Genomic DNA, 71487 nt, shown 5'->3' with positions numbered 1-71487 from the left:
CTCAGAAAGTTTCAGAAATTATTTTTTCCTCTGGTGTCCTGTTACCTGGAGGTGGCATTTTCCCAAAGAGCTTCCTTGCCTTCTGTTTACAGAGTGTCTTCTCTGGCAGAGCAACTTTAATGAAGTCCCAGGTTACTTTCTCTCATTAGCTCTAATCATAGGCAACACAAAGTTATTTCTCACTGTGAAGGGGACATACAAATGAGAGGTGTTAATGAGGCCATGGGGTCTCTATTTGAACCTGAGATTTTGATAAATTAGGAGAGCAGAAGAAAAATGCCTCTTGCCATTGTCCAATCAGATCATGGGTTAGATCTAGTGATGCAGAATGTACCTAACTGCAATCTCAAAGAGTCATCACATAAATGAAGTGCAAAGGGTATTGTTAACTTTCTTATCAACACATTTAATTAGTGACCTTATTAAACACTTCCCAGATGGCTACCTTTTTCAAAACAAATGAATCTCCAGTGGGTGATTTCATATGTTTCAACTTCCCTGAAAACTTCTGCAAAGCAATTATTCCAACATTATGAAAGGATCTGTCTTGTTGGTAAAACTCTGTCTATTCATTTTGTAACCAATAAATACATCAGGTTTACAACATCACCTCCTGTCATGCTTCAAACAAAACTGGCAGGTTTCTTGCAGCTAGTTTAGGACTCATAGATGGCCACCTGTCCCCTCTACCTTGGTGCCTGTATCTTGTGTTTTGGTGGTTTTGACACATTGGTGCAGCCTGTGGGTTGTAGCCTGCTATGGCCTCATACATACGGCCTCCAGCTGAGCCTCACGGCCTCCCCCTTGGTCACCAGATTCAGTAGCACGGGGCAAGAGGATGAGCACTGACTGTCTAGGCAGAACCCTTCCAGAAACGTCACAAGGCAACCGTTGCTCCAAAATGGAGTATTTTAAACAGCTAGATAAAAAAGTACATTAGTGCAGTGTTCAAACAGAAAGAACAAGCTCTCAAACTGTGTAAATATTGCAAAGTGTATGGCTTTTCTTAGATCATTAACTTCTCTAGGCTGTACAGGCTGTACTCTCTCTCCTCCTGTACATTACATTAATACTCATTCAACAAAGAAGAGAGGAGCAGAAAACGCTAGGTAATTATTATTCCATGGAAGATAATTATTATTCCATGGAAGGCTTTTATTTACATATTTTTTCTTATCATCTTAGTTATCTACAGACTTCAGTGTAACTGTATCATCTAAAAATCTAATTCAGAAAAATACTATGCCTATCTCTTAGCACTTTTGGACTAGTTTGTTTCCATTAGACGTAGCCTAAATTTGATAACCTTCTATGATGGAGTGACTAGCCTGGTAGATGAGGGAAGAGCACTAGATATTGTCTACCTTGATTTCAGTAAGGTTTTTGACACTGTCTCTCATTAGTTCCTCATAGACAAGCTGCAGAGGTATGGACTGGAGGAGCAGATTGAGTTGACTGAAAGATCAGATTGAAAACTGGGTGAATGGCTGAGCCCAAAGGGTGATGATCAGCGGTGCAAAGGCTACACCTGGGATCAATATTGGGCCCAGTCCTGTTCCACATCTTCATTAATGATCTGGGTGATGGGCTAGGGTGTACCCTCATCAAGTTTGCAGATGACACAAAACTGTGAGGAGCTGTTGATAGAAGAGGGATCATGCTGGCATCCAGAGGGACCGTCACAGTCTGGAGAAATGGGCTGACAGGAACCTCATAAAGTTCAACAAGGAAGAAGTGCAAAGTCCTGCACCTGAGGAGGAACAACCCCAGGCACCAGCACATGTTGGGAGATACCCAGCTGAAAAGGAGCCTGACAGAAAAGGATCTGGGGCTCTTGGTGGACACAAAGTTGAATATGAGCTAGAAGCATGCTCTTGACACAAAGAAGGCCAATGGTATGCTGGACTGCATTAGGCAAAATATTGCCAGCAGGTGGTGGGTGGTGATCCTTCCCTTGTACTGGGCACTGGTGAAGACACACCTGGGTCCAGTTCAGGAATCCTCTGTAAAAGACAGACATGGGCATACTGGAGAAAGTCCAATGAAAGGCCATGAAAATGACTAAGGGACTGGAGCATGAGGCAATAGGCACAAACTGAAACACAAGAGGTTCCATCTGAACATCAGGAAACACTTTTTAACTGTGAGGGTGACTAGGCAGTGACACAGATTTCCCAGAGAGGTAGGGGAGAATATTGCAGATTCATCCTTGGAGATATTCAAAGTCCATCTGAACATAGTCCTGATCAACAGGCTATAGGTGGCACTGCTAGAGCAGGGCAGTTGGACAAGACGACCTTCAGAAATCCCTTCCAATGCTAACCATTCTGCAGTCCTGTGATTCTATTAAGTTGAATTCTTATAATATTTACTAAGTTTTGCATAGTGTTATTTAGTCTTGCATAACTAGATTTTTCCAACAAAAATAAATTTCCTTCTTCGTAGTTTTTTTTTTTTTAATAGATCTTTCACCTTAATGCTGCCATGTTAAATCCAGCATAGCATATAGGTAACTGAAAATATTTCTGTGATGTCCATGCAACAGCCTTTGTAAAACAAATTCATTTCCTAAAACACACAATCCACAGTTAAGTGGGAACTCCACAACCAACTCCTAGATGTCCAGTCTTCTTATTTCCCATAGTTATAGGGAAAGTTAGTCTCCCTAACATTACAATCACAGCATACTGACCAAAAGATATCTACCTGTTAGTTAAAAAGATATCACTGAATACAGGGTGTTGTGTGACTTATACTCTTTGGACTTCCTCTGTTACCAGCAGGAGAAAACAATTCTTTGAGAAAATTTGAACATCCTTTATGCTGCATTGCTGTGATTTCTGCTTTACTGAAGCCACTTCAGGGGAATAAAAGAGGTTCATCTTCACAATGCATTATTGGAACCATATTTCATGTTAGTAATCAAATAGTTCTCTCCAACCAGTACTTACGAACAACATGGAAATAACAAAGGACAACACGAAGTAAACACATGGGCTATAATAAAACCAAACTATTAACAAGCAAAACACAGCTTTCTCACCACACTGCCCATACAGCAGTACCTGGTGTAACTAATTCTCAAAGACAATTTCTAAGGTCCTTTCAGCAGCCTTCCCTTAACCCAGTTATAGATCTTTTCTCATAAAGATTTCAGTTCCTGTAAATCTGTTAGCTGTTAAACATTTCATTTCTGAAAGGTGTCAAGCTGCTCATCACTGTGTGCTGCACCATGCTGAAAAGAGGACCAGTTGTGAGTTGCATGGGACACTGCTGTCTGAAGGTAGTGCTCTTTGACGTGTAGCCTCTTTCAACAGCTATTTGGTTGAAATCTAATACAATTTGGTCTGCACAGATTTCTGCACAGGTTTATATTTTAGTCACTTCTTTCAATTAAGGATCGTCTGTGTGAAGCTTGCATATCTCTCACTTGGTTAGTTAAAAAAAAAAAAAAAGGTTTCTAGGCATGCTTGTCACAAAAATGCTGACAGATCTCAAAGATATTTCTATGGTCCACCATGACAGTTTTACTATTTTTTTGAGTCAATAAATTATTCTGCTGTAGATAATCCCAGAGATTTGTATTTTATTTCCAGTAGAAAGTTCCCTCATTTGCCTTTAAAATGACTGTCATAAAGATAGACTCCATTAAATGTTTTTACATTTCCCTTATTTAATTTTAAAAACAATTATTATCTTCTGCAAAGTTTTCATGGCATACTGTATTTCTCATTCAATAAGAATACATCCTCTGCTATGCTGAATAGCAAACATTTATATTTGGACTTGTAATGCATCTCCTTTTATATGCACAAGGGTCAGCATTAATATCTGAATATCCACCTCTGATCTCAGAGGACTCAATTTATTCACATCAATAGTGAGTTAATTTTGTCTTTTCTTGTAAGAAAATATATACTGCCTTTCATGTGGTTTGTTTATTTATTTATTTATTTAGAAATAATAGATTGTCCAATAACGGGTGATAGATTGCTCTAAAATTACACTTCTTTTTATCCATCTTTATTGTTCACTAAAGTATAGGGAAAGTTTTTTGTACATCATACAAAAGCTGTGGCTACAACCAGCATGAGAGAAAGTGCTGTTGTGTCCCATTAAATTAAAAGATGGTAATCATATGTTTATTAAATATTTCATTTCAAAATTTCATTAAAAGTTGTAATTGTTCAAAACTGTGCAAGTTAGAATGCATCATCTGCTACAATAAAGAAAAAAGTTAGCATCTTCCCTTCACCTCTACCTTTAGCCTCTCTTTTCAAAGACTGTTTTTGATATGACTTATAGCTATCTTAAGTCACCAAAATAGCTAAATTATACATGAGGGTAAAGGAATTAATAGAGAAAACAAAAATAATGGTCTTGGGAATACAGATACTTTGTTTATCTCCTGTCTGTGTAAATCCCTAAATTATACTTTTTTTTTTTTTTCTTAAAAACTACTGGGAATTAAGTGTAATGCCATAAAAGAAAAATATTTTTCCACAATTCATTAATCCAAGCCAAGTTTTAAAGAGGGTATGCCTTTTAAAGATACTGCAATATTGCTGGACGATAACAAAACAGGAAAATGTCTACTTAAAAAAATCTATTGATGATACTACTACAACAGATGCAGGTAGGATTAGCCTATAAAACTGACTGACAAGCATTATTTTTAATATTTTGATGCTCTGTTTCTGTATTTTCTTCATTTGAGGATGATACCTGTTGGAAAATTCAGTGGACTAAGATGCTTCCTGAGTTCTTTCTGAATTGATTCCTTCCGAGTCCAAAATAGGAATATATGTGGAAGAAATGGGTCTGGTTCTCTGCAGACAAATTAAGGGAATTTTTTACTCTAAAATAATCACTAGTGCATTCACTTATAGCTACTGCAGCTTGACCACAGTCTACTATAGGAGACAAGATTTAACCCTTTCAGCTAGTGGAATGATAATTATGCAAAACGTGTTACAACTAATTTCCACCAGATATGTTCATTGCTAGTATGTTATGATCCACAAAAAGTGAATTTAGCACCATAAATAATTTGGAAAAGGGGGATTTGGGCAGCTGATTTGTGACTCATAAGATGCGCATTTAGGTATATAGCTCACTAACTGAAACCTCAAGGAAAGCTGAGATACATGAGCTGGCAAAACACTTCTCTTTTAGAAAACACCAGTGTTCTAGGACTGAAGAGACAATTCCTGTACGGTGTTTGCAGACTGAAGTGAACTTGTGGGGTGTCTTTGTCTGTGTATTTTTTCCTTCTAATACTCTAAAATGATGGATATTAACATCTACATATAATGCAATCACAATATTTTACAAAATACTCTAGATAAAACAGAATGCATTAAATAAAATTGATGTTATCATGTAGTTTATTTAATTTAAAATGTAATTAAGTTTACTTTCAACTGCCTTGTTTTAAACGTTATTTGCAATGAATTTTTAATAGCTTCCAGTTATCATGTACTATTTCAGAAGAATAACGGGCTGCAGTTCATCTCTATTTAAGCCAAGAGAAAGTTTGTCTCTGAATTACTTCATTTTCCTCAGTAATTTAATTCATGCTCTTGACTAACTTTGTCTTGTCTTCCAGTTTAGGACTTGGAATCTTCTGGAAACTCATGAAAATTATATCCACATACATGTCTGCATATCCAACAGAAAAATCTGATCAAGGATTGATTATGCTTTCCGTGAATACCTCGACAGATTTGACTGATTGCTCTGAGTTTGGAAACAGGTCCTGTCCTGACAGCTCCAGGTCACCCGGAGCACGAGGGGTATTGTATCTCTTCATGACTGCAGCCTTCCTTCTCACCATCTCAGGGAATCTGGCCATAATTGTTTCCATCTCCTATTTCAAACAGCTTCAATCCCCGACCAATTTTCTCATCCTATCCATGGCAGCCACAGATTTCCTACTGGGCTTTGCCATTATGCCCTACAGCATGGTGAGGTCTGTGGAGAACTGCTGGTATTTTGGGATGACGTTCTGCAAAGTTCATTACAGTTTTGACCTGATGCTCTGCTTAGTTTCCATTTTCCACCTTTGTTCTATTGCTGTGGATCGCTTTTACGCAATTTGCCACCCTCTGCATTATGCCTATCTGATGACCATGAATGCCATAAAACAAATAATAGCAGTGTGCTGGTCAGCACCGGCGGCATTTGCTTTTGGTATTGTTTTCTCAGAAGCTTATGCTTCTGGAATTGAGGGCTATGAAAATTTGGTCAAATGCTCGAGCTTGTGCCCTGTTGTGTTCAACAAAGTGTGGGGGGCTGTTTTATTTACGGTTGGTCTATTTGCTCCTGCTTGTATTATGATAGGGATCTATGTTAAAATTTTTGTAGTCTCCCAAAAGCACATATGTGAGTTGAGCCAAACACACAAGCACACAAAAAGTGATATGGAAAATGAGCTTTCTAAGAGTAAAGACAGGAAAGCTGCCAAGACTTTGAGTGTAGTTATGCTGGGTTTCTTAATATGCTGGTTTCCTTGTTTTTTTGCAATTTTAATTGATCCATTTTTAAACTTCTCTACTCCTGTACCTTTGTTTGATGCTCTATCCTGGCTTGGTTATTTAAATTCTCTCTGCAATCCATTAATATACGGCTTTTTCTATCCATGGTTTCGGAAAGCATTTAAATATATTGTAACAGGTAAAATATTCAACTCACACTTCCGAACAGCAAAACTTGTATCTGAGGATCAGTCACACTAGTAGATTCTACAGCTGACAGTAGATCTAAAGGTGAAGAAGAAACAGTGGATTACTGGGTATTCATGTTTCAGTAACCAGTCCGAAACATACAATTTGAATTTTGCAGGACAGTACTGTAAAATTATCTCAATGACTATTTCCTTAATAAAATCAGACTCTCTATGTTTTGATATTTAATTACCACCTGTGCTGACTCTTGCTGCCTTGGTAGTGTTTGCGAAGTTAAGTTGTTCTAGAATCGCCGCATGCATGGTTTTGTTATTTCCGGAAGTATGCAGTCCATAAACTCAATACCACACCTAATTATGTTTGAATACAGCAAATCTTTCTTGAGATTCATCATCAATAATCTCCTAAACTGAATACATTCCACATTAGCATGGTGATAGTATTTGCCATCCTTTTGTGACTGGGGTGTTAATATATAGATGTATAGAGTCTGCTGTTATTCCCAAGCAGATATAATTTTGGAATAATTTTGGCTTAAAGTTGCTCTTTTCCCCTGTAATCAGTAGAATCAGGTTTGCAGCCCTTATCCTCAGTGTGTGGATACCCAGTAATGAGAGTGCTACTCACACTTGTATGTACATGCTTGTGCTTTCTTCGTTTTGATGTCAGGCTCCAGATGCTATAAAATATCCTTTCTTATAGCTCACCCCAGATCCCCTCCAGCAAACCTGAGCACTGAAGTGGAGCCTCTAGCTAGGTCTTTGCCATGCTAAGCTCCCTCTGAAGTTAGTAAGGAGTTACTGCCAGAGTTCACATCAAACACATGCTGGGAGCGAGGTAGGCTGAGTTGTCATTATTGAACACAGCTACTGCAGTCCCTTTACTGTGCACATTTCCTCCATCTTACCTTTCACAATATGCATACAGTGCATACCGTACTTTTATTAAAGTTGGACTACCAAAAAGCCACTCCCGTATTTAATCACTTGTTGGTTTATCGTAGTTGTATTGGTATGGCATAGCAGCAATGGCTGTTCATTTTCTTTGCTGAAGACATTCTGTTTTGGATCTGGAAAACCCCAGTTTCACCCCCACCACAAAACATTGGAGACAGCAAGGAGATGGAAGGTCACAGTCTTGTCTGGGGTGGAGTGTAAGGCTCTCACTTTCCCTAATAATAAACGTAGCCCCCAAGGCTTTACAGATAATACAAACGCTCTCTGTGCACTAGCTGAACAGTTAGAGCTGGGAACAGAGTAGGACTTAATGCCAGAAAGAACTGAGGCACCTAGAAGCTGGATAAGACATGTCATTGCTTGACAGGTGTCCAGGTGGCAATGCAAACCTCTGGATGAAACAGCGAGGCACTGTGATTGGTACCCAGGGAGAATAAGGATGCTGAGCCCCGGGTTGCTTATGATCAATGGCTCTGGAAAGCTGGATCTCTTTAACATAGCCCAGTGCTGACATTCAAGCTTGTCTAGACTCATCTTAATCTTATTTTGCTCCTGCAGTGATTTCCTTAGGGCCAGCTCTGGGACAGCTCTGGTGAAGCGTAGAGCAAACATTTTACGGGATAACTTACTGGCCAGGGTACCATCTAGGATGCTATCAGAAGATGCAAGAGCTTACTGCTGAGCCCCATGAAATACACAGCGTTTGGAGACAATACGGAAAGTCCTCAGTGTGCTGATGTCAGCAGGGAGAGGGAGCTCCATGCCAGGCAACAGGGGACACTACAGAGCTGGTGTCACAGCCACATGTTCCAGGTCATGCCCGCATGTGGCTCAGTGTGGCTTCTTTAGACAAACGTCTGTGCCATCAGACCAGCCTTTGTGTAAAAATAGGAGTGCATGCCTGCACATAGCACAGGTGGAAGTCCATGAGAGGTTCATACTGAAGGCTAACAAATGCTGAAGGTCTCTGATGTCCTTCCAGCAGTGAAGTCATGATTCAGATACAGAATCATAGAATAGAATAGAATAGAATAGAATAGAATAGAATAGAATAGAATAGAATAGAATAGAATAGAATAGAATAGAATAGAATAGGAGTCATAAGGTTGGAAAAGACCTCCGAGGTCATCAGGTCCAACCATCCCCCTACCAACAACGTCACCCACTAAACCACGTCCCTAAGCACCACATCCAACCTTTCCTTAAACACCCCCAGGGACGGTGACTCCACCACCTCCCTGAATTAATATGAATGAATATGAGTCATGCCACAAAACATGTGAGGTAACACTAGACTTGAAAGCAACTACTGATCCTTTTTAAGTGTCTTCACAATGTTTGCTGCCAGCAGTGATCACCACTGAACTCCACTATTTGGCAGAGTGAGTTTGAATCCCTCCTGCTACTTCAACAGAAATGTGTTAAGTTTAAGTTAGGTGTCTAATTAAGTCTTTAGATCCACATTAAAACATTTCTGAAAATTCTCCTACATATTAGATACCTAGCTGGTGACACATGATGCAGTCAGAGACATTGTAAGTAATGATTAAATGACTTCATCAATATATAGTATAAATCATTCATAGTCAGCCCATTACATTACATCTCCTACAAAGACAGAATTTCTTCCAGACTGCAAATCCTCAGAGAATGACTTGCAGTTATCTGGGAGGCTTCAGTGTGTCATATCCTTGTATCATCCAGTGTGTGCCCTTGGATGTTAAAGGAGTATCTGCTTAGTCAGCCTTCCTACACAACTTTCAGGCTGCAGCTGGACCTGACCTACCAGAGTAGTTTTTCTGGCCAAAATGTCTTGCAGATCTGTCATAGGGTTGGGCTTAGTTCCTGGATGACTTTGCAGGATGCCATGCTGTTCCACCTGCTCCTAAACTTTACAGAAGTCCTAAACCTGGTGCTAAACAAAGCACTGTTTTGCATGAAACCTAGGGCAGCAGAGTAACAAGTGGTTTTTGCAGACCATGCCTACTGGCACACAGAATTAGTGTCTGTGGTTTTTGCTATAACATTCACCACAGTCAGTTCAATGAGGTACACATTTATATTCAGATGCAAAAACTGCAGATCTCTTCAAGTTTTCTCCTCTTTAAATATCATGGTAAGCTTTTTTTTATGAAACACATGGTCACCCATTAATTTATTTTTTCATGTTTTAGCATGAATTGTAGTCTATATCAAATCCAGGCTGTGTTCTTCCCCTCAGGGCAGCAACCAGAAGCTTTAGGACTTCTTGTATCTTTTTTATTGTGAGTTATTCCAGCAAGAGTTAACACTGCCTTGGAGGATATATTTGCAGTCCGTCATTCAGGAGGGAGTTCAAGCTCCTACATCCAGGTGGGGACCCCGGTCTGAGAGCACCCCAGTGGTCCTCTCCCTCTCTGGAACATCCCAGCTTGAACATGCAGGGCAGCTTAAGAGCATCCAGGCCAGCTAATCCAGACTCTGCCTCCCTCTTGTTCGGCATCTAACAGCAACATTCAGAGACATCTTCAAATTCGGTGATTTTTACTGAAATAATTGCTGTATTTTTATACTTAAATAGTTTGCAACTCATCAACTGGCAATTCTTAGCTTCAGTGCATGACCGTGGTCAGAATAGTTCAATTCACTGGCTTTTGTTCATTTCTTTTGTTGTTGTTGTTGTTGTTGTTGTTGTTTGATTTTTTGTTTGGTTTGATCTTCTGTGTCACAGCCTGAATTGTGTGAAAGGGTTTTCTACCCCCTTGTGGAGTCTACACGCAAGAGCAGCTCTAAAAAAAATGACAACATACGACATCTATGTTTTGTTATTATTTATGCAGTGTTAAGCAAATAAATAAATAAATAAACACTTGGGTTGCAAAAACATGAGCTGAAAAATTTCTTATAAATAGATTGATTTATTTTTCAAGGTCTGCCCTTTTTTCTGTTAAAGGTTCTGTTAAGGTTTCTGTTTTTTTTTTTTTTTTTTTTTTTTTTCAGTTAAAGGTTCTGTTAAAGGTTTCTGTCAAGGTTTTCTGTTGTACCTTAGTACTGCAGAGCACTTAGCAAGTCTTTAGCATCGGGTCGCAGATATAACTGTGGTTCTGGAGGCAGGTGTGTTCTGGAGGTGAAGAAAGTGAGCAACAACGTAAGACATACAAATGGCAATTCCCCAAAGACACTGCCGTTACATTTCCAAAGTAGAATCTTTGAGATTTAATTTAAAGGTTTTGGTTTATAGACATTAATTTTTGTAAGAAAAATGAAAATATGCCAAAGAAGTCATATAGTTTTAGGTAAATTAATGCTCAATAGTCAGTGTCCAAGTTATAGTGTTTTTTACACACACACATATACACAAAAAACAACCCCTAAATCCTTTAGTCAGCTTTATGAAAATGAAAAAGTAAAATAAGTAAATGAAAAAAATAAAGTAACTGGTCCATGAAACTTCTGACAAAGGGGCATGTACGGATGTGAACAGAATATATTAAAATAATTTATTTTTTCTTCCTTTTGCATAACCAAATCAAATCACCTTTGATGGTCCAGCAGGACCACGGAGGTGATTGTTCCCCTGTACTCAGCTCTGGTGAGGCTGCACCTCGAGTGCTGTGTTCAGTTTTGGGCCCCTAAGTACAAGAAGGACATTGAGGCCCTGGAGCGTGTCCAGAGAAGGGCTACGAAGCTGGTGAAGGGCCTGGAACACAAGTCCTGTGAGGAGCGGCTGAGGGAACTGGGGTTGTTTAGTCTGGAGAAGGAGGCTCAGGGGAGACCTCATTGCTCTCTACAACTACCTGAAAGGAAGGTGTGGGGAGCTGGGGGTCGGCCTCGTCTCACAGATAACTAGTGGTAGGACTGGAGGGAATGGCCCCAAGTTGCGCCAGGGGAGGTTGAGGTTGGAAATGAGACATTTCTTCTCAGAAAGAGCAGTCAGGCATTGGAACGGGTTGCTCAGGGAGGTGGTGGCATCACCATGCCTGGGGGTGTTCAAGGAAAGGTTGGACGTGGTGCTTAGGGACATGGTTTAGTGGGTGACGTTGGTGGTAGGCGGATGGTTGGACCAGATGAACTTGGAGGTCTTTTCCAACCTTAATGATTCTCTGATTCTATGACCTTCCCAGTGGATTGGTTGTGTGTCCGTCTTCATGGCTGCAAGCAGCAACAAAGCATTGATGAGGCATTAGACTGACATAACAAAAGATGTGTAAGTTCTCAAGAGACAGCCATGAGTCTTTTTGGCTATATATAAATTGAGAACATTCCAGTTATTCTTGTGAGAAAGGAGTGTTTTCAGTTGTGTTTTAATTGCATGTTTCCTCCAAAATACCATAATTAGAAAAAGAGCACCAAAGAAACTTTGGATTTTAATTACAGAACAGATATTTAAACACATTTTGCTGGCTCGCTCTGAATCAGGATATTTTTCTAACTGAAACTACACTGGCATGAAGAAAAAAATAAAGCTTGAAGTGCTGCGGAGAACATAAAGCACAGACAGGTTAAATGGAATACTTTGTCTCTAGTTGTATGGAAGCAACTAAAGCCCTGTAGGGAAAAAAAAAAAAAAAAAAAAAAAAAAAAAAAAAACAGGACTCTGAAATAATAACTACTGTAAAATTAGTTTCATTCTACAATTAAGAGCTATGTAGACCACTAAGCTGGCACTCTTTTTCCTTTGTTATTGATATCTTGGAGTGCTCTGGGGCATAGTCTGGAGAGGGAAGGTGAAGCCTGCAGGTGCAGGTGTACCTTCAGGTACACTGCAGGTACTTGATGCTGGCGGAGCTAAGAGACAGATTTTGTCTATGTCCATCAATTCAGATGCCGAGTGACAGAATGTGCCTGCCTGCGTTTGTGTCTGTCACATTTGTCTCTACACCTGATCCTAAGATACTTCTGAAGATATACAGATGTATGTAAAATAAATCAAGAAAGGCAAGATTTGATCCAAAGACAGGATCATGTGCTCAGAAACATTTTTTCACCCCAAATTTCCCCAACAGATCATGTTCTTCAATGTTTAAGCAATTTTGTTTTATCTGTTTTTCTTCCCCAGGACTGGCTGTGTTGCACTACTTCAGCAAATTCTCCATACTCCCGGATCATGACTTCATCCATCTGGAGCTCATAGACTGGGTGACACTGCTTTGACATTGTTAAGATTTTAGGGCCTAGAAAGAGAAAATACAATTAACATTTTAGGGCCTAGAAATGCAAGGTGTGGGCTTTGCCCCTGTGCTACAGCATACATGCACGTGTGTTGATCTGTCCTGTACACATTCGGGGAAATACGTCTGTGGCTGCTTCCAGCCGTCATTTCCAGCAACCCACACTCCCACTAATTTCTGAGTTTCTGGTCTGCTTTGTGGCCATACCCGCCTTTTTCTGACAGTCACATTATGCCCAGCCAGGTACAGCCAGGTCTACCAAATCATGCTCGTACTTTCACGGTCTCTTCTGCAACATCTTGTGGTGCAGCTGTGTGTAGCACCTCTCCTTTCTGTCCAATTTCTCTCTCCTGACCATAATTATACCTTGCTCAACCAGTTGCATTACATCACCAGAATGACCATGCCTATCATAGAAGTAATTTTCTTAGATAGCTAGTCAGTTCTATTCTTGTTTGGCTTTAGCATGGTTTTCTGAGTTAAATACTGACATTATTGGAGAATATATGGCATCCATTGCCTGCAGTAGCTTCTGTGTTTCTCTCATACTTGACAAATTCTGCAGAGTGCTGGCTTCTCCCCTTGCTTAATCTTTTCCAGGCACAATGATGATAGAAGTATAAACCCATACATTTTCTGCAGCAAGAAAACATTCCAGAAAAATTACAAAAATTCTCCACGAATCATAATCAGATCATAATCAGATGCGAGAAACACGTTTCCTCTGACAAACAGAACAAAGAGAAACACCACCTGTACTCACAGGATACTTGTCTTTTTTGTTAGCTGCCTTTCTTACAGCAGTCCATCTTTTTATTAACTTCTCAGCACCTAAGTATTTGTGCAATGCTGCCTCCTGGCTGCATTATTTCAGTTTTGCCTACATCATTTATGTGTGTTTTTTTTTCTCCTTTTTTTTTTTCAACAAATCTTCGAAAATTGTCATGGCAGGTTAATTGTCAATATTCAGACTCATCTGTTCACAGTTTTCTCTCTGCTGCCTCACTGTAAAAACTTGGTTACCAGGTCACACCCTTTATAGATGAATTAGCAGCTCCTGGGATTACTTTCAGAAAACTTTGAAAATATTTAAATAGGTTCTTTTATCTTTACAATACTTGCATATATTGTCAGATAAAATATCAAGTATCCTGCGGGTGGACTTATAGTCAGCAAGATAGTACAATATCCTAGGAAACGTGTCTGGATGCTAGGAAATGACCCAGCATACTGACAAAAAGACAGGATACATTAAACAGATTATCTCCTGTGTGCACAGAGAAACAAGCTATGTGGCATGACACTGAGGAACCATTGTGCCCAAGGGCCAGTGTGAACTCTCAAGTTTAAGCTGCATGAGGTAATTATTTAGATACCACTGCCTGAAAATTAGCAACCAAGTCATGCTGATCTCTTAGTCACACTTTCCGAATGAGCAAGGGGTGCAGAGTGGAGCCAAAACACTTTTTCCAGATGAACATAATCCACAGTCCTTATCTAGTCACAGGACTGCAGACATTGTATTACAAGCACTAGTAAAATAACCTCAGCTTTTTTTTTTATAAATGCAATTTTTCAATCTGTAACTGAAAAATATTGTAAATCGGGGTTGATTTAGGGTATGATGTTCTCGTATCTGAACAATTGCCTCTCTCCATGTGCATTCCCTCACTAATAAAAATAGCTGTTCATCAAATTCTTTATCTATGAAGGTGGGCACATTTACCCAGAGGAAATACAGGTTAAACTTAAAACAAAGGAAGTACTTTAAAAAAAGGGAGTAAATCTACTACTACTACTACTAATAATAATAATAATAATAATAATAATCTCTTTGTGATGGGGTCATATTTGTCAAAGGTTTCATAGGCAAAACTTCAATTCCGTCTTCCCACTGTGCCTGTTACCCACAGCTGGGACACCGAAGTGATGGTGAGGTGTCTGTCATGCAGCTGCTCTGTTGGGTAGGTATCAAAAGAGCATGCTTCTGTTTGGGGAAGCAAGACCCCAACAATCCAGCACACCTGGCATTTCTATCGTTATCGTGGGCAGAAAAGCGTTGAGTATTTTTTTTCCTCATTGTGACAATTTATCAGGAAACAATATCTCAAGTAAAACTACCAATATTGTGACCTTACCAGGTCAGCCACGAAGAAAACGTTTGTTTCTGAAGGGTATGAAAGTGATGCTTGATGCCCAGGGAGCAGTACGTGACCAGAACATCCCCATAGCCTTGCACAATGCACTAACAAGGAAGAAATTGTGTGTAATTATATTGGCCACTTCTGCTTCCTTTGGTGGAAATTGCAGGAAGTGAGCGATATCAGCCCGGTCTGGAATCAGCGGTCTGGCTGCAGGCCAGAGCCGTGCAGAGGCCCTGAACCAAGGGCAGACAGGAGATGGGGAAGTTTTCTTCAACCTGCCACGTGTTCTCCTGCTCCTTGCTCGACCCAGTGCTGTAGGAGCTGCCCATGCCCACAGGAGTTTGGTCACCTCTGCTGACTTTGTGCCACTAAAAAATTGTCCAACAAAAAGGCAGCTTTGCATGGGCCACATCCACAAACTTGAAAGCCATTTGATGCTTTTCACAGGCTGGGCTCTTGATGCTTTGTATCTCAGTATTAATTCTTCATTTTGTTCTGCTGGTACTTTGCAGTACAGTACCTCATTTTCCCTTCTCTCTTCCATTTTTGACAGCTTCAGATATCTAAAGTTTCTAGTTTTTCTTCTAAAATGTGAATTAGAGGCTCTATTAGCATATTAGAGGTTTTGGTTAGATTATTCCCAACTGAAATGTGTTTTGTTCACTGCAAACTACAGCAAAGGGAATTAGGAGCTCTGGGGAAGAGCTATAACAGTCGTACCTGCGGTCCTCTTTTGCAGTCCTGGGACTACCTTTAAGACCTGTTATTAATGAATTCTTCAGAGAACTATTCAACTAGAGTATGTCACATACAACTTTTTTCAGTTGGTCAAGTGAGTATTTTGACTTTTTTTTTTTTCACAGAATCACAGAATCAGAATGGTTTGGACTGGAAGGGACCTTAAAGCCCATCCAGTTCCAACCACCCTGCCATGGGCAGGGACACCTCCCACCAGACCAGGTAGCTCAATGCCCCATCCAACCTGGCCTTGACGTTGTTCTGTCATATCTTTTGCACTTCCTCTGTCCATTCCAAAATACAAAGTTCACTCAAATTGTGCTTTGGCATCACATTCAGCAAAAATGCTTGGGGAGAAAAAAATGATCAGAGGAAGTATTTGAAGATGATGAACTTTTTAATGGACTTTTTAAAATTTATTATGATGTTTTTTCATTTCAAATCTGGCAAAAAGAGAAAAGGAGGCAATAAAAGAATAACAAGATCAATAAACCGGAAGAAAACAATATATTTTGGGTTAAGACAATCCACGAATAAAACAAATATATGAGTTGTTCATTTCAAAGAAAAGAGATAAAATATTAAAAGATATTCACTTTTTGTTTATTAACTTCCTCAACTAAAGTAACTTTTATTATTATTATTCTTTCTCTAATCCAAAATCTCTTTGGTTTTAACCCTTTTACTGACTAATTTGGACAAAGATGTTACAGATGCCAGTGACTTCTCCCTCTATCTTCACTTCCATGTGTAATACATTTGAAGATGTCACAGTTAAATCACAGAGGTTCCATTTCTGAAACTGCTGGTGTGTTCTACATGAGCACTTGAATGGACAGAACATGGACCAGTATAACCAAGAGCAAAACAGCATAAAAGCAAAAATAATGTAAAACTGTATGCAGCAGGTGGAACAATTTCTTGTCAGGGCTGTGGACAAGAATTTTCCATTGTTACAAAACTGAAGACCAAATGCTGCTATTTGTATAAGAAAAATGAAGAAAAAGTACATGCAGTACCCAGTGGAGACCCCTGTCTGCAGGGAATGGCACCTTAGCAGGATTTTAAACTGGACTGGGTGAGTATTTACACTAAATACATTCCTACACTTACCAAAAATCTGCAGTAATGGTAAAACACTCATATATTATATGCTGACTTCTTCAGGGATGACCACTGCTCACCATGATGAAGGAGAGCTGTTATAGCTAGAAGATTGGAGTTTTAGGTTCACTAGCTCAATGGAGGCCATTGTAGTAAGCCCATCGCCTTCTCGTTGTATTATATTCTATTTAAGGATCACAGACTGACTCTTTCTGAAGCTGTGAGCAAAAATATTTACGGCAAAAGGGCATTGATGAAGGCTATCCTAGAAAGCCTGTAAACCTTCAAAACTGCCTTGTCCTATTTTAAGGAGTGCAGACTTTGAGGTTACCTGGAGGAACTGAGATCTTAGAGGTTATGCACAGCAGTTTCAATAAAAAAGGTAGTTGTCTATGCATGTCTTCACTGCAGGAGATAGAATCATATCAAACAGTACACTTTTCCTTTCATATTTTTTTGTGTTTTCCTGCTGATTACTAGGTTGTGTAGTACATTCGATAAGAATTCAGTTTGAGATTATATCCAGAAATTTTGTCTGAAAGAGGAAAGGGAAAGGACATCTTGAGAATGATTGCTGGTTTTCATTTTATGATAGCATTCTTTCAGAGCTGATACAAGTTAAAAAGCTCTTCCTGTTCCAAGCTGTGAAGACCTACATTTTCACCATCTGAGGCTTCTCTTAATCACGAACTCATCTCTTTTCACATGACGACATGAAAAGAGAGGGGGAAAATGCAAAGCAATTCAAATGAAAACGGAAAGCAATTCAAACAAATAATGTGTGCAGGAACGCCAAGCTGAGATTCTCTCGTTACATGCTCATCTATTTCAGGGTGATGATAATCACTTCGGAAGCATCATGATGGTTAGCTAGCTAGAGGGAGTAAGTATTTTGACAAGGTCACAATTGTACTTCAAATTTGAATGACAAAATGTTTGAGTGAGAATGATATTCTATTACATATATAATACAGGAAGAATGAAAACCAATGAGGATGTCAGAGCACCCAGGACAAAAAAGCTATTGTTAGTGTCAAAAGCTATCCAAAAGCCTCTGACAGTCTTATCATAAATGCTCATTTATTAAAACGGGCAAATAAAAAAGGAGAAACACATCTCTTCAAAGTTAAATGGCCAGTCTCCAACTAAGCACAGTGCTATATTGAACTATGCCCAATTTACACCTTTTGGCACTGGGATTTTTAATGTCCAGGCTAGCCAGGGAGGTTTCCATGGGGTGAAGGTCAGCGATGCCCCACGGTATGCTGGTGTTAGCCGCATCTTCTTGCAGGGACATCCTAAGAAAGAAAATTCACCGACAAACCTTGAGATAAATAGTCAGAGATTCAGCAGCAGCTGAGCATGCATTTGAACTGCTTTTTAGAAAATAGCAATTTTTGCCAAATACACAACAGTCTCTCTGCCCCTGAGGTATATTAGTCATCTATAGAGACACTTCCCCATCTGGTTTATATAAGCTGTCGACTGATCTCACACTTTCCACTCAGACAATAGATGTGTACTTAGAGGAGGATTTCAGTACACTGCAGCACAGCACCTATAACACAAAAAGAGATTTTGTACTGTAAGTATTCCTGATTAAAAAGCTTTGTTGCTGCTAGGAAGGATGGTAAGAGTGAGGCTAATATGCAGCTATTATACCAGTCATTTCAAGGAAAAAAAAAAAAAAACATACTGAAAAATGTAATGTATTTAACTGCAGCTGTCTTACTGTTAAAAATCATACCTTTCAGTTACCTGATTTATTAAAAGACTACCGGAATAATCCATTATAATCCACTAATGTCTTATATTTCTTACAGCTCTATTTAAAACTTACATAACTTAAACATAAAACTTAAATAGCAATGTCATAAGTAAAAAGCAGTGGTAATCTTTAAGGCATATAACAATATTTCTCTTTGCCTTGCTGAATATTTTTTGTCACCTCAGTGGATATACCCATAGCTAAGACACTATAACACGAGCAACTTGCTCTGAGAGCTTTTTCCTTTGCAATCAAATATTGCTTATTTTGTAATAACCACTTCACAACTTTGACTTAATAAAAAGATTTGTAACTAAGTTGGAACTTAATTTCCAGGGAAATTCACAAGAATCAGTGTGCTATTATATTAAACTTAGCTTTAAAATGCCTCATAAGCTTTGGTTTGCAATGCCTGTTATTCCGCAGTATTTTTCCTTCTAAGGCAGAACTTCTCTTTACTTATTGATTACTCACACACCTCTGGATTTGCTGCATTGCCTGCACTACTACTATCAGATGGAAGAAAATCAAGCCAAAAATACAGAAAAATGATGCCACCAAAATTGAACACACTGATCTGAAGCTTCAACAGAGATACAAAACAGATAAAACAAGCTATTTTTTTTATTTTTTATTTTTTCTCAAAATATGGAAATGGTCCAGTAGCTTTAATAAAAGGATTTGATTAAAAGGCATCTCTCCCTCTAACCTGCATTTTTATCAATTTTTTTTGCAGGTAGTCATTTGGCACCTCTGCTGGAAGCCAACTCCTTTTCCAGGCCTGTGGCAAAGCTGGGGAAGGCACCGGGAGTGCCATGAGCTCAGCCCAGGGCCCTGGTGCTGAGGAGGGGTTGCTCATCGCCTTGTGCTATGAGGTGAACGGCTCCTGCTACAAGACATTGCATCCCTTTGGGGTCCAGCTGGCCATTTATCTGACCTGTGCCTTGGGCACGCTGATCACGGTGCTTGGGAACCTACTTGTCATCATCGTAGTTTCCCATTTCAAAGTCTTGCACACCCCCACCAACTTCTTGCTCCTGTCCCTCGCCCTTGCCGACCTGCTTCTGGGGCTGACCGTGCTGCCCTTCAGCACTATCCGGTCTGTAGACAGTTGCTGGTATTTTGGAGATGACTTCTGTAGGCTGCACACCTTTCTGGACACGCTCTTCTGCCTCACCTCCATATTTCACCTCTGTTTCATTTCCATTGATCGGCATTGTGCAATCTGTGACCCTTTGCTCTACCCCACCAAGTTCACCGTAAGAGTGGCCTGTATGTACATTGGGGTGGGGTGGGCAGTCCCTATGGTCTACACCTCTGTCTTCCTGTACACTAAAGCCATTGCAGAAGGGCTGGGCCATTTTTTGCAAGATAAACCCTGTGTTGGTAGCTGCCAGCTGCTGTTCAACAAGCTCTGGGGGTGGCTGAACTTCCCAGTATTCTTCTTCCCTTGCTTCGTAATGATAGTTTTGTATGTAAAAATATTTACTGTTGCGAACAAGCAAGCCAGGTTGATAAGCAACATGAAGAAAGGTTTTGAGTCTCAGCTACACGTAGGAGCATCCAAGAGTGAAAGGAAAGCAGCAAAGACTCTTGGGGTAGCTGTAGGAATCTACCTGCTGTGCTGGCTGCCCTTTACTATTGACACCATGGTAGACAGTCTTCTGGATTTCATTACTCCCCCAGTTCTGTTTGACATCCTAATTTGGTTTGCTTACTTTAATTCTGCCTGCAATCCATTGATCTACGTGTTTTCCTACCATTGGTTCAGGAAAGCCATGAAACTAGTCTTAACTCATGGGATCTTTTGTTCCAGGACATCTAAAGTAGACTTGTACCAATAACAACGAGGGTTTTTGCACACACTGTAGAAAATATTGTAGGCTATATCATAGTATTTCTCATGAATATTATTTAACATCCAGATAGCTAGTATTTTTCATATTTTCTTTTTTTTTATTTTTTTTAAATATTTAAATAGACACGCTGTTCTGTGAATGACCTTCCCTTGTTAAGGTCTTGTGCTTGCTATGTGATGCTGACAAGTGCTTGAAACTTGGTTGCAATCAGCTGCAAAAAAGATTGTCTTTTTTCCATACTGTTCCTGCCTGTTTCTGAAGATATTTTCACAGGCAATTCAGGCTTTTTTTTTTTTTTTTTTTTTTAGCAAAGCAGATGGTGCTGATTTAGTAAATTACATAGGGTGTATGCCAGTTTTTAAGTACAAAGACCATAAGGATGCAACTACAGGTGAGATCAAATGCCTACCTAAGGTAGTGGCCAATAACAGAAGACAAAACAAAATTAGTCTGATATTTTTTACATTATTTTCCTAGCCCACAGTGATATGTTCCCGAGCCGAAGGCTACAAATGGGACATACACCCTAAATTCTTTGGTGGTATCTCTTCAGTTCTATGGAAACTTCAGCTATTTCATCAGCGTGTGCAAGGTGACTGCTCCATACCTTTGAACACGCTTTTTGCCCTTCTCTGTATCATTTTCAATCCTACTGCATAAAGGGAATAGAAGAAGGGGGGAGAGGGAGGACAGGAACTGCACAGGGTACTAAAACTCTAGATAATAATCATTATGACTTTATTTTTGTTGCTCTTTGAATTTATTTTCCCTGATAATCCTAAAATTCCACATGCTTTTTTGTTTGTTTGTTTGCTTCCAAAGTGAGTGGGTCTGCTTATGGACATAACATCTGCTTATGCTCTTGTGCTGAGTATAAAATGTCAGCGTAGATTGTCAGTTTTCTTCAGCTATGTTTATGTGATTCCATAAGGCCAATTTTAAAACTGTAGACATCTGATAAGTTGAGATCTTTGTTCAACACCAAGTTGCATGGTAAAATTTTGTACTATGCATAATTGAGTTCTTTTCCACCTCACTGTTATGAATATTTTATCAGAAAAAAAATGTAGCAAGCAGCAGTAACTTTTCTATTAAAAAAAAAAAAAAAGAATAGGCATATAAATAACAACTGTAAAGATTTTATCTTTTTATTCTGCTAATGGTATGCAAAACTGTTATTAGTTTTTAATATTTTTCAAATTACAGTGCAACAGCCTTCTAAAAAAAAGTCATTCTTATAGTCATCTTATATTCAGTTGCATATTTTCTGAGTGACAAACACTAAGAGAAGAAACAGATATTAGAATCTATTATTAGAATTAGATTAGAATTAGAATCTATGATTCTAAACACTAAAAGAAGAAACAGCTACAGAAAGGATGTAACTAATAGTAAGAGACCGGCATAGACCCAACAGCCTGCTGAAAAGCATGATTAATTTTTTACTAAATTCAGTAGGCAGTTGAATCAGGCCTACGTGTAGAAGAACAAAAGAGAGGGGTTGCACAACAGATATTCTGTAGGAAATCAGGGCAATAAAATGATTATTTTAAAGCGATTTAAGTGATTTCAGCTGCATATTTTAATGTATGTATGTAATAAAGTAAACTAAATAGTAAAGCACTTTTCACTCTTTTATCACATTGCTAAGCTTTTTTCATGGCAAGAAGGGTTTCCTCTATCAGTTAAAAATGAGCTATGTATGTTGTAATCTGTTCTGACATCTGATTCTTTCAAATCTTTTTATGGTTTGTCTATACCCTTAAGACCTCAGCCAGGAAAAAAATATATATATTCAAAATATTTAAAGCTCAAGCATATATCTGGAGGAACGAAAGAGAAAGAGCACTTAAGTGTTATTTTCAGGGATGTCCTGAATGGAGACTGACCATAAATTGTCTGTATTTTTAAACTGAGACATTTATGTAGCCTTATGTCTGTAGTTAGAGTGGTTTTCAATCTCACTTCATTCTCGCAGTGTCTGATATTCCCTCCATTTGCTATATTAATCTTCACTGTTTCTTAGGACAGAAACCAAAGAAAGACTCTTCTCTTTTCTACTCATGCTGTAGCAGAAGGTAAAAACCTCAACCCTATTGCATACATCTGTAGACTTCCTATGGTTAGGGTCCCAAATCCAAGCTAAAGAGAGAGAAGCAGAATCAGACTATTAGAGAAATCCAGGTGCTAAATTACCATAGAAATAAATACAAAATCTGAAGTACATCTTTAATGTACCATTGTGGAATAACATAATGAACATTGTGAGACGAGTTTTGAGATTAAGACTCTTCAATTTAATGTGCAGAGGTAGGTGTCTATAATTACAGTAAATGTCTAAACTGATTATAGTTATAGCCAGAATGGCTATTTAAGCTCTGACTGTAGTCAATGGACATCTAAGGATATGAATCAATTGCCTAGTGGCACTTCAGATGCTTTAGTGAACCTGAGATGACTACACAGGACTGGATTCAGCATGGATAAGTAGCAACAGGGAGCTAGGTGGAATACATGTGAGCATCTAAAATGGCACCAGACATCCGTGTTTGGGGTATCTAGCTTAAGCAAGGCATGTTATAGAAGTTTAGACATTTAGCTATATAGAAATCTGCAAGCCTTAAACGGAATCATGTCATAGGGGTATCTTAAAAACATCTTTCATTGACACCTTTTTCTTTTGAACTCAGTGCAGCCAAAGCAATAGAGAAAGGGAACTTCCACTGAGTTCACTGAAGGTTTTTTTTGTTTGTTTGTTTGTTGGTTGGTTTTTGTTTGTTTCTGAGATGTTTTCTAACAGTCCTCAACAGATTACTGTCATAAATGTATTCAATTGGCAACTTTTTGGAGTCCCATGGCATAATCTGTCTTTATAGTTTTCTTTTTTGTATGAAAGTGGATGAGCCTCATTCCCTTGATGGGTTACCACTGCCTATGTTGCAGTAGAAGGTTTATCACATTACGAGGAGATGATTACTAGATCTCCTTTTTTGCTAAAGAACAGGTTGGGACAATGGAGAGAGGAAGAAGCAGAACCCAGCCTATTGGTAGCTACAGTGGCAAGGCAAACAGGTGAGGCAGATCTGGAAGGAGCCATGATCACTGTCCTCTTCTGTCATTGCATTTTGAAGCAGTGACATTTTTATAATCACACCTCTTGCCCCTTGCCTTTGATGTTTACATAGCCTGGTTTTGTCATGATCTCTCTGTGTATTTGTTTTTCTCCATGGTTTTGAAAAGCAATGAAGGCAATTATAAATTGTAAAATGACAATGATGATGAGCTGTAAAATGATGGAGATTGGTTGCTCAACAATGACCTCATTTTCAAAATGAAAACCTATCAGATTGTATCAGAGTCAGTTGCTAACCTCAAAGTCCATAGATTTTATTTTTTAATATCTTTTCTTTTGCAGATTTGTATTGTTTTATCTAAATAAAATATTGCCATTTAATTTTATGCCTTGTATAACTCTTTATCATTTTAAAATGATCTGGCTGAAGAGAGAAAGACTATTTATTTCCAAGATCCTCTTAATTAAAGACTAGGCTTTGCAATAATAATGTCAGCTCATTTCACTAGCACAGATACAAGCATATTGTGACCTTTGAGAATTAAACAGCAAGGCAAAGAAAGATTTGAAAATAAGTTGCTAGTAAACTTTTTTTTTTTTTTTTTTTTTTTTAGGAAGCATTATCAATGCTGGGAACAGATTTTTTCTCTGGTTATTTAAAATATGTACTATATGTTAATTGCTGTTGCTAGAGAGTAAGTACCAGTCTAATTAACACGCAAATGGTCAGTTGAGTTTTTTAAGCAAATTTATAGGCCGTTCTGCGACGTAATTAGCCCAGCCCATAAGCTTGCTCAGGCTGGAAACAGTCATCTGCCAAAATTTGGAAGAGCATCTGGTGTAACAGGAACCTAATCTCATTTCAGGTTTTGAAGCTGATAGCGTAATTAAATCAGCAAATGTCGACAACAGCAATAACAGGAATTCTTCATGCTGATGGAATGCATTAACAACAACCGTCTGAGAAGGCCTGCTAGACAATTTGCCGTAGGTAGCAAATACGGGTAGCATGGCTCTCTATATCTAATGTCAGAGGCACACGAATGAAATGTGATAGCAGAAAATGAGATTTGCCCGTAAGGTGAATTATGCACCACATACACACCACTCACACCTGAGAGAGAGGACACTCATTAGGAATACAAGGACAGGGTTGGGTTTCCTCCCCGTTGCGTTGTCATGCGTCACGCAGGCATGAAGAGCTGCTAAGTCCCTGTGTCACAAGCAGCTCTGACGCCTGTGCCACCCCGTGCTCCGTCACCTTCCGCCCAGGGACACCACCTTGTAGGAGCAAGAGGACTCCAGGATGGAGGCAGGAAGGTGGAGCAGACCATGGACTCAGACACTGGGTGAGCAGGAAGGGGTGTCATTTCCAAATCACACTACATTGGTCTTGGTCTAATTCCAAACACTTTCAAATACCATATACCATGATGAATACGAGTAGCGTGTTTTTGAAATGACACCCCATTATTTCAGTTTTATATAAAATAACAGGAATATAAAATGGCATATACTTTGATCTTCAGAGTCAGTGAATACCCAGAGCATCCTCCGTGGTATCTGCTGAATATTCAGAATACCCTCCATGCTGTGTCTGTGCATACCATGGCCTCAATGTTTTTCCCCTTCTTTCTCCAGACCTTTCCCAATTTCATATAATCAATTGATCATGCTCCAAAAGAAGCAGGGAATGTAATCTGTAAGTAGGTGAACATGTGGTTCTGAACTCAATACCCAGGTAACACTGAGGTGGGAGCTGTGGGAAATACGCCAATGGTGTGAGTTTATAAATAAAATTGTGTAGCAGCACTCCTTTCCTGCATCACTGAATATAACACTTAGAGATGGCCTCTTCACAATTCCTGCCCATATGTTACACACCAGTGAAAACACTCATATTTGCTAGCAAAAGAAATTATGCAAAAACTGAACTAATAATGCCGTTTTAGCTAAAAGGGTAAATCAGTAAAACAGAACACATTTTCCCAGTGTTGTTTTAAGGACCCAATCAATACCACTACTCAATCAATAAATAGGACTTTCTGGCTGGTCTCTTAACTGTATCTTATTTTGTATGATTCCATTATAGAGGCCATTTAAATATTTTCATAGTAAGGACAATGTTGTTATGGAAAGGTTGTTTTATAATCCAACTTCCCTCCCAATCTGTAATATCTTTGTAGTAACTGGTTACATTAAAGAATAACATCACAAACATTTTTAGTTATTAAACAATAAAAGGTGGATACTAAGTGAGCTAAGACCATGTGAGAACCAGCATTTTGTCCATAAAACACCCAGTGTCTCTAGGAAAGCATTTCCATAGAGAATGAACATTGATCTATGACTGTGTATTACCTCCAAACTACAGAAAGAGGTACCAAAATGGTGATCTGCAGATAAAGCATTGTTACTGATAAAGGAACACTGCTCCATTTATTATTATTATTTTATTATTATCATTGGAAGTACATATTTGAAATGAGATAGTAGAAGGTGTATTGTTTTCTGGGGAAAACTGACAGCCCAGCTGAGGCTTCACAAAGCAGGAGTGGTCTGGCTTGGTCAATAGAGTTTTTATGACTGCAACTTGGAGATAATAATGAAGGCAAGGCCTTAATTCAGAAGGGAAGTGCATTACACTCTCATTAGTGCACCATCTAGTGGGATAATCCTGGATAATCTCCAGTGTTTCAGCAATGTGGGGGTAAATTTTCCAGTGCAGCACTAAGATCATTGCTAATCAAAATGGAATATTAAAACTAGAGTGAATTTGTACACATTCCTGCATCAAATGAGAAGACAGGCACATCAGAAAGTTTTTTGGACATTTCCAAGCATCTATTAACTTAAATATATGTAGCCTTACTAGTCTTGGAATCTACATTGTCTCTCATTTTAGTATCCTTTGAGAAACATTAAAAACCACCTACGTAAAGGGTACTTTTTCAGACTTTTTACTTCACTGCATTGTGTTTGCATTTTATTGGACTTTATTAGTGTTTCTTGGTCACAATGTTATTAAGGTTTTCACTGCTCTAGTTATTTCTGAATATTAGCAGTGACTGATGTAGCAGAAGTAAACTCCCGTGCCTGTGGTGCAGCTCCAGGGGAGGAGGAGGAGGAGTGCACCTTCCAACTTCCTCAGGCCAGGCTGGGTGTTGCAGAGGAGACGGCATTCCCTGACACCAGTACTGTGTGGTTTGCTCTGCAGCATTTAATGTGTGAGAGTATCTCATAGATTACGCAGCCCAGCCTGCGGGGCTCCGGGGAACATTCGATCCTGTAATTTTCCCTTTGAAAAATGGAGCAGGATCCAGAAGCATTCCTAGCTGCCGTGCAGGCCTAGAGGCTCATCTGTCGCTTGTTCTCAGGTAACTGGGTCAGCCCCAGGTCCCAGCTTCTGGCTCTGCCTCCCATTGCTTCAGCTTTTTTAGGCATCTTTAAACACATTTATAATTTCCCGCTCACCTTCAGCTTACTTGTAAGTGCCCACTTCCATACCGACATGGTGATCAGCACTAAAGGTCACGCACTATACTAATATAACAACAATGCATGCTTGTTTCCCTGTGCACACTTTCTCCCTAACTCCTGACGCATCTTTTCCTGACCTTATACTCTCACATCCCCCTTCTTTTCCACTCATGCCAGACTGTGGTTTACAGAGAAGCTGGCAAGGTGCACAAGTGCGTTTCCTCTGTGGAACGTCCTTCACAAGCTTGAGACTGCGTGAGGTGCAAGTACCACGAGGCCTGCCTGCTGGACATCCCTTCCCACTCGCTTAGATCGAACACTCTCTACGAGCCTACAATCAGTCAGATATATATATTTTATTTAGTTTTGATGTTAAAAAGTGGAAACCTTGGCCTTCACAGCACAACACATTGCGGGGCTGACGTTGTGTGAAGGGCAACAAGCGGGCTGCCCCCACTGCCCCACACCGAGCCTTTCACCCGGGCGTAGGTGGCCACAGAGCAGCGCTCCCTGTCCGCAGCCTTCCTCTTCATCCCCTCCTCCTTCCTCCTCCTCCTTCCTCCTCTTCTTTCTCGGCCCTGCCCAGCCCTGCGGCCGCTCCTCCCCACGCCGCCGCCGTCATGGCGGGTCCCCGCCCAGCGCTAGGACGGGGCGGTGCAGGGCGGCCCGGCCCCGTCTTCCCCGCCCGTCCTCTCGCCGTCGCCTCAGCCGTGCCCGGGGGGACCAGGCTCGCCGGGGCCGGGTAAGGGCAGCGGGAGCGCGGCCGCCTCCGTGCCCCCTTCCCCGGGGAGCGCCGGGCGGGGGCCGCGGGCGGGCCAAAAGCAGGGCTGGGTGCTCGGCGGGGCGCCCGGCGGGCGGCCGGGGCCCGGAGCTCGCCTCTTGCCGGCTGGCAGCAGGAGCCCAGCGGGGGACGGGCACCTGCCCCGGGTCGCCATGCGCCTCGTGGGGCTGTCGCGGGGCTGAGGGGAGCAGAGCCGGGCAGCGGCGGGGTGGGAGGCAGGAAACGGGGAGCCACGGCCTGGCGGTCAGGCCTCCGGGCCGGCGTCGGCACCGCTGAGCCGCTTGGAGCTACCGGGGGGGAGCAGGGAGATAACAGGGGTTTTGCGCTGCCTGGCACAGAGAGAGGGGTGCTGCCTCCTGCCCGAGGCTGGGTGGTGGCATCTGGGGGTTCTCGGTGCCCTCCGAGATGTCCTGCCCCTGGTGGGCAGGTGGAGTGGGCACTGCAGCCCCTGTGCTTCGGGTTTTTGGGTGGGTGCTGGTGGTGGAAGGCAAGGGGAAAGTTACGCTGTCCTGGTTGTACGTGTACCTTGTAAGGTTGCAAGAGGCATCTCTGGTAGCCTTACACAAAAATGCTAAGTAATGCTGCTTGGTGGCTGACATTGAAGGGAAACTCGCAAAAAATTAAAGCCGGGAGCTCTGCTTCGTCCTCAGCATCCTGGTAGGCCGCGGGGAGGCCTGCCGTGGCATCGAGTGCCTTCAGGTTTTGTGCAAGGACAGCTGCTCCCTGGCTGTGGTTGATGTGAGCGTGTGGCCCAAAACGAACGAGCTGCCCCTGGGGAGGTGAGGGCATGCGGTGTGCTGTTCGGTGGTGCCGGTCTGTCCTCGGTTCCCCTTGAGGTGTTGTGTGTCTGTCTCCAGCACGAGAAGCTTGGCGCTTTGCGACAGCTCTCTGGTCCCTTCTCATCCCTCCTGTGCCCACTGCTCCGCTCACCGGTGTGATTCCAGTTCCCGGTGTTCGGCTTCCTCTTGGCTCCTAAGAAAAACGCAGTTCCCTCTGCTGTGGCATTTCCCTGAGAACTAACGTGTTATTAGGCTTGTATGTATTTACATATGCTCTTCCTCTACTTAATTCGTTATAAATATTGATGTGGATGAATTGGACAATGATAAGCATATTCTTTCTTTTTTTTAGCCGTGTATGGTCCGATAGGCCCAATAGTATTTCAGGTTTCCATAAGTTTATTTTGCACTGGAGAGTTTTCACGCTTATGCTGTAAATGTAACTGTTACGTCTTTGTTGGAACAGAATTATTTCTAGGGAAATGACCATAGCACTGACCACTTACACAGTCTAATAATTCTTCTTTATCTTAAAAAAAATAAAAATACATTTAGTCATGGTGTAAGTTTGTTTTTGATGTGTTTCAGCGTGACTAGTGAGGCAAGGCTGAGGGAGTTGGGCAGACTGGGACAGGAAGGTACCTTGTGACATCTCCGTGAGTGTTGCTGCATTAGAGCAAAGCAAGTTTTAATTGAACTTTGCTTGCTTTTCTGTTTCCTCTTTGGATTTAAGCTTACTTCTACCTGAAACCAGATGATGAAAGAAAACCAGGAAAGCTTATTTATTTTAAGCAGGCAGGGAGGAATTAATTTTGGTGCTGTTTTATTTGCACGTTCATTATGCTCCATAGCTGGTTTTGTGTTACAGAAGCCCCCAGAGTGCCTCCGTGGACCAGGATTCCAGCACATCAGGAACTGTAGAACACAAAGTGGAGAATGTGCTCTGTTTCGTCAAGTATTTTAGTCCAGGTATTGGGGGGAGAAGATGCATCCAGACACAACGAACTTACCTCACTCATCCCCCCTGGAGAAAGTAGTGACAGATTTAACTCTCTGGGGTATATTACTTGGTCAGTTACTATGAGTCAGTTATGAGGATCCCTCTGGTGCTCTAGCAGGGAGTACTTACCTTACCGTATACAGTCTGTCCCTTGTACAAGAGCATTATGGTTGTTGATTTTTTTAAGTTTAATTTTACTTCGTAGTTACTGCCAAGGTCAGCAAAAGATGCTCTCTAAAGAGTGTGATGTGTTTTGGGCTGCCTTAGACAGGAGCCAGAGTTGCTCTGTGGATGCATCCTGTCTCATCTCAGTATTGAGCTGGTAAAATCTGCTGAGGTGGGCTGAGCTATGCCCTAGTGTGGAAATCTTACTAACCATAGCGGTTACTGTGATACAATCTTCTATAGCTAACGTTGTGACTGTTTGGTCCAGACTGGTGTTTTTACCCTATTTGAAAGATGTAAATTTTTTTTTCCCTTTTTGGCAGAGGGTAGTTTACAAAGGAAGTCACATTTAGGAATTGTTTAGGAAAAGCTTTATTTCTGTGACTTTGTTTAAAAAACAAAAGCACATCTAAGAAAACCACATGACTTGTCTTGAGATATTTAAAGGCGCAAAATCCTAATTCATATTTAAATTTTCAAACATGTTTATTGAATGCAAAGTGTAGTTTTTGCATACCGAAGGTTAAAGATCCATGTAAACATCTCTAGGTCCTGATCCTAAAGTATTGCTTAAATAGTAAAATCACTGCTTAAATGTTCTTTATCTTGATGTTGTGTATTGGTAATTTTTGTAGGAGAAGAAAAACTGTTAGAATATCTGAAGGAGAAAATACAAAGCGAATCCGTTTTGTATAAGATGCTTATTAACTGTAGCTGACCAGAGCCTGTAGTGGAGTTGGGTGATGGCTGCTGAGCTCCAGGGCATCCTCTGCTCATCAGATCACATCATTTTGTCCTGAGGAAGCTTTCAAGGATGGCACCAGGGAGCTGCTTGGTTGTGGAGTTCCCACTTCTTTGTCTGGTCAGCAGAAAGAAGTCTCTGCAATCAGCACTGATCTTACTGGAAATAGCCAAGAGAAAAATGGATTTTTTCTGTGCCCGATGAACACTTTTCTAGAAAGCAAGTCAATAGTAAGGTGCATTGGTTGGGATAGCGGGAGTGACTGTGATAAGTAGGAACTCGTTAATGTAGAAAGTAGGAAAAATATTTACTGATCCTTTGAATTCTTTAAATTTCATGTATGTACAGCAAGGTATTGCTTCAAGCAGTAAGTGTTCTGATTTTTTTTTTTCCCATGTGTATCAGCAGACTCAGTTCTTTGGACTTTTTTCAGAGGTTTGACGAGCCTCATTGCCTCTAAGCATGTTCACAATCAGAAACAAAGATGGCAAGCAGAAGATAAAAGGTACAATCAAAGGCTCGTACCAGGCTGAAACTTTTAGAGGAACTGAAGACTACCACAAGTGTAGCTGTGTTCCAGTTTGAATGCAAAGTGTACTTCCCTGATCTGCACCATGTTATTAGTTCCCATTTAAAAAGTCATGCAAGCAGTAATATCAAAATGCTTCATGATGGAGTAGTTAAATATTGTGGAACCGAAAAGGGATAATTTCTATGGAAATGCAGTCTTGATGAAGGCTCCTGTTGTCGTTGTCTAGAAGGAAGTGCTTGGTACGTGTTTGTTTTTTTTCCCTGGTGGTTGAAATCCTGACCCTTGCCATTGGCAGGACTCCCCTTGACTTCCCAGGCTCAGCTATCGGTGCTTTCAGAGGGGTGTGAGTAACTCTGGGTTAACAAGTGAAGGGCGCATGAGTGGAGGTGGGGGGTCGGTCAGTTCGGACGCCTGAGTTGCGGTAACTAGAATGAGGAAGAAGCTCGCACTTCCCGTTTGTGGGTGTGTTTTTTTTGAGGGGGGTGGGGGCTGCTTTTTGTTTTAAATAAAAGTAAATACAAAATTTTCCATGCCTTTGGGCTGTCCTGTGGCTGGGAAGTGATGAAAGCTGATGGCTGACCACTTAACCCCTCTTTCTAGTCTGTTCCCCAGACTTGTCAGAGACCAGGAGCTTACCCTACCACCAACTCGAGGTATTCCTGTGCTCTGGAATACCACTGCGGGTGGAAGAGTTGGTATGGGTTAAGACAGCAGTGAATTCACACTGCTACCCTACAACGTGACTATAAATCTTGGTTAAAATAAGTGTGTTTTTCCTTGCCTGACTTAACGCCCTTCCTTTTTCATTTTACTGTAACTTTTTCAAATGACTGAGTGGACTTCCCAAAGAAGCAACTTGAGAAACTGTAAGAATATTAGCACTTTAGATACACGATTGCTTTGTTAGAAATATTTTCACGCTACTTGCTCTTGTTATGTCAAAAGCCGAAGCTGCTTCAGGTTGCCTAGAAGCAGAAGGCTTTTTAAATACCAAGTTCCATTTAGAAAATACAAATGAATTGTGTCAACTGTTATCGTTTTGTGCGTTGTTAAAATGAGAACTATAGAAATAGCAATGGAGACTGTTCAGCTAACAGTTACAAGTGGGTCAGAGACTCAGTACTATACAGCGTAGTCTGATTACAGTTGTAATTTTACTCCTCTCACCTATTCTAGGTAGGGTGCTGTTTCTTCGTTAGAGAAGACTACATATGCTAACCTCTATCCTGTGGACTTCACAGTATTATCATCTGAACATCCTCTCATTATGTGTTGTGTTTGGCTGCCCAGCTGTGTAGTCAGAAAGCTGAAAAGCTTCAAGCCTTGTGTGTTGTATAATCTGTACATTCGATGGAGCACCACAGTAAAGGGCAGTGCAGCTTGTTTAAAGATACCTCAAGTCAGCTGTAGAAATTTTCAGGACAAAAAAAGTCAAGTACTTTCCTTTTGTCAACGCTTGAATGGCTGAAAAAAAAATGTTACATGCAGCTGCCTGGTGAATACATATGTGAGGGGAGAAAAAACAACCCTAGAGCTCTGTTTCAGTTCTGCAATGTTTTTGCACAAGATGATTGGTCTCTTGCTGGCTCTTCTGCTCAGCAACTGCATTCTAATGTTTAACTTTTAACATTAAATATAATATTTAACTAAAAAGTATTTTTAGCCAGTACTGGCATTCCAGTTAGCATGCTGCTAACGTGTTTAGAAACAGTTGTAACTTCTAAAAGGAAAAAGCAGTGTCAACACTTTGGAGAATTTCTCTTTTTTTTGAACTGACATCTTTTAGGTGGCTTATTTGGATTTTATGTCTATGATTGACTAAGTAAAGAACTTCTATCATTTTAGTGGGAAATACGACATACTAAGGTGCGGAGCCACTCGCATGCTATAAATTTTGCAAGGGTTTGGGCTTAAAATACAGATTCAATGCAATATTGCCTGAAGTTTCCAAAGAGATCAAGGGTTGTTATACTAACTTTGGTCCAGACAAGTGGGATTTAGGCTGTCTGACTTCAAGCTTTAGCCTGTGACCCAAAATAACGAATCTGCATGTAGTACAGACTAAGATAGGAACTACACTGCAGAGAGGCAGAGTGACTTGTGGGTGACTGTACAGCAAATCTGTAGAAGAATGCAAATACTCTTGCTGTCTCTTTGTCTGCAACCAGATTGTTTATTGCTAGGGGATACTTCAGGGCCTGAAGCCTCCAAACAGGAATTGGGACTCTGGTGCAGCAGCCTTTTCAAAGACATGGAGGGTTTGTCTGCACGGTAGCAGCAGCTCATTCATCTAGCACAGGTAACGTACCCTGCAGGGCAGCATGTGCGAGCCAGACCTCTGTAGTTGTATCCACAATGCAGTTCTGGCATGGGATGTTTCGTGGGGCTGACCAGTGCAATCTCTTGGCAGCTCTGCCAGAAACGGTGAACACAGGAAGGTTTGGTTTTCTTTCACCTACAGCTGCTCTCACGGACGGTGGTATGAGAACAGGGGTATTGCTGCACTGTATTAATACACGGCATTTCCAAAGGTGAAAAAAGTTAGATTTGGCAACAAGCATTGTTAGTTTGTTGTGTTGTGCCTTTTTTTTTTTTTTTTTAAGTTCATAAGGACTTGAGTGACTTCAGTTTGCAAACTGTAAAGCCAGTTGGCAAGTCAGTTGGCTTTCTCACTCTGTTTTAGCAGTGCCTTTTAATGAGAAGCTGGTAGCCCAGGAGAAGAGTGCTTTGCATGGAAGGCGCACGGTCTGGGTCAAACTGGAAATGCAGGGAACTGTCAAGGTTAAAACGTTGAACTAGCGAATGTGATGTGCGGGAGATTGGAAAGGGTGAAATAAACTAAGCGTGACCTGTCTGAAATTGTGGGTTTGCGTTGGATGCACATATGCTTGATTAGTCTGTGTCCTCACTGCAGAGTAGATGCAGTGGAAATTGCCAGTTTCAATTTGCACATGTATCCTTAGCTAATTTGGATTTAGAGCATCATTGAATTTGGGCTGGAACTTGGCCTGTGATGAAGGAAAGCAGACTAGGATGTTTCCAGTTAGTTACATGCTGTATATTTGTATGTGTGCCCTTTTAGGGCAAACGTATTTGTAAGTATATTTGTGTTACTGAATTTTGGCCTTTTAAAATAAGATATGATAATTCTAGGTGCAAAAAACACCACTACAAATGAATTTGCATAGGCAGGCTGTAGAAAAATGAGTTCATCTTGAGAAACACAGCAGCTGAAAAGGTATAAAATAGCAATTCACAGAGTTCAGGTGAAACTGATTACAGCTAAAACTGAAATTGATAAAGTCATTGGCCTTAGGAGGACACAGGCCTCATTCACGCTGATGCCTCGTAAGGAAATGTCATTGTTTTTCCCAGCAGTTTAACATGCTGTGTTGTGTTGGTGGGATAAGTGATATATGGTGTGAAAATAACCATGCAATTGGTTTGGGGCATAATTCATCAGAGGCTATGGCATTCACAGAATAAAAGTTCAACTTTTTCTGTAATGGCAATAAAGAAAAACACATACTTTTTCTTTGCTTAGACTGGGGAAAACGTTAGAAGTTTGACAACAGAAGTAGTTTCTGTGATGTAGCTGATGTAGAGTAATTGCAGATCTTAAGCTGTGAATATCAATAAACTTAATAGTAAGTTGTCTTACTGTAGGAAATTCTAAAAGGATGTCATGTGTCACATTCTTATTTAGCACTTAAGTTTTGTTGAATTCTGTTTTGAAGTACTCCGTTGCAGAAGAGGGTAAACATTAGTATATGGAGTTTTCTTTAATCTTTTCCTCTGTATTTTTCTTTATGCTAATGAAGACCCTTGCGAGTGAATGAGCAGAACATAACTCTCTTTTCTGGGTGCGATTTTAGGTGTCCTTAACGGGTGGAGAGCCATTCCCATCGTGGATGATCTTGACAGTAAATCTCCTCAGCCATGTCGTACAGCGCCGGCTTTGTGGATCCTAATCAGCTAGCCCAGCGCATAACTTCTAACATCCAGAAGATCACACAATGCTGTAAGTTGAATTTATGCACGTTGATGTGAAACTTTAATAGTGGTGCCCCACGTTCTATATTAGTTTCTCAGATTCATTCATGGGAATTCACTCCTTGACCTCACCTGCTCATTTGACGTGCTCGTGGCACACCACAAAGCAGATGGAGTCCTTCAGATGTGTGGTTAAGTGTGATGTGTACCGGAGAAGTGTAGCATCACTCTGTATTCACAGAGTGAATGTATAATCAGTAAGACAGCTGCTGGTAAAAAGCCAGTTTTGTTCTGGCCAGTTACATGGCACCTTAAGCTTGTAGGCTGGGGTGTTTGCTACACAAGGATTGCATCAAATATTTGCTGGAGCTTGAAGTGCCTATCAGGGACCGAAGGCATGGCCTTACAGCTTGTCCTTGGAAGTACATATCTAATATGCGAGTAAGGTTATGCAAATGTTAACACGCTTTGCTCAGACTCATCCCACCTAGTATTTTAGCCACCTAACTAAGGTGTTAGAGTTAAGTTAGGGCATGTAGGGTTCTCAGTTGTTTCCCCGTTTCTCCATTTTCCATTATATCTTTCTTTGATAGGTTTATTTTATATGAAAAGCAAATATAAATTGATTTTGCAAGTCATGCAAAGAGTACTGTTTGTCATAAGGGAGCTAGCCATCACCAGCTAGGTTTTGGCGTGCATGGTTGTAAAGTTTTGAAGGACTTCATGTGCGTGTAGAATTAAAACTTCAGATTAAGTCTGATCAGTTAAGCGTATCAGTTTTAATAAAAACTTTGATCTTTGTTTTGCTAGACAAGTTATAGGAGTTGGTACTTGTAGCACAGGTTGGTGACACTGGTTGGGCTGAAATAATTTCTTTAAATCTTGATTTCTTAAGTCATTAAATCTTTTAGGAAGAAAAAATGTAGTTTTGCCTTATTGAAAAGTTTCTGTACGTTAGTCTTCTGTACATTAGGGTTCTGTTTCCTCAACTAAAAATTGGCTCTGTAAGCCCTTGTGCTTTATTTCCTGAAATCTTCTCAGTCAGTTCTGTAGTCTTTCACTTCACAGCATTATGGCTTCTAACTTCATCTTCCAGAGGCAGCTTCCAGCCTGTGGCGGACACATTCATTTTTATTTTTTTTAAACTTTCCCCTCAATTATCTACTTGTTTTCAGGTTTAGAAGTTTTCATATTGGGTTGTCTAAGGGCTTGAATACTTTTTTAGCTATTATTAATATTAGCTGTATTCCTGATTTAGGCAATACTGTGCTTCAGAGGTTTCATGATACAACAGTTTTATAGGAAGCAGCATTAGCTGGAATTAAAATCTTTACAGTAGTACTTTACAACTTCTAAGTTGAATTAGTTAGCCCTGCCAAAAGTAATAAATTTGATCTGGTTCTTGGTTAACTGGTTTTAATATACCATACATATAAAAGATCAAAAGCATATATTAAATATCAAGCACTTCATAATGCATCTGCATGCTGCTGCTGTTATATTGATACTTGTGTTCCTTACCTTCTTTCTTTCCTAATTCTATAGCCCACTGTTACTGATCAACAAAGGTCTGTGCTGGTTAAGCACACCAGTAATGAAATCAGTTGGAAGTATTGTTTTTGGTTTGGGTTGTTCTCTGTTAATGGAGAGGACCATTTAAATCAGGTAACAGCTGGGTTAGCTTAGCACCCTTTTAACTTTAAGGAACAGATTTGTATTATCTGTTGATCCAACCATGCAGTTGATTTATGTTGAAAGTGTGTTAGGAGTTGTAGATTGCTTTTGCCTTGAATAAGCTGCTGGTAAACTGGTACAGTTGATGCTGGTTGTAATAGGCTCTCTGAGCTTCTTTGGGGAAGAGTGCACTGGATGGTGATTTTTAAGGACCCTGAAGGTATAAACTCTCTTGGAAACTTCAGCCAGGAAGGCAGCTGGATGTGTTTGGGATCCCAACTTTTAGAGGGTTCTATGAAAAGATTCATTCAGCTGTTCTTTAGAGAGCAAGGATCCTTGCTCTGTTTTACATTTCCAACGCTTCTGTAGAAACAAGTGATTATAATATCCCATAGCAACATCTGGGGAGTGGAGTCTACTTTCCTCAGCCTGAAAAGATTCAAACTCATGTTTTGCCTATCAGCACTGCCTGTAAGCTGAGAGTGAGGGAACCAGTCCGGAGTGTTTCTCCATGCTGTTTGTTAAAAGCAGCTGGAATTGCAAAAATCAAGGCTTCAAGGCTCTCTTTGGTATTCGGTGCCGAGCGGCAGGCCTTAGGCAGAAGAGGCAGAGAGGTACAGAGCTCCAACCTGTCTGGTTTGTAAGTGGTGAACCTATTATCAAGGTTTTTTAATCAGTTTATTGAAGGAGACAGAACTTTTTTTATTGAATGACAGAACTTGGTTTCATAGGTCACACTCTCACTTATGTGGCAGCATAATGACAGCTTCTATAACTTAAAGAAAATCTTTCTGTCTTCCTTCAGGATGTACCACTCTCAAGTACTTTGTGTTCGTCGCTTGTGTACTGCAACAGGATAGACAAGGGAAGAGAGTAATATACAGAAGCAAGACAAGCTAACAAAAATATATTTCTTTATGGCAAACCAAGTCCCGCCTGCTTACAGATCTGTTTTTGCCAGGGATATAGGGATATAATAGGGATATGCCTATTAAGGTGAGAGCATTGAGGCTATGTAGTGATTTTATTTTATTTTTTTTCCTCAGTACAAAAGGAAATCTGGTCTTTCAGCAAATGGAAACTTGAGAGTAAAATAAGTAAAACAAAAAGCCTAATTTAAAAGCTTTAAAATACGTTTATTTCAGGCTTCCTGCAAGTGCGAAGATGAAGGTCAACAGTTCTTTGAATCTGACAGAATAAATTTTTTGTGTGTAGCAAAAAGACGGAAAACATTTGGTTTTAAAACAAGCTCTAAATAGGAGCAGATTGGGAGTTGCATTAATTTACAAGGGCGGTTGCACAGCTGTAAGAGTAGGGAAGATAGGATTGAAGGAGTAGGTGCCCCTTCTCCTTAGCTGGAAAGATTTGACTCATGGATCTGTGACAGGGACTATGCAAGATGAAGTAGCTAGCTGTGGGTTTTGTGTGGTTTTTTGTTTTTGTTTTTTTTTTTCCCCACATTCTTCTCAAGTCTCTGTCCTCTGTATGGGTCGAAGAGGAAGCAGACTCCTGTGCTTTTGCTTTACTCCTAAGTTGTGTGGTGGTGGTTTTTTTTGTTTTTTTTTTTTTTTTTTTTTGTTTTTGTTTTTTTTCCCACAGAGCTACAAAATTCTGTACAATCCCCAAAGACCAAGAATAGCACAGGCTACATAGGTAACTACTGTGGCTCCACTGATGTCTGCAAACTGGGTTTAGGAGCTGTTGCTTGCAGTAGAAGCAGTATGCTGCATTTTGATAGAGAGCACAAAACAAAGCCTGGTGTTGATAAAACACAGCCGGTCTTTGAGTTAGGGGAATTTCCGGTATAGAAGCTAATCAAACGGTTACAGAACTCACACCAGCTCAGCTGAGGCACTCATATTCCCTCACTGCTTCTCCCTTCCCAGCTCCCCAGATTTATAAAGGTCGTGGTAGGGTTTTGCTCAACAGTAGCTGTGAAGTCAGTAAGAATGTCATAATCTACCCTTGCTTGGTTCTGACAAGGTCAGCGATAGAGTATTTGACTTGTTCGTGTACACTGAAAATCAGCCCTGCTGGAGAAGCACGTGCTCAGCATACTAAAAGTGATTTAAAAATAATAATAGTAGTCATTCGGTAGCCAAAATCACATATGGCTAGGGCGAGTCTGTCTGGCTTTGAGAGATTCTTTCTCATAAAGACTGTCGCTTTCAGCTGACTACTTATTTTCTGTTTGTTGAGGCAGCACAATCATCAATTCGCATAAAACACATTCCCAAAAGGTCAACCTCAACCAGCAGAGATCGCCTTCTGTGATTCTTTTATCTTGTGATACCTCTCCTGTCTCCTGTCTAATTTCTGTTGCATCCCAAGCATTCCATAAGCCAGTATTTTCACTGGATGTTGTTAAAATGGGAGCTGAATTAAATGCATCATATGACTTTCCATTTCGCTTTATGTAACTGTAGAAAATCATAACCATAGATTAAGCCCTGAGGAATTTTAGAGTTCTGTTATATGCCTCTTACAGGCTGAAACATTCATGAGAAACTATTTCTTCCACCATGTTTGTATCACCAGCAGATTCACATGATTATTTTTCAGCTAAAGAAGGATGCAGATGACCAAGTGAAAGGTAAATAAAATCACCGAGGTGTTGAAATCACAGCCTGTAAGAAAACAGAATTCTGTTTTGTCTATGTGTACAGTGTGGTTTTGTACAGGTGTGGTTTTAAAGCAAGTAGAGCTTGCTGAGACTATAACAATGGCATTGCTACAAATTTCCAACTAGCTGCAGTTAATGAGAACTGGACTTTGTGGGAATTAGTTGAAATATACCTTTTTTATTATTCTTGCTGTCATTAGGAAGATTTCTTGGATCTAGGGTGAAATTTCACTCTTTAACCAATTTCAGTAAAACCTGGAAAAGGCTGTTCACTTGGGGGGGGTTAAACAGCTGTTACAATCCTTTTCATTTCCTTTTGTGGTCTTTTCCAAGGCTGAGGAATTGAACTTGAATCTGCTATATCCAAATCATAACCTGAACATAGAGGGTAAGAGGAGGAGGAGGAATTCAGATACTTCAGATCTTCCTAAATGTGTTTCTTTATGTAATGAGGTGAAGTCATGAAGCCTCACAGTTCTTTTAGAAGTAAACCATCTCTGAAAACTTTAAGCATGAATTGTGTGTGCTGTTCCTAGAGGCTTTGTTCTGTGTAAAGTAGCTTATACATTTGAAGTAGTATGTCTAACAGATGTCTTTACGGATTTGGAGAGTGTTGTTGTTTTATTTTGTTTGTTAAAATATTATGGCTCTGTGGGGAAAATGGCATATGAAACTGTGTGTTATGTGGATGACTGCACAAGAGGGACAGGGATTTATTTATGTTGGTAGCAGAGTACAGTGAAAAATGGATCTTCCATGTACACCCCAGAGCACTATTTGTGTCAGTATGTGCAGAAAAGGCAGAACTTGCCTTGTCCTACATTGTTTTACTGTGCCGTAATTGACTAGTTTGGGGAAGAAAGGTCTCTGTAAATTAAGCCATTTTAGTTTGGAAGTGATTTAAATAGTGATTGTAAAATCACTGTGCAATTGCAAACAGCACTATGATCAGTGGAGACATTCGCAATTTTGTCTGAGCAGCTTGCTCCAGCAGGTCAGTGTCTTCCTTGTGCTGGGCTCCTCATGCTCCTTCCTATCTCTTGACACCCAATTTTCAGAGCCTCAGGTAGGTAAAATACTTCATTCAGTTCAATTCTGTTGGATTTTCCTCCTTGTGGGCAAGAATAGAGGAGCATACATGGCAGTTTGGTTATCGAGAGAGCCCTCTATCAAATGTCCTATAAAGCTGGTGTGCAATATGCTGCCCGTCTGTAAGGGTTCCGAATAAACCCAGGTCAGTGGTTGACTATAATTGTCCCCCTGAGTGACAGCTATTTCCTTGTGTAGGCCAGGCAATGATGTTGCGTGTCCCTGCTTCCATGTCGATGCCTGAGTAAGGTTCCTGTGTTAATGGCCTGACCTCTTAATGAACAAGCTTTCTTTGCTTAGGTGGGTTGGGGTTATGGTGTTTGTGCAGCTATGGTACGCTGCAGAATCGTGCATCACTTACAAAACAAATTATTCTTCAGAGAAAAGTTCGGACTTTGGGGTTTCAGGGAGTTTCCAGGGAGAATTTAGAATATGAATACAAAGTGATTACAACTTGGTTTAATGACTTCCCCTCAGCTGAGCTGTAATAATTGATCACATGGTCAGATATTGTTTACTTAAACAATGTGCATTTAGTGTGCTCTACACCCACATTAGAAGAACAGCCATTACTTCAATCCCACGTGTCAGTTTCTCTGTAAGACCATTAGAAATGCTGGTACTCTAGCATGAAATGATTACAGTTGAACTGAAAGAATTGAAGGCAGATCCTGAACTCCAGACACTGCTACTTATGTTTCTGGTCACTTGGGGGCACGATTCTATTTAGAAATGTGAGAAGCTAATAAAACCTAACAGGAAAGGGTACAAGACTTAGTGTTTTCTCACTCTTTTGTACCAACGAAGTCCTCAGCACTTAGAGCTCTGAGGACAATCTTCATTTCATTCCTCATTTGATTACATAAATACCTCAGGTACTGTTCCTCTGCACTGATGTATTACTCTGTTTTAAAATAATCAGTGTAGTACATTCAGTTAAGACAGAATTAAATAAATAACTTGAAATCAAATCGCTGACTTTTAGCTAATTGCAATTAAGTATGCTCTTGGAGAGGGTGAGTTGTTTTTTATTAGGTTAGGGGTTTTTTGTCTTTAATTCCTCTGTTGAACTCTTACTCCAGGCTAAAGTAGGGTTAGCAAGGTGTATGGCACAGGAGCGTTATGGTTTACTTAAAATCTTCAGTAAAAGTGAACTGCACTAATAGTTCTAAAGAGGTACTTCTGCTCATTGCAGAAAACTCCAATATGCTGATTTTATTGCAACTACGCCAGGTTGTTTGTTATATGTAACAGCGTTTATAAAAGGTCAATCCACGAACGTTTTTGCAGCGTCTATCCCTAGTCAAGTAGTTTCAGTCAAAGCACAGAAGGAAAACGCATTGAATTGGATTTGAATAAATTGAGGAAGTCTGTCACCCCCAAGCAAAAGCTAAACAATTCATAGTGGTGTCATTTTTACAATTAATTCTCCTATTTCAATAACGTGCTCTGAAGTGGATTCCACGCAGTCTGTAACCAGGTGTGCTGTTTGTTGACTCCCTTGTTCAACTGGGAACGAGTAGGTGATTTCTTCATAGGTACCCAGCCAATGTGTGTAAGATCTTTGACAATGCATTTCTGAAAGGTAAGCGTGCTGCTGTTGCATACTGTGCTTATTTGCCGTATGAAGCCATAGCTGAGCCAGAGCCTCATGTGGAGCACTTTCCCTTTTGTGTGTACGAAGGAGTGATTTGCTGATCCTGTTTATTCTCTTTGGGCTCAGGAGCTAGAATAATAACTGAAAATCAATGACTTTAAATCTCCACTGCTAGTTTTAGTCCTTCTGGATTTAGATCTATGGTCTCTTTGCAGTGACTAAAACCCAATCTGTCCCTTCTCAAGTAAAAGTGGCGGGGGGGAGACCCCTCACTATTACAGCTCACATTCAGGAGCAGCTGTAGGTGCTGGCTGAAACAGCTCTCCTTCTTCCTGTGACGGGTCCCAGGCGTTGCTGTCCTGCAGTACAGATTTTGTTGTACCTGCCCAGCCTGCTTGGCTGGTTGTTGTCCTCTTTGTAGGCTGATACCTGGTGTTTGCTGCTCGTGCTTTTTCCGTGCATGCCCAGTGGGCGCTGCACTTCCTGTGGAATCATTAGGCAGTAGCTTTATTAAATCGGGCAATGTGGTTGTTCAGGCTTGGACTGTAGCACCTGGGGAAATTGCTGCTCCGTGGCTACAATGCAGTCTTGTATGATCCAAATAAGAAGTGAGTTTCAGGCTGCAAAGTGGTAATAAGCAGCACTTATTAAGTAAATTTTTTCCCCCAATTTCACGCTTCTCTGTTGTGGCTTCATTTTAAGGATTCTGTGGGCTGTGTGTTGATTCACCTCACTCTTCAGCTGTGAGGCTGCAACAAGGTGAAGATGTTCACGGCCAATTGAGGGTTTTAAAGTTTGGTTTTCTAAACGTTAAACTGAGTAACATAAAACTGAATGGGAAGGTGGCTGATCATGGGTAAGTTGGGAAGGCATCTCTCCTGTAGTTGGAGTTATTGGTTAGTGCTCCAAGTCAGGACCATCATGTTTCCCTTGTCTCATGCTAGGAGATGAGTGTAGTGCTTGGACATCTCTCAGTCCTACCAGAGAAGGTGGGTGACCTGCAGTCCTCTCATCATTTCCCTCTCAGTGGATGAAGGCCTTTCCAACATTAGGATTTTACTCAAGGATTGGTTTTTTCCTTTTCTTCTGCAAGAATACACTGGTGTTACAGCCTGCCTAGTGATGACTAGTTCTCGGGGATAGTTGCGTTTGCTCCTATATTGTTATAGGCAAGAAGTTGTCTATATTTGATCTTCGTTTTATTTATTTGTATTTTAAGTTGAAACTTCCTATGTGATCTTAAACATTTTAATGTTCAAGCAGCAGAACAATCAATTATGTGGGTTTACTTGTAGTGCTGGAAAAGATTTGCAGAGCTGTCTGAAAAATAAGGGAAGACAAGGAGAAAGGAGGTAAGACTTTCTTCTTCCCTAGCCAGCTAAAAGCCAGCTGTTAAGCAAGTACAGTGTGTGATCCAATATTTGAAATATGTTTTCATCTATGGAATAAATACAATCTATTGCAAATCTGTCAGGAGCACGTTTCTCAAATAATCCTATCTTTATAAAAAATATATATATATATATATTTCCACTGTAAATCTCACTACTCCTGCAACTCACGTAGGGAAAATGAGGCCTTTTATATGAAGCAGCATTGCTATTCTTTTCTGTGCCCTTTTTTATTCTTTTGACCTGGAGGAAGAGCTTCCGCTGCCTATAAATGGAACCACTGTTTGGCCCAGTAAAAGTAAACATAAGCTGGCTCTTAAGTAATTTTCTCAGTAGGAATTCAGGTTAGGTCTTAATTGTTCCTCTGGCTCATCATTAACCATGGCTGACCTGTTCCTGAGCATGTGACTGCTCGGAGAGTGGCCGAGTAGCTTTCAACAGGTAATTGTTACATATTAGGAAGTATAGATTAGGAATGCTGGAAGAGGAATGAAAAATCTTCTTACTAATACAGTATTGCTTCTTTCTAATACTCATTCTGAGGTGGGAAGAGTGAGATTGCTTCCTTTGGCAGGTGAGATGGCAGTTGCTTGGAGAAAATGCATTTGGATCGAGTGGTGTTGCGCAGTCTGCTTCCTGCAGGACTTTCCGGCTGCGGTGGCTTGCTGCCAGCCCCTGGCTGACAAGGTGCTGCTCCCCCTGGAGTTGCGGTGTGAGCTCCGAAAGAACCATTGGTCGTCCTTACATGCCAGCACCTGCCTCGACCTCCAGCGCAGGGCTGGCCACAGTCATTAGCCTGCCTCTGACGACTTCTCGAAAAAATGTCTGTGTGCACACAGTGTGTGTGCTTCTGCAGCTCCGGAGCAAAGTCCAGCAGCTACTTCTGCATGTCCAAGGAGCATGAGCTAAGGCGTCGAGCTTTGCACTGGAATGGATTCAAGTCGTGCACAAGATCCATTCAGGCTCTGTCATGGGATTGGTATTGCCCAGAGGGGCAGAAAGGACCTCTGGTAGGAGGATTACTCCTGTTGTCAGAGTTCCTGGTCGTTGCCACAAGGTGTGGGAAGCTGGAACAAGCAGGAAGTAGGGAAAGAAAAACCTGGAGGGATGAGGTCACCTAGGAGCCAGTCAGAACTGTGCTCTCATCTTTGGTTTCTGATGATTATCAGTGTATTTATGGCACAGATCTATGGCCTTGTGATTTAGGCCTATGCTTTCAGCTCTCTGGGACACCTGAGCGTCAGAGCTGATGAACTGAGAGGCACCTAAGGAGCAGCCAGCGCTTTGCCACCCTGAATTCCCTGCACAGGGGCAAAAAGCTGGTTCAACAAGGAAGGCATTATGAATACCGTGATCAGTGGTGAAGCTGGGAATTTAGGGGCCTCTGACTTACAAAAAGTAATGCTAGGTTTCCAGCAGTTTCGCTTTTCCTCTTCAGTGCCAAGGCCATCTCAGGACTTGCTTTTGAAACAGGACAGCAGAGGTGTTTCTAGCTTTCAGGAGGAGAGGCTGTGGCTACCATGCTTTTCTGTTGAGGAAGGAAAGGGACGTTGACTTATACCTAAAGGTTTTGAAGCTAGTTGTTGCTTAAAATCAAATTCTCTTAAGATCACTGTGTGTATGTCTGAAGGAACAAGATGCTTCACCTCTATGATCCAGGTGGCACTGTCTGAATCTATTTCAAATTCAGTTTTTATCAATAAATTTGTACAAGTTCATGAGTCCAGACAAATGTCTGTGGTTTAGGTAGTTTTATGGTTACATCTATAATATATCAAATGTCTAGGTGAGAATTAGCTACAGTAAGAAATCTGTAATCACAAAATCTATAAGACAATATAAGAAATACATTTTTAAGCCTGTATACGCTGTAGCATGTTTATATTAATGTGGAGTACGAAGGATGGATTTCTTTGTCTTGTAAACCTGCAAGTACGTACTGTAAATTTTGCAACAAGGTCAGCTTCTTCGTTTTCTATATTCTGCTTTTCCTACCAACTTGTTTAATGCCTGTACAAAACGACAAACTTTTGGCTTTCTTATGAAAACAGTGTTGAGACTGCTGCTGAAGACTGTTGGCAAAAGTTTACTTTTACCACTTCACTTTTTTTCTGTTTGCTTACTTGTATAAGTAATGTTTCATTTTTCAAAGTGCTGTATAGTTCCCATGATTGAAAAACAGAAAAAGAAATGCTCTTTTTCTTTCTAAATAATATCCTTGTTGTGAAAGGTAAGGAGGAAAATGCTAAATTAAAGGAAGCCCAGAGAAATTGGTGTCAGTTCAGTCCTTGATGTGTCCATTCTTTTATTTTATTTTTCCCAGACAGGTTACAAAGCCTGTTAGCACTTGGTTATTTTGATGTTTCTTGATGCTGCTTACAGGATTCTTGGTAAAAACGTGTTTTAATTTTGTGCTGAATTCTTGAATCCCAAGACATGAACCGGGATGAACTTCCCTCTGCCTAGAACTGTGTAGTGTCCAGCTATGCTGTGCTGGCTTTTAATTTCCCCTCAATCATCTACTTGTGTTCATTTTTAGAAGTAGGGTAAATATCTAATAAAGGTGATATGCAAATATGTTAAATACAGGCTTTCAGAGAATTTCTCAGGTGTGAGCCCTTCTTTTAAAACAATTTTCACTTCTTCATTTGTAGTTAAATAACTCTACCTCTAGGTGGCAGTAAAACATGCTACTCTTTCTGTCTGCAAGAAGAGATGTTATGACAGTGCTTGCAGGTTGTTTTTTCTCCCTGTAAAAACACATCAAGACTAACCGAGCACCTTGGCTCTTGAATCAGAGGGGAGAATGTCTTTGATCAAATACTACTGAAAGTAAATTACTCTGAAGACTTATAGATGCTAAAGCTTATCACTGAATTCAAAAGGTAACATGACAGTCACATTTTTTTGTTAATTTTAAAACAATGCATTATACTTAACATAAAAAGAAAGCTTAATTAGTCAAAATATTTACTGGTATTTACCAGTACATGTGGCCACTGGTGCCTGTTTGGGCTCAAGCTGCTGTGCAGAAGCATTGAGGTCCAGGAGGCTGCACAAAGCTTCCTTGTCCCAGCAGGTGCCAGGGAGAAACTGATGCTTGGCGGTAGGTTTTGTTTGTAGAAAGCATTCAAGAATTTTCACTTATGTTTTGGTGCTTTTCAGCTCAACAACAGTGAAAATTCTGTGAAACCCATCTTACAGTGCTGTTTTTCTAATTAAATTTTTAGTTGTTTGTGTCCTCTCAATTTCTCCCAAAGACTTCTGTCTTGAAATACTTGATTTTAAACTCATATGGAACTTGACTACTAAGTTCCCCATTATGTTTGTATCTTTATTACCTGTATGTGCACAGTGGTGTACCAGTCTGCCTGGAAAGCACCACAGAAATACAAGGAAGACCAGTCTGATCCAAACTGTGGATAAGCAAAAATAAGTTATTTTGTATATGTATTCTCTCTTTTTGGAGTATAAGAGGGTGTTAAGGTAGGATAGAGCACACTGAGAATTTTAATTTTGTAGTGTGATTAAAAACTCAATGTCCTGAAGTGACTGCCCATTTTCCCCTTTGCTTTTTCATGTGAGAGTAAATTTAGTAACCTGAAAAAAAGGCTTAGAGGTAGTGCTCTTTCTGTAGTTCAAAACTAATTCATTGTATGAAATACATCTAGAAATCACAAGTGGTTTGTATCCCACATCTAAAAATGTATGTACGTATCGAGAGCAAGGATCTCAAAATTAAAATTTCAACCTGGATACCTGATTTACTTTTTTTTAAGTGTGGTAAGCCCGTGAATGCTTTGTTGCTGCCTCTTCATTGATGCACTGGTTCTGAATTACTTGTTTTTGTGTCTTAGCAGTCTTTAATTTGGCTTTCCAAAATGACATGCATAAAATATGATTGAACTAGAAAAGAATTGTGCTACTTATTTACAAAATTATAACTAAAACACCTGATTTATACTTACTGCATTAAAACTGCTAACCTTTAAATTGCCTATTTCTACCTAGACAGTTGAATATATTCCCTTCTTTTGTAAGAAACTCTAGGCTTTGTTTTTGAGTTGGCACAAACATTTACTAGCTGTTCTGGGACTTCTTAGTGGAATCTTTTTAGTAGGTTTAAAAAAAAGTCTTGAATATCAGTTTCTCTCAACTCTTATCGTTTTAGAACCGTCAAGCAAAAATGCATAAAATTAAGTTGGAAATTTATGTGGACCATTAAAATTTCTCTTCCTCTTCACAAACAGCTGCTGAAATACAGAGAATACTACATCAGCTCGGGACACCACAAGACACACATGAGTTGAGGCAACAGCTGTGAGTACTTCACATGAAAACATTTAATTTCGTTGCATTGTAAACAATCTTCTGGAAGGTGATCAGGTGGTTTTTTTGTTAGGCAGAGTGCTTGATCTTACTGAGAAGGCGAGTACAGAGAAATATTTGAAATTTAAATGTTGGGATGCCTTTTCTTTTTTCTTTAAATTAATTTTGGCTAGCCTTCGTACACCAGTCAGGTGGCTTACCCATGTACACTGCATGCAGTATCAAAACATGTACAAAACTTATGCTGTATGTCAGCAAAGGAAAAGCAGCAGGACCAGAAAGCAATATCACTGTTGAAAAAGCAAATGCTCCACCAACCCTCCACCCCACTCCCCAGCCAGCTCTTAAAATCTGTCTCTATCAGTTTCACAAGGTGATGTATTTGTTTTTTTTGTTGTTGTTGTTGTTGTTTTTTGAGATACAGTACTGTAGGAGAAAGGGGAATGTCTTTTTCATGAGGAAAGTTACAGTAAGAAATGATACTGTAGAATAAAATAAATTAAAAAAAAAAAAGGAAATACAACTGAAGTACAGATGCTGTGCTTTATACTTCAGTCACCTGAAAGTGGGCTTTCATGAATATGCCAGTCAGCTGCTCTATACTTCTCAGCTCAGTCTAATGAACTGGTACAATTTTTTTTTTAATCGACCTCCTTTACCACATTAATCTCAGCAACATAAATGCGAGTAAACGATGTGTTGTGCAAACCCTGTGGGTGAGAAAGTTGGCAGTCTTCAGTGTGGCTAATGCTGCAGTGTGGCCATTGAATAGTAGGAGGAAGTGTGTATTGGACCGAAGGCGTTGCATTCATTTTGTGTGAACAGCCAAATTGCTTCGTGGTAGCCTGAGTTCAGGGTTCATAACATTAGCCAGGTACAACCTACAGTGGATGCCCTACTGGGGACTGAATCAACATTCACAGTTATGCAGTAACCAGGCAGGATCTAGACACAATTTCACAACTAAAAAGGCTAGAAAATGTTTGAAGGACTCTTTCCAGTCTGTTCATGAAGGTAACATATGTGCTAAGTTTCCTTGAGTTTTCATATGTCACTTCTTCACTTTTCTGAACATTTGGCACTTCCTTTCATGTTTGCAGATGCCTGGAAGAGTTATTTAATTACTTTAAATATTGATGTTGATTGTTTGCTAATAGCTTTCGAGATTTTTTTTTTTTTTAAGACTTTCAATATACGCTGGGGAACAGAGTCGGAAAGCAGGTAAAGAATCTGAGTAGCTCCAGGGGGAAAAAGTGATACTTGTAAAGAAGTGTGTGATAACAACAAGTTTCTCTGAAGAGAAACAGAAAACAAGTAGTGATGCTGCTGAGGACAAGGCTTTTTAAAGCACTATTATGACTATTGGTAAGCAATTAATAAATTCTTCAGCTAAATTCACAGCTGTTGTATCGTGGAAGAATATAGATTTCCTCACAAACTTCCCAGTAACTATCAGGAACTGGTTTTTCATGTGCTTTCAAATTATTGACAGCCTCAAATAGACAATGGGCGAGCATATTTCATGTTTAGATGCTCACAATAACTGGGACCTTGTTGTTGCATGTTAGAGTAACAATCAAAAAAACTCAAAAAAAAAACAAAAAACAGTGAAGAAAGTGAGCAATTGTACTGTCAAACCAAGAAACATTCCTTCAGCATCTGTCTCATCTGGAATCTGTGCTGATCTGTTGTCACATTTTTGCAGTGAAGAACAGAATAAAGATGGCTTCATGTACTTCAGCGAACAGTTAATTCAACTGTTTCTGAGAACTGGTGAAAATTCAGACAGAATTAACCAACAGAGTCTAATGAAACTTTGTGTTTGGTTTTAGGCAACAAAAGCAGCAGTACACAAACCAGCTTGCCAAAGAAACTGACAAATACATCAAAGAGTTTGGATCTTTGCCTGCAACAAGTGAACAGGTATAAAAACAAAGAGTGTGGCTTGTTTGACTATCATGTTGGCTTATGTAGAGTATTTGAGTGACTTCAGGCTTTCAAAGCAGTGTTAAGCTGGTCATGACATTTGCATAACAGAGACAATTACAACACAAGTATTTTTGTTGCAGCCCAGACTTGTTCAAAAGTTGTTTTTAAGTATCAGGAATGAGGTAGTTTGACTGAAGGGGTAGGAATCAAGACAGTACATCGTGCCTGTGATTTCTGGTAGCTGGCCATTTAGTAATCTGTAGCAGTGATGCCAGGTCTGACTCACTGGGTGCTCTGAATGCTTCCAGTGGCAAGTTGTTGTTGCTTGCCATAACTGTGAGGCAGGTGGCTGGACACATTTGTGAACCGTCCAAATAATTTGTGCACAAATAATTTCTGCCCTTTATATCTCAGATCAGCATATATGCTATGCCTTGTCCTTGGGCTTTGCCCTTCTTAGGGGGAATGGCCAGAAGATGTTACTAAACCAATTTCTGCAGCCTTTAAGCTGCTTCTTTGCCAGGTCTGTGTGAAATCCGGGCAGGAGGTTATTTCTGAAGTGGCAGTTGTTGTTAGCACACTCCTGACTACCATCCTTTCTTTCTTACCATAAAGAAATCCATGGCTTAAATAAGGGAAGAGCAACAGGATCCCAGAAAACATAGATGCAGATTATTGTCACTAAAACAACTTGCTTAGTGTGTGTCTTGTTATCAAGGAGCCTTTAGGAAAATGAATTGTCCCAAAACTGTTTTCAAATGGCAGACCGTGTTCTGTGCATGTTCTGCCTGTCAAGTTGTAAACTTCTAATAGTGTTTTCACTTGGTTTTAGTATTAATCTCTAATTCAGGCATAGAGGTTTTATGCTTTATGGCATTTTCAAGCTTTATGCTCTGTCCTGAAACTGATAAGTTGGCAGCGGGATGTTTTACTGTTTGATTTTACTCCTTTTATCGTGAACACTTTCATTGAAGATAACTCTCAATGAAATACATAAATGTTGGGTTGATGAATGGAAAGTTATGGCCGCTTACAAATTTGGAAGGAAGGGTTGGTGTAATGTATGTATTTAGGGAAATTGAGGCTCCCTGGAATGCCCTGTGTTCCTGTTCCCTCCCTGACATCTTCCTCAAAAAAAAACAAAACTAGAAGTTAGAACATGTATCTTTGGAACAGTTTTTAAGGACTTATAAGGGAGTGTGAACCCACTTCAGTATGCCATTCAATACACATTTCCAGCGTTTATGTAAAATACATGTGTAGTGCTCTGTCCACGCCCTTTTTCTTTTCTGCACCCTTGCCTCCATTCAGTCTGTTCTGCATATTTTAGAATTCACAATATGAAAATATTTCACACTTAATGACTGAGTTAATTTAATAATTGAGAGATATAAGGAAGGTAGAAGGTTTCTATGTATCAGCGTATGGAGTACTGTATGACCTGTCCCTGCCCGTTTCCAGCTGTTAAATGAAACTACAACATTGGTTTCCTCTTTAAATGGCTTAAATTGTGGCAGAGTTGCATGTTTCCAGAGGGAAGGAAGGTTTGTCCACGCAAATGGTTTTGTAGGCAGCATTCCCTAATACCCATTTAGGAAAAAAGAGTCTGTGGCTTAGCATTGAGCAGCCTGCAAATGGCAGAGTTCTGAAAAGCCTGAGCTCATTTGACTTTGTAAAACTTTTTCTCCTCTAGCGTCAAAGAAAAATACAGAAAGATCGTCTTGTGGGGGAATTCACCACAGCACTAACAAATTTCCAAAGGCTGCAAAGGCAAGCTGCCGAGAAAGAAAAAGACTTTGTAGCCAGAGTAAGAGCCAGCTCGAGGGTATCTGTAAGTATTGGGAAATATGCTATTATACTCTGTTTACAGTGGTGATGGTGGTGTTCAGTGTCAAACTTGCCTCTGTAATGCTTTTTACAAGGGCTCATATTTGACTGCAAATACTGCAGAACATGCGCAATATAAGCGTAGTGGCTTTCTTTGCTTACTTCCATGCATAGCTGAATTACATAGTTCATTTTATTGTAAAGGCTGAATTGCATTGAAATGATAACTTCTGAAATCTGTTACTTTTTCCTGGTCTTATCACATAAAAGCATGGACTGCCCCTGTGTTTGTGCACTAGTCTTGCAAAAGCAATTTTCAGTAGATCTTGAAATACTTTTGCTGGACATTTAGATATCAGGACTTTTCCTACCATGAAGAACCGCCTGTCAGATCTCTATGCAGTATTGATGTGGAGAATTGTTGAGAAGCTGAGCTATTCCTTGTTAGCATATCAGTTTTGCCCTCTTACTCTGTACCAAATACATGTTGCTGCACTTGTAAATTTTAACGGGCATTTAGTGAGCTGAATGCTTTCACTTGTATTTCAGCTTTATGCATGCATAAAGCAAAATTGGGCAATGAACATGTTAAATCGTGTTTCAGTTTGTAGTTGACTTATAAGTCTTGTAATATTTTCTTATTGTAGAAATGCTGACAGTGCTCCTTTCAGGTCCATAATGTTTTTACCTATTTTTTTTTCATACACCGGATGTAGGGCGGTGCTCCTGAAGACACCTACAAAGAAGGAACACTTGTCTCTTGGGACATGTAAGCTGAATTTAAGTCTTAACATAGTTCAAATTAATAAATGGCCTGCAGGGAAGAGTTGCTGACTTTCTGATCAGTTGCCTTTTTCAGGAGGGAGTAGGAATAGGTTGGTTTTTAGTCATGGGCTTTCTTCCACAGGGCAAGTGTGGAGAAGTCTTCTCGTTGGGACAGGTGGGAAGAAAAACAAGCAGTTCCCATTATCTTCCCTCCCCCCCCCCCTTTTTTTCTTCTCCAAACTTCAGTTTCAAACATCTCCTTAAGCTGCCCCAAGTCCACGCCTGGGCTTTGGGACACGCAAACTTAGGTAAGCACAGTCTGTGAATAAAGTAAAACTGTTAAGTTCTGGTTGGTCAAGTGGGATCTCCTGTTGCTTTCATACTCTGCAAGAACTACATGACAGTCTCAGATTCTGTTGGTATTGGTCAGCTTATTTTTGCCTGAAATGGATTTAAACTCTGCACTTCGTAATTCAGATGAAACTTTGTCCTTGCATTCATACTTGGAATTTCCAATGAGCTAGCTCTATGCTATGTGCAAATTTGCGACAGCAGCAGCTTCCTGTATCAAAGATGTGATTGTTAGACCGTCCCTGTTGGCTAGACATGCAAGGCTAAAAAAGTGTGTTTTGTTAACTGATAAAGTTGGTGCCGTATGTATTTGACTGTCATCTTATTCTTCTTATTCGGAGTTATTTCTCATGGTGACTATTTAATTCTGGGTTTGTTTGGTCGGTTTTTGTTTTGACAGTCAACCTCAAGCACAAGTGCAAGATGAAGAAATCACAGAAGATGACCTCCGTCTTATTGAGGAGAGGGAATCTTCCATTAGGCAGCTTGAGGTAAGTGTAAGTGGTTTTACAGCAGATTTCAGGATATGCTTTAAAACAAAAGAAAAACACTGTTTTATACTGGTATAAGCATTAATTGCAGGCGTAAATAAATCCTTGGGGAATTGGGGTTGGGGATTGTTTGTGGGTATTTTTTTTTTCGAATCTACAAATATTGTCTTTATATGGTATGTGAAATGTGCATTAGAAATCTACTGTAGGAAAGCCAGGTTTTGATACTGTGCCTAACCTCAGTGGTTCAGCTGAGAATTAAGAAAGTGCTCGTGTGATTACGAGGAAAAGGATTATTGCTGATGTGTGGTGTTGTTGTTTTTTAAACTATAAGTGAAGCAAGGCTGTGCCTATCCAGTTATTCCCAATGTATTGTTCAGCATCTTCATTTTGTAAGTTTTTTGTTCATTTGTATTTTGAACACTTCTTCTGGAAACAGAGTTGTGCTACTTCATTCAAAGTGTTGTAATTAAGGGCTCATCCAAAAATTAAAAAACTAAAATAATTAGCGTCAAGTTGTAAAGTACACCAAAAGTCATGTGTGATGAAATACTGACATCAAGTGACTTCTGTGAAGACGAAAGGAACTTTTCCAGCTGACCTGGAATGCGCATCGCTACCGTTAACAACAAAGATGCTGTAACTGGGATTTATCAAGACATCCAAACCTCCATTCTGTTCTAAAAATAAACTTTATGATAATCTCTCCCTTGCCACTCATACGTTAATAAACAATGAACTAAATATATATCAGTCATTAGTTGAGGAGAGATCATATGCACAGTGGCAATGAGACATTTATGAATTCATTGTGACCAGATGGCAATAAGATAATATCATATGCTTACAATGTCCTGATTTCATGGCAGAGAGACAACTTCTGTAAATTGTGTCGCTTATGACATTTGTGTGTATTTAACAGGTGTACTAAAACTAATGCAAAAAAAAATATGCATATGCTTTATACCAGTTTAATCAAAATGAATCTGTTATGCCAAGTTGGCATGTACCTGTTCCTTCAGTTAACCTGAGACAAGTTTTTTTGTAGACGAGCCCACAGCAGAGAGATCCTCTTTGTGAAGTGAAGTTTGCTTTGTGCACAGTCACCTTCAGTTAGTTTGATTATTATAAGCATTGACTTGTAATACAAAAAGTCTTCCAAATAAATACTAAGGTTTTTTTTCCATTTAGGGTAAAGAATCATGGGTGCATATTCAGGAGGGAAAGGAGCAGTATTTTTATCTAAATGTAAAGAAATCCTGTTTTATGCTATGACAATTAATGTGATGATCATTTTTCCTTTCAGGCTGATATTATGGACATCAATGAAATTTTCAAAGACTTAGGAATGATGATTCATGAGCAAGGTGATGTGATAGGTAAGTCCAACTCAAATATTCTCTGAAGAGTTGTTTGTCTCTGGGAAGCAGCAGTGTAGTACATTCTTTTGCTGGAAAAATTCCTGTAATGTGAAGGTTAATGCTAAAGCAAATCAGGTGCAACCTAATCTTGGGTAGAGTGGCTGAAGTGGTGGGGGATCCACTTTAAAAAGTGTCTTTAAAACATAGTTTAAATGCATGTTTAATTGTGTCTTTTTTAAAGGTGTATAAAAAGTGTTTAGTTTTTGTAATTGTATGTTCACAAAATTAGAGTTTGTGGAGGGAATTTTAGTGCAGTGACTAGTGATGTAAGTATGCAGATTCAGCAAAAATTTCTGCTTTACCCTCCAGGCAGACATGCTTATTCTTTTAAATAAATGTGATTGTAAAATTTGTTTTCTGACTTTTCTGCTAAGCCGTGCTGTTTTCTAAACCCAGAATACATTTGCTGGGCTTTTTCTGTCACCTTACTCCATATTGTGTTCGAGATCCCCTCAGATTTTTCCATTGGGAAAAAAAATGCATCAGTGTGATAGGATATCATATTCTATTCGTGCCTCTTGGGGAGTTTTGTGTGTTTTTCCTCTGACTTCATAGGTCTTTTTTAATTTGAGCAGAGGGTGGAAATCAGTAGCAAGTTGGATGACAGAAAAGTACTGAGAGAAAGTTTCTCTTCTGGTAGGTTTCCAAGTCTCAGCCCAGCTTCTAGAACAGGGGACTCTTACTGAGATGAATTCAACCTGGGCATTTCAGAAATGAACTCAGGCATAAGTATAAAAAAGGCCAACTTCCATAATGCCTGGTATAAAACTTTGGATATTGAAGCAATCGACATTTGGGGGGGTGGGGGGGTGGAGGCAGCTGTCACATGTGCTCTCATGTTTATTTCAGCATTCCAAACCTTTGACTGGGATATAACTAACAAAAATTTGAAATCTTTTCTTTTAAAATACAGACAGCATAGAAGCCAATGTGGAAAATGCAGATGTACATGTGCAACAAGCAAACCAGCAGCTGTCAAGAGCAGCAAACTACCAGGTAACGTCAATACCAACTGCTAGTTCTGTGTGACTGTACTTTCTCAATAGTCAAGACTTAAACTTAATTTTGCAGTTCAGAATTTGATTTTCAGTTTCCTCAAAGCTCTCCTGAAGGTGTGTGTTAGACTATGATGGCATCGCTAGGTCACTGAAACAAAAGGCAGTGACCTCTGAAAGTTATGGGTTTCCCGTGAAATTAGCTAGGTTGTTTCAGAGCACCTGGAATTTTACTGTTATTTAAAAAAAAAAAAAAAGCAAACAAAATCCTTTAACAACTCAAGAAGGAAAAAGTTACTTGGTGTAGGGAATGAGTCTCTAAAGGTCAATGGAGGAGTAGGGACATCCTCTGAAGAGGCTGCCAGCTAGCATTAATTTTTGCTGTATAAAATCTTGAAGCTGTGTGTGTCCTGATTCTGTTAATTGCTATGGTGATGCTACAAAAAGCATTTCAAACTCTCAAACTTTTTTTGAAAAGCCCCTTTGAAAAGACCTTTTAATGTGACTTCTTTCTAACATTTTTGGCACTTTTTACTAATAAGATTATTTCTAATAAATCTTCCCTCTTTAGTCCAAGTTAGTCCTTAGATGATTTTATTATTAATAATCCTCTCGTGTGTTAGCAGTAGCTAGGACAGTACATTGATGACAAAATGTCAGAAGGATTGCTTCCAGATCTCAGTGGGAGAAAGAAGGGATGGACACATCCTTGAACTGTATTCCAGGTGGCAGTAATTGGCACAATGCATCATCGTGTGTGACTGGTGGCTCTTCTGATAATGACGAAATTCAAAAAGAACAAAAAAATAGTAGCAGTCAAAATTTTCCATGGAAGGTGTTAGCTTTGGGATTGAAATTGAAAATGAAAAACTGTGCTAATTTTTCTTGAAGAGGAAAGGATGAACTTCTTTTGACCTGAAAGGAAGGTTATCGAGGCTTTTGACAAGCTTCTGTCACATGTGCCTTGCAGCAGAGACCAAACACTCAGGAGAATTGGCTTGTGTTTGAAAGGATTGTGTAGTATGCTTGGGATTTGAACGTTTCTTTGCTTGAAAGCTCAGCCTTGTTCCAAGACTCTGAAAAATCACTTGCAGCTATCTCTACGCTCTGACCCCCTCAAGGAACTGGAAGAGGCTTAGGCATGCTGGTAGGGAATAGGCTGCACGTGGTTAGTACCCTCACAACTCACGTTTGTGCTTGGGCGAGGTCTGCAGCACCCATCTGCCATGTGAGGTGTGTGTACAGAGCAGTGCTGGCAGGACAAAACTGGGCTTGTGTCCTCCCTTTTCTTCCCCCTTTATTGCTTCTGCTTTAGTACTTGTAGAAATGACCATTAAGTGTACAAGGAAATAAGATCTCCATGTCTTTATTTCACTACCTTGACTAAGTAGTGTCACAGGGAAAAATGCTTTACTACAGTGCAGTGTTGGTAAGAGGTGGTCTCGAGGATGAAAAAGAAACTAGGTGTGTAAGAGTTTTAGGGAGAGAATCTGACAGCAGATGAGAAAAGAAAGGGACCCTAGCAAAGGGCTGAGTTCTGACAAGTTAGATCATTAAACAACTGAGGGGAAGAAACCTTAGGCTGACAATGGGGGAAGTGGTAGCAACACAGCAAGACTAGCAGAAGAGAACAGATAGCTAAGACAAGAAACTTAGTAGTCTGCGTGGTGCTGGGCAGAGAACTGGCTACCCCGGTGAAAAACTGACATAGGTGTGGTTCTGCAGGAAAAACAACAAAAAAGCAGACATGAAGCTCTGCTAAAAAGAAAGAGCGGAGCCTGGCTCTGCTTCTGGAGCTGTGACCTAGAATCCCAAGATTTGTTATCATTGCTTGGCTACCAGCAAAAGCCTGCAAAACCCACTAGTAAAGTATACTAATTCATTTCTTGCTGCTTCAGATAAAGGATAATAACCTACTCCTGGTCCTGGTTGCTCTGGAATCTCAAGCTACAGGCCTGTGTGGGAGATGAAAGTTTTGACAGAAAGTTTTGGATGTGCCTAAAACTTACTCTATATTGTAATGACGTCTCAATAGCTGAGTGTCTTACTCATGTCTTTTTTTTTTTTTAGCAATTCAAACCTAAGAAGCTTTACAAAAACAACTTTTAAATAACTGTGAATAGATGCAAAGTCAATCTTGTGGAAGTCTAAAACTGCAGTCCTTTGTCCCCTTCTGTACATACATTTATACTCTTTAAATATTTTTTATAGAAGGCCATTTCTGCCTCCTACTGTGCAGATGGATTGTCCATTTTCCTCTGTACAAGGCCACCTGTTTTCACACATTTTCTTTCCCAAGTGTTAGACAATGAACATTTATAAGTTACTGCATTCTCTTTCCTTACTTTGTTACTTATGCCAGAAAACACTATTGAAATCATTTTCTTGAATAATACAGCTATAAAAGTGCGTGGATAAATTAACTCTTTTTTTTTCTTGAACAACTTTATATGATTTGTTTGTAGCAGCAGGACCATAGAAACATTTGAGTTGTTTTCTAATACTGTAGTGCAGTTTTCAATCAACTTTCTTTTCTCTATTTACAGCAAAGGTCTCGAAAGAAGATGTGCATCCTCATTAGTGTACTTGCTATTGGAGCATTGATTCTTGGAATCATCCTATGGTTTTCTCTAAAATAAGTCTCTGGAGAAAGTGTTGTAATTGATATTTAAATTATGAAAGGAAATTTCTACGGTCATGGTTTGCTGATTGTGAAGCTAAGTAAAATAATGGTTCTTCTGTACTTCATCACACTTATTTTTTATACGACTTTGTTTTAACCCAAGAAGTAACTACCTGCCCTCTGGATGTGAGTGCTGTCTTACCAGTAAAACCAGTCAGCGCCATAAACTGTTCCGTTAACTTAAAAACCTCTTAAGGTTTAAGAGGTTAATCAAAATCCTGGTAACTTGTATTGAAGGAAGGTAGGGGAGGAGTGGATTATCTCAGATACTGCTAAATGTTGCTGCCAAAACGAACTCCTGAACTGTTGCTTGAGGCAACAAATTCACAACTCAGAATTTAGTTTTAAGCTAGTAATGTCTTTGTCTTTTTTTCTGTTCCATCTCACCTATCTGCCCATTTGATATGGGTGGTTAAAAAACAAAATGTGGGTTGCTGAAGTTGGTGTGATCTCCCTTTTTAACTGAAGCCTTCAAATTAAGCCTTCAGTTTGCCTCTAACCTTTCAGATGCTTCATATATGTCTGTATTCAGCATTAAGTATGGTTATGCCTGGAAGCCTCCTGCAAAGGTAGGTAGGGTGGATGATGTAATTCTTTGGATTTCTTGTTTCAGTTTTCACATTAAAAATAAAGTTTTATGTGCATATGCCTGATATCTTTGCATCTGAAGTGTGTATCAATGAGCTTGGCCAGATGAAAATAAGTTCTAGTCTGTGAATTCTTTAATTTACTGGGAAGAACAGAAATTCCCAGCTTCCTAGCTGCACTTGAATGTTACTGTTCCGAAACTGTCAGGATTCAGTTTCCATGAACAGATCTGAAGTTGTGTGAGGTCTTCCATACAGATGAAGAAAAGATTACAAATTAAATTCCAAGTTCAATGGTCATATTTAAATATAATTTCTTAATCAGTTAAACTTACTCAAACTGCTTAAGAAGTCTGATGCTTATAGCCTTTAAAATGACCTTTTTCCTTTTGTGCCATTTTGTACTAATATATTAAAAATGTAACTGAACACTTTTCTGCCAATTAATCTATTTGCATTTTTAATTGACATTGATGAACTAATCTGAAAAGTGTACAGATGAAAAAATCAATTTGTATTTTATAAAGTTCTTGTACACTCGACCGATAGAGAATGCACTGTTTACATAGTGAACTATGAAACGTTGTCTGGGAACAATCTAACTGTAAGCATAAATGGACTTCGGAATTGTAACTGTGCAACCAAAATAAAGGTCTTTTAAAGAGTACATTTTTCTAGTAGCTCCTCTTTTCAGAATCTGTCTTTACAAGCACAGCTATTGTCTTCAACGTTATCTCTTGACAACTCGAGAGAATTCCAGCTCTTCTGCTGTTCCTGTGATACTCTTCACATAGAAATAGAAATGGATCTTGCCTCCCCATCTCTGTGACCCCAGCATTAGAAGGAAAGGATGCTTGCTCTGTATGGCTGCTGACATAGGTGTTAAGTTATCCTTTGGCGCAGCATGAAGCTTTTGAGGGACAGGTATCCATAGTATGGGAAGAAGACTTGTGCTGTTGTACTTGGATCCCAAAAACAAGGGAGGAAAAATAAGTCTTGTGGACCTGCGTGGTTATGGTCCACATTAATGTGGAAAACACCTCTGAGACTGAAAGAGGAGTTGAATTTTCATGTAAGCTGCAGTATGGACACGTGTGTTGTGGTCCCAGCTGCTGTGTTTGTGTGGCTGCCTTTGTGTTGAGAGTAAGACGAGGACTCTACCTACCTTTGTTGAATAACCATCAGATACAGTCTGGGGCACTGGCAGCCATGGCAATGCTAGCACTAGTAGTGCTAATGCCTTTCTTTGGTTCCAGGCTCCACTAGTCTGAACTAGAAGAGCAGTCAGCACTTTGAATAGCTTCCTTACCATTGAACTAAAACTGACTTTGGAAGTTTCTTGGCCTTAATGTTTAACAGTCTTTATGCTATTACAAACAGCCGCAGAGAAGAATAGCCTGATCCTACTTGCCCAGGAGATCCTTTCCTCTATTGCAAAATGTGATGCTTCTGTCAGTGACTGTTTGAACCCACTGACATACTTGGGGAGGAAATGCAGCACTTCAGCAGCAGTTCTTCAGCTCTGACTCCTGGCAGATCTGGTCACACCTTGCAAATTGTGTTTATCCAGCAGTGAGTGACTGGGAAGCAGAATAGACAATGCTTAAGGTTTCACCCAGTAGGAGCCAGTCAGAGTAAGACTAGGACAGCAGTTTTGAGTGACAGCGATTCTGTGAGTTGCACAGCATTGCATTTCTCATATCCAGGCTGCGTTCTTGCTCTTCTGTGTTTGATTTGTCTGAATGTCTTTATTGTGATGTGCAGTTGGTGCTTTCTTTTCAGACAATCGTGCCTGATCTGTTCAGCTGCTCTCCTGTCTTTGCAGTTTAGGCGCTGTCAGAGAGAAGAGTGCTGCTGCAAACTGCGGTGCGTGTCTTGCTTACTTCATTCAACACCTCCTACTCATAAAGACTGCTTGTCGGGTTGGGGTCCCTCCCCCACATACTCCTCAAGACAAAAGTCTGCCTTTCCTGAGTTCCAGTGGAGGGGGAACGCTGGAGGCCCTTACCTCTGGAAGAGATGCAGGGCAGGCTGGACTGCTGCTGCCTCTGCTGCTGCCGTGCTGAGCCAGGCAGGAGGTAGGGGGGAGGTCAGCACCGCAGTGTTCACACACAGGCTCCTGTATCTGTTGGAAAGAGGAGCCCACAAGGCCTTAATTGCTCATTAAGAAGTTTGGTGCTCTTAATTTTCAATCTTCTTTAGGCAGAAAGTGTTATGTTGGTGTGTTGTTGTTTTTATTGTTGTTGTTTTGTTTTGCTTAGCATGCCCATTTTGGGGGGCATAAATATTCATTTTTAAGCTGCTCTTAACAGAGCTCCTCCCTGTCTTTTCCCTCTTGTGCATACTTGCTCTCTTAACTATACAAAATGCAATTTCCAAGTATTTAAAAAAAAAGTTTTGATACCTGTTAAGAACCCAGTAAAACATCTGGATACAACATGTATGAGTCAATGTTTTTAGAACAAAGATTTTGGCTGTTCCAAATTATCCATCAATATCTGTCAGATTATCAAGGCCAAAGAAATGCAATCAAAGCACTCTTCATTTTGCTGAAGGAACCTGGTAAGAATAGTTCCTTTGTAGTTATCTAAACCACACACCAGGGGTGCCTTTCTGTTCTTTCCTGCTTTTTTAAAGAAGTGAAAATCACAAGGGCAGACAGCTTTGTAAAGGCTTTGTGGGGATTTTTTGGTTGTTTTGTGGTTTTCTTGTTTGTTTTCCTGCACCTTCCCCCTTGGAAATCGTTCTTGATAATCAGCAGGGTACACAATATTGCCAAACTAGTTTCATATCCAAGAGCCTTCTTAAGTCACCCTCACACCCACCATGCATATAGTCAGCAAATGTTTGATGTCAGAGATAGGGGTGGATTTTGGGCATCCAAAATAGTTTGAAACCACGAAACAATATTTAATCTTGGGAAGAAAAGGGTCAAGAGATAGGGCAAAGGGATAAAAGTGCATTATCTGTCAGCAGATGTTTGAAAGACCAAATGGTCTTGTAGCTGATCGCTGTTTGGGGCTGTTTCAAGGATTGGTTGTGCTGCTCAGAGTCGTGTTTGGAAAGGACTTGCTTTGCTTTTTTTAGTCCTGGTTGAACCTATTGGATGCTTTCAGGAGCAGGAAGTTAGTGAGAGAGGAAAGAGCAGAGACCTCTTGTTTTGCTGTGCATCAACATTTGATGACTTTGTTTTTTACGATACCTGCAGTGGTAAGTGATGCTTAAGAGAATAGCATGCAGCTTTCCTTTCAGTTTGTAATTAAGTCCAAGCATCTCACGCAAAGCTGTTTTGGGGTATGGAGTAATTATTCTCTGATGAGGTGCCCACCTGCAGAGCCATTCTCGATGCTATTGCAATGTAAAATTGCAAGAATAAATACCTGAAACTGATCAGCTTTCAGGCATCTTTGTCCTTGTACATGTCTCCCTCTGACGTTGCTCCTGAAGCTGCAGTAACTTCTAGAACTGAAGAATGCAGATAATAAGGCATTCGCTTAGTCCTTTGCGTGCCCTGAACACATTCAGTGATCAAGGAAGCCAAGTGTTTGCATAACAGTAAGGAACTTTACAAACCCAGAAATACAAGAAAAAAAGTCACAGAATGTTCATTTTTGAACGATGTGTTGTATTCCCTGAAATAGAACATCGTGAGAGCGCTAAATGATGCCATAGCTTGCTATTTATACAATTGCTAGTGTACTTTTCCCACTGGCGATTTTGAATGTCTGGGCTTGAACACAGCTGCAGTGATTTTGCTCCTGTTCCAAATATTGGAAGGTAGTAAGGGCAAGGGAAAGTATCACACTTACTGATATTTCTTAGAATACTCTGAACAGCAAATACTCAAAGTGTTTGCTCTTTAATAAGCATGTCTCTGTCCACAAATACAGTGCTTTTCTGCTACTGCTGATATTTTTCTTATTTAAGAAAAAAAATAGATTAAAAGGCTTGTTAGCACAAGACAATGAATCAGATTGCAGCTTTGTTTTTATTAATATAACATTTTCAAACATGCCTTGCAAAAAGAGGGGGAGAGCGGAATAAGTTGCTAGCAGCATTATTCAGTTTTCCTTCCCCCCACCCCCCTCCAATGTTTTTCAAGATTCATCCTGGACTGGTTTATGAAGAAGTTTTCCTTTATTTAATGTTTAAGCAGAAGATATTTGCTCTTTGGCAATGCAGACTGAAGCCTGAAGAATAATCCTGTAGTAACAAGGGTGGGAAGGAGCAGGCAAACTGAATAATCCAAGAAGTCTGAAGGATAATATACCTTCCTGCATTCACTCAAAAACCTGCTGAAGCTGCTATTACTGCAACTGCCAAGCTTATGAGAGGATTCGGCTTTACTCGAGACCCATGGTGAGTGCCTCAGCTACAACTGCAGCTGCTCCTGAGTCCTGCCCACCAGCTGGACCTTCGTCTGAGAGGTGAGTGGGGACAAGCACAGCATCTCCTCTGTCCTAGGGGAGAACATTAGCCTTGTGGAGAGGGTAGTTAAATATATTCCCTACCATCTGCATCGTGCGTGCTCCCACCCACTCTCACATAAGTCCAAATGTTCTCTCTGCAGAGAAAGAACTGAAAACCCCAAATTAGGTTCCTGGAAGCCAGCAAAATGAAAGAATTAGACCCCACTTTTCTTTCTCTTCAAGAATTGTCCTGCTAAGTGTCACCGAAATAGCAAGAAATATCATTGTCTGGTATGCTGCTGTTCCTTGACAGATCTTCTTCAACCAGATAAAGAATAAACATAATCTTGGAGAATAGCCACTGTGTTGTCAGTGGGAATTAGGCTGAAGAAGCTTGGAAGATTAGAAATGCTTTTTAAAAAGTAGATTTAAACTGTCTTTGTAGGGTGCTAAAAACAAGTTAAATCTTTTCTATTTGTTGTCATCCTCAGTTTTGATGTCTTCAGCAAATCATTCTTTATTTAAAATAATAAAAAGAGAATTTTAGATGGAGGAGACTGGAGCATTTGTCCCTAATCTGCATGATTTCTATTAGTATATAAATCTGTAACTCTCCAAGTGGAGAATTGTGAATCTTCAAGCTTTACAGGGGTTGTCTCTGCAACAATAACCAACTATCCTTTCACACAGGTGGTTTTTTATTTTTTTTTTTTTTTTTTTTTTTACTGCTGCAGACCCACGATGGTATCCCTAGAAAAGGGCAGGCTGGCACCACAGTGGCCAGACAGAAATACAGGGTGTAATTAATTTTCAAGTTTCGAGGCAAAAGTGGATTTTTCCTTTAAAGGATGACATTTTATTAAATACTAGTCACTTCAAGAGGAATGGATGTGTGCCTCTCTCTATGACTGAATGAGCTGGAACTCAGGGAAGTGTCCCTTTTGCAGCCTGATCAGCCATCACGTGCTGGGGCAAGATATGATAGATTTAAGTTCTACTGATTGCAAATCGGAATACGGTTGAATGTTTGAGCATCTGAACAACCTGAAATTACAGTGAGAAAATATACATAAAAGTCTCTTGCCAATAATCACTCTTAATAGTCGCTTTGCAGATGGGTGTTGGAATAGCTCTTTTGAGAATCTGTGGTGCCTTGAGATGAGTGAAGAATAATTTGTTTTGTATTTCTTTTGTAGAAGTTTCTTTTGTGGTTTTGGTATCTGGGTGTTTCAATAAAAGGTGGAAATCACCATCTCCTAATTAAAAACATATTTGTAATATAAAATGTATTTTGAAATATACAGATTTACTTTCAGTTTCATATAAATTGAGGGTAGTAGATTATATGTTTAGATGTATCCAGAAAAAACAAACAAACAAAAAATATGACTTGCATAAGAAGCATAAGATTTCTTTCATTGCTTGTTGCAATAACTTTAGACAAACAACAGTTGGAAAGATGTGCTGTTTCAATATGGTTTTTATAACCCTTGGTTTGGGACAGATTGTGACAGAGGGGGCAGACAAGGACTGAGACCCAACTTTTCACTGTTCCCGCTTTCATCTGGAAGCCCATGAAGGTCCTGCCCATCCTGTTCTTTTTGAAATTAAGGTCAATTATGTTGACTACATGATTACTCTGCAAATCCAGTAGATCAATAGTAGGAGAAAACATTTCATTCACTCAGTTTCAAAAGCATTCAGGGATGGATCATTTTGACATGATCAGTTCAGTAACTTCCATGTACTTCTCAACCAGTCATAGCCTTGACCTCACTGTAGATCTTCTCAGTGAAAAAGATAATTCATTCTGTTTCTTCCGGCAGACACAGGAGTGAGGCTGTTGGTGGGATTTGTTGTTGTTGTTTTTATCCCTACAGCTCTAATTTTATGGTGGATTTGCACCTGAAACCAACAAGTGCTCAGTAAACCAAGAAATGCCTTGCAATTCCACCCTCCAGGCCTGTGTCTGTCGTTGTCCCTGCCCATCTTCTTCTGAACAATGCCAGGACAGCAGAAGTTTGAGCTAAAGTTTCTCTTTTCCACCAGATGTAAGAAATCCATAAAACCTCTAGCCAACTGTAGATCTCTGGATTTTCAGTAGAACTTACAAACCTCATGGGTTTGGTTGTGGGTTTTTTGTTTTTGTTTTTTTGAAAAGTGATTCATCCGTTTACACACACAGCTCTGGATAGAAAGGATAAAGGAATATTTGTTAAACTATTCACATATGCTCATAGACTAGAAGAGCTCTGAAATAAATACTGCATAAAGACCACAAGACTAAAAGAAAGTAAGAAAAATATTTGAGGGTAGGATGAAGTAGAGGAGACAAAAAGGGATCATTCCATAGCTTGTACTATTGAGAAGAACAGAAATAAATACGACAACTGCAGGTCTGAGAAACTGCATGCAACTGCAGAGGGCTGTACTGAAAACACTATGCAACATTGTTCTGTGCAATAGATGGTGGCTGACTCTCACCCAATACAGATGACTCAAATTTTGAAAATTGCTCTACTATGAATAGCCTTCTAAAGCTATCCTTTTCTACAGCCAGAAAATCTATCTTTGCTCTTCTTGTTTTACCGCTCTGGGAGGAAGAAAGCAGGAGCTGCTCTGCATGTTGTGCTTCGTTTGTATCCTAAGGCTTCAATAATCTGGTGAAATCATTTTAGTTATGAGTTTAGGGACATGTTCCGATCATTGAACTTTTTTGGCTTCCAATTATGTTGTTTTCTTGGGTGGTTGTGTTCTCAGTGAAAACATGAGGAGAACTGGAACAGGGGCAAAATATGTTTGCAAGGCTTGTAAGAAGTTAAGGGGACCAAAATAACTGCATTGTAGTGATGTCAAGAAATCTGAAATACAGAGGCATAATTCAGTCTGGCTATGCATGAGTTACCATAAAAAAAGTATATATACCATCCTCAAAATTTAGACATTTAGCAAGTCAGATGCTTTATTAATTCACATTCAGAATTTCAAGTGGCATAAATATATTTCATTTGAGAGCATCCCGTGACTCAGATTCAACTTGCTATCAACCAGAACCCCCCAGATCCCTTTCTGCAGGGCTGCTTTCCAGCCTCTTATCACCCAGCCTGTACCTACAGCTAGGGTTGCCCCTTCCCAGATTCAGAATGTGACTCTTGCTCTTGTTATGGCTGGTAATTGCCTAGATCTCTAATTTGTCAAGATTTTTTAAATATAATATCTGCAATACTCCTATGCTGTTCTGTTGGGATGTTTCTAGCAAAAGCCCTGCCCCAAACTGTGTTCTCTACTTGAAACATTGGCAAGACTGATTTTTTGAAACATATGTTCAAAATGCCACTGCAGGTACTGAAGATGTACCACGCTTACCAGATGTGCTGCTCTTGCAAGTATTTAAGGCCTCCTTGGCATCAGTCTAGTGGCTAGGCCTTCCGAAACCTCAAATTTGGGCTGGTTGTCGATAGTTTCTCTTGAGGAAAAAGGGACGAAGCTCCTCAGCTTGTGACCTTTCCAAAAATGTAGCAGTAATGGTTTCTATGTGTGATGAAGGAAGAAGAAATGGTGACAACTTGTCCCATGTAATACCACAGTGATATGAAGATACGAAATCCTATTCTCAATGGGTTTCAAAGCACCCAGCCAGCATGTGGAGCTATGGACTGGCTGAAGAAATTACTGGAAGCAGTAGGGAGACAGGCTGCCTGTCCATGGCTATCTGGATGCCCTTCTGAAGGGAGACTGCTCTCGCGACTCCTTGCTGGGGCTCTTTCACCCCAAATAAATCATGGGACTAGAAGAGCAGATAGCAGCATGAGTCTGTAGCCCTGAGGTTAGGGCCCACACCTAGGAGGAGAAAGAATCCTAGGTTTCAGTTTTTCCTGGTTAGGCTTTGCAGTATAGATATGTAGAAGACCATTTGATGAGTTTTTAACAAATTTAGCCCAGAAATTTTTAACAAAGGCAAAAAGTACAATATTATCCTGCACTTTAGTCACAACAACCCCATGCAACGCTAAAGGCTTGGGGCAGAGTGGCTGGAAAGCTGTGCAGTGGAAAAGGATCTGAGAGTGTTGATCAATGCTCGCCTGAACATGAGCCAGCAGTGTGCCCAGGTGGCCAGGAAGGCCGACGGCATCCTGGCTGGTATCAGGAGTAGTGTAGCCAGCAGGAGCAGGAGGTGATCGTCGCCCTGTACTCTGCTCTGGTGAGGCCGCACCTCGAGTACTGTGTTCAGCTTTGGGCCCCACAGTACAAGAAGGACATCGAGGTCCTGGAGCGTGTCCAGAGAAGGGTTACGAAGCTGGTGAAGGGCCTGGAACACAAGTCCTGTGAGGAGCGGCTGAGGGAACTGGGGTTGTTTAGTCTGGAGAAGAGGAGGCTCAGGGGAGACCTCATTGCTCTCTACAACTGCCTGAAAGGAAGGTGTGGGGAGCTGGGGGTCGGCCTCTTCTCACAGGTAACTAGTGACAGGACTAGAGGGAATGGCCTCAAGTTGCGCCAGGGGAGGTTGAGGTTGGAAACGAGGAGACATTTCTTCTCAGAAAGAGCAGTCAGGCATTGGAATGGGTTGCCCAGGGAGGTGATGGCATCACCATGCCTGGGGGTGTTCAAGGAAAGGTTGGACGTGGTGCTTAGGGACACTGTTTAGTGGGTGACATTGGTGGTAGGGTGGAAGTTGGACCAGATGATCTTGAAGGTCTTTTCCAACCTTAATGATTCTATGAAACAATCTGTTTGATCAAGAATTTCTAAACTCTACAGAAAAAAAAAAAAAGATGATGTATGGGACTTTTAAATTAATGTGAGACAGGAGAATGAAAATTTAACAATGTTTAACACAGCCACTAGCACAAGTTGTTTTTAAGAGCATTTTGCTTTATGACTTTTTTTCCTACTTATCCAGGATTGTAATATTTTCTGTGGGTATGCATTACAGAATAATTCCCACTGTGCTGAGTAGTACTTAATGACTACTAGTCATCAGAGCGCCAGTAGTACTGATTTGCTTTTAATGGGTGCCAAAGTACCTTGAGTGTTTACTTTAAGATGCTGTGAGCAATGGGATGAAATAGATTTAGCAGGATGGCACAAGGCTGGGACTAGTCTGGGCTCATGCAAAGGTGTTGTGTCAGATGAGAATAAAGAGGTGACAACTGCACCTCAGAACTGTGCTGCTTTCACAGTTGTGATGGGGAAAATATTTATTAAAAATAAATAAATAAACCCTGCTTGAAACTCAGGCAGCAGAACAGTGATAGAGCCTGAAAAGCTGTGGGCATTCCTATCTTGGTTGTCTTTTCCCTCAAGGCTCAGTGCAACCTGGACAATCTACAAAGCCATCAGGCTTTGATGACATTTTTTCACCAAGCTGTAAGAGACCAGACTGGTGATAGAAAGGCTGGGGAGAAAGGCCCAAGATCTTCAGCCCAAGATGTCTAAACAATTGCTAGAAAATCTTCATGGTTTTTGTTTGTTTTGGTGGTTTTTGTTTGTTTGTTTTTACATCATCAGTCCTAATGAAAATTTGCTAGAAGAACAAGCAAGTAATTGTGGTTTGTTTTTTTCTTTTAATTTTTTTTTCAAATAGTGGTGATGTACATCACAGAGAAATCTCTGAGAAGAGGCTGTGAGCATGTAAACAGGCAATTTTCAGGGAAGTTTGTGTTGGGAATGTAACCTCCCATCCTACCAGGGCCTTGGAGTACACATAACAAGGATATGGTGTTAAAATAATTGAGAAGCTCCTGAAGAATGTTGAGGAGTCAAACTCTGATCTGTGCTTAGCACTACAAAATTACAGTTCTGTGCTGATGAACCAAAGTTCATTACTCACAGATCATCTGTTCAATGTAAAGCTGAGAGCCTGGCTGTTGTGATGTCAGGCTTATAGGAACAGGGAGAGATGAATGAAGCTAAACAAAAAGCCATTGTGATTTAAAGTCTATGAAATGCCACTACTTACTGAAAATTACACATTGTGCAATGAGTCTGTAAAGAAGGGTTTGACAGCAGCACTGGTATCACATGAGACTTCTGAGGTTGTGGCCACAGATGGATGTGTACGGTGACCGCCTCTTTCAGCTCCCACAAAGGCTTTGAGGAGGAGCAGTGAAGTCATGGCTTCCTTGAGGAGCTCTGCTTCCAAAGCAGAGCTGCTATGGGTCCAGGTGTGGGAGCTCCAGAGCACTGCACTGCCAGAACAACTCATGGTCTGCTGGCAGTAGTGGTATTGGTGTTTTAAAGGAGGCTTGTAAAACACTGAGAGGGCAAAGGGCAACAAAAGCCTTGCTTTGATCAAGAACAGTGTATCACTGTCTTCAAAATGCTGTACCAGAGAGAAATCTTGGACAGTGGAAGAATTCTGCTTGCAAGGCATTCCACAGGCAATAGCAACACCAAAGTCAGCTGCTTGAAATCTTTGCACCTAAGTGGAGCAGGCACACAGTTAGTTAATAAAGCAGCCCTTTGCAAAAATGCAGTTTGGGGATGCCTTTTACCTTCCCTCCATTAGGAGGGAGATTTGAGAAGACTGACTTGTACACATGTATTCCCACATCCAGACTGCACAAAAGGCACTGCTCTGATATTTGCAGTTATTAGTTTGCGAGTGCAATCAGAATAAATGTCTCCCTCACCCAGCACCCAGCGTGCCCCCTGCAGCCGCTGGCTCTGCTAAAGTAACACTCCTGCATATTTACAGCTTGCAGCATGGCCAGCTCTAAGCCCAAAGCCTGTGGGAATGGGGATCAGAGCTGTTTTTCTATCTGTATGCCTTTCTGCCAGACTCTTTGGGACTGGGTGAAGGGCAGGCCCTGCTTTGGTACTTCTGTGGGGCCTTTCCCTGCTTTCTTCCACCCCTAACCATGAAGCGACCACACAACCTGACCTGAAGTAAATTTAGCAATCAAGTAGTGTTGATCTTCATAATTAAAAGTAAATGTTTTTGTAAAATATTTTTTTTTCCTGGAAGTTTAAAGCAAGCTCAGTTATGGGAAGGGGTAGTTTCTTTTTCCTGCAACCCAGCAATGTTTTGGCATAATGGGATAATCTATGATATTTTGTTAACGTCATGGACTTATGACTAATACAAAAGGAATTAGAGCCTCAGTTAAAATAAAAGCAAGCAAACAGGCAGCTGCTTCTGCTGATCTTTGTGATGACTTTCACACTCGCTCAGTTTACCACACCTAGAGTCGTCTGAGGGGATATAAAGCAGACAAGGACCCATATTCATACCACCAGCAGAAAGTGTTCAATACAGCTCCACCCAGGAGTCCCTGCAAATGGTCTGTGGATGTCGTGTCCAGCTGGTACAGTCACATGTAGAAAGATCGCTTATATAAGTATGTGTTTTGGGCTTTGGTCTCATGGGTATATTTGCAAACCTGTCATCAATGAAAATTGAAATAATATGCACGTGTGCTTTGGATTGGTATGGTGTGCTACAAGCAATGATTTGTTCTGTTTTGTTTGGAAGAGTAACTGTGCTGAAGTGAGCACTAACTTGAAAATGTTTCTGCCTATGGACATCAAACGGCTGAAAATCTTTACAGTTAGTATTCGTATGGGGGCATTTGACAGCTATTTTTTTCCTGGTATTTAAAAGAACCATCTGAGATCCACTGTGGTATAGACAGAAACTCTCTCAAAAGGTCTAGAAATCTTTTAATGATACTTATTCTTTCTTCTGCAACGTTTTCAGAAATGTTGCATAACATCTCTGAAAAAACAACAAAGATTCAAAAATAATACGTACTGATGACAGTGTATCCTTAGGTATCCCTAAAATAGCTATAGTATAAAAGAATAACAATGTAAATTTATAAATAATTCTGTTTAAAGTAAGACATAAATGACCAAGCCTATTTTACTAGACAGGACATTGCCTTATAGTCCTAAACCACCAGGTGCAAACCTCTGTCTAAACAGCTTTACACTTTACTCTGAAGTAAGTGGTCACACTGCAAGGAGATTACAGGACTTCCTCACACAAATATGGGGCAGAGCTATATAACAGACAGGTGGGGTCAAAACAATAATGAGGTAGGCTAGCTTAAAGGATTTTAAATGCAATATTTTTTTTTTTTCAGGGGCTGGTGGGTAGTTAGGGAAATAAAATGAGGACCACAAGCAGCATAGAAATGGAAGGGAGAGTTGGGATAACAGTGGTAACTCCTGATTAGGAAAGTGATGGTGAGTAGCTGGGACTTGACTGGGGCAGTAACCTTTTTACCCAGCTTAGATTCAGTAAGAACAGGACATGCAGCAGCCCAAAACCCGAGACCTTCAGTAAGTATTACAGTAATCGTTTGTATATTTTCAATTTCTTAAATATCTTTTCAGTACATGGACCCTGGAACAGGGGACATAGCATTGCAA

At 40.2% G+C, this 71487-nt stretch overlaps 4 protein-coding genes across 7 annotated transcripts in view; all 4 read left to right on the top strand.

Annotated features, from left to right (window-relative positions):
* Positions 1-630, top strand: part of TAAR1 (trace amine associated receptor 1) — a 16603-nt gene extending 15973 nt beyond the window's left edge. For all 4 annotated transcript variants that reach the window (XM_083830709.1, XM_083830708.1, XM_083830707.1 and 1 more), the window contains one exon: positions 1-630. This exon is cut by the window's left edge and continues 4266 nt beyond it. The gene's annotated coding sequence lies outside the window, so the exon portion shown is untranslated.
* Positions 631-5506: 4876 nt separating this feature from the next.
* On the top strand, positions 5507-7224 carry TAAR2 (trace amine associated receptor 2). Its single transcript, XM_083830710.1, has one exon. The coding sequence runs from the start codon at positions 5577-5579 to the stop codon at positions 6735-6737; it is 1161 nt and encodes a 386-aa protein (XP_083686836.1). The 5' UTR covers positions 5507-5576; the 3' UTR covers positions 6738-7224.
* An 11948-nt stretch (positions 7225-19172) lies between these two features.
* On the top strand, positions 19173-20683 carry LOC310897277 (trace amine-associated receptor 5-like). The gene has a single exon (XM_083830711.1). It carries the CDS (start codon positions 19362-19364, stop codon positions 20388-20390), a length of 1029 nt encoding a protein of 342 aa, XP_083686837.1. The 5' UTR covers positions 19173-19361; the 3' UTR covers positions 20391-20683.
* Positions 20684-27543: 6860 nt separating this feature from the next.
* STX7 (syntaxin 7) lies at positions 27544-59369 on the top strand. Its single transcript, XM_083830705.1, has 10 exons — positions 27544-27700; positions 34833-34978; positions 47575-47644; positions 49486-49576; positions 51276-51413; positions 52126-52178; positions 52926-53016; positions 54323-54395; positions 55351-55433; positions 57979-59369. Exons 2-10 carry the CDS (start codon positions 34897-34899, stop codon positions 58069-58071), a joined length of 774 nt encoding a protein of 257 aa, XP_083686831.1. The 5' UTR covers positions 27544-27700; positions 34833-34896; the 3' UTR covers positions 58072-59369.
* The last annotated feature ends 12118 nt before the right edge of the window (positions 59370-71487 follow it).

Source organism: Anser anser, assembly GCF_964211835.1.
Source record: "Anser anser genome assembly, chromosome: 3".
In the NCBI taxonomy this organism is placed as follows: domain Eukaryota; kingdom Metazoa; phylum Chordata; class Aves; order Anseriformes; family Anatidae; genus Anser; species Anser anser.
Note: the sequence above shows the minus strand (reverse complement) of the source record. Positions and strands in the feature narration are given on the sequence as shown.

What these genes read in the sequence shown, in the direction of transcription:
- STX7 (XM_083830705.1), top strand. Translation starts at nt 34,897, where the DNA reads ATGTCGTACAGCGCCGGCTTTGTGGATCCTAATCAGCTAGCCCAGCGC. An exon ending in TGCCTGCAACAAGTGAACAG is followed by an intron (nt 49,577 to 51,275) that starts GTATAAAAACAA and finishes TTTCTCCTCTAG; the next exon opens with CGTCAAAGAAAAATACAGAA. An exon ending in CTTCCATTAGGCAGCTTGAG is followed by an intron (nt 53,017 to 54,322) that starts GTAAGTGTAAGT and finishes TTTTCCTTTCAG; the next exon opens with GCTGATATTATGGACATCAA.
- LOC310897277 (XM_083830711.1), top strand. Translation starts at nt 19,362, where the DNA reads ATGAGCTCAGCCCAGGGCCCTGGTGCTGAGGAGGGGTTGCTCATCGCC.
- TAAR2 (XM_083830710.1), top strand. Translation starts at nt 5,577, where the DNA reads ATGCTCTTGACTAACTTTGTCTTGTCTTCCAGTTTAGGACTTGGAATC.